Below are 72089 nucleotides of genomic sequence, written 5' to 3'. Positions count from 1 at the left end.
AAGAGGACTGACACTCTAACTTTCTATGATTTGACCCTCTCCTGTGATTCCAGTTTTAGATTCCGATGCTTCACTTCAGGTTTACTGTAACCCTTGGACCTTCTTATTGACGATGAAACATAGAAATTGCCTCCTAATTTAATACAAAAAGCACAATGCTGACTTAAGTACAAGAGGACTGACACTCTAACTTTCTATGATTTGAACCTCTCCTGTGATTCCAGTTTTAGATTCCGATGCTTCACTTCAGGTTTACTGTATCCCTTGAACCATCTTATTGACGATGAAACACAGAAATTGCATCCGAATTTAACACAAAAGGCACAATGCCGACTTAAGTACAAGAGGACTGACACTCTCACTTTCTATGATTTGAACTTCTCCTGTGAGTCCAGGTTTAGATTCCGATGCTTCACTTCAGGTTTCCTGTATCCCTTGGACCTTCTTATTGATGATTAAACACAGAAATTGCATTCGAAATTAATACAAAAGGAACACAGCCGACTTAAGTACTAGAGGACAGACACTCTAACTATCTATGATTTGAACCTCTCCTGTGAGTCCAGTTTTAGATTCCGATGCTTCACTTCTGGTTTACAGTATACCTTGGACCTTCTTATTGACGATGAAACAAAGAAATTGCATCGGAATTAAATTCAAAAGGCACAATGCCGACTTAGGAACAAGAGGACTGACACTCTAACTTCCTATGATTTGAACCTCTCCTGTGAGTCCAGTTTTAGATTCCGATGCTTCACTTCAGGTTTACTGTATACCTAGGACCTTCTTATTGACGATGAAACACGGAAATTGCATCGGAATTAAATTCTAAAGGCACAATGCCGACTTAAGTACAAGACGACTGACACTCTAACTTTCTATGATTTGAACCTCTACTGTGAGTCCAGTTTCAGATTCCGATGCTTCACTTCAGGTTTACTGTATACCTTGGACCTTCTTATTGACGATGAAGCACAGAAATTGCGTCGTAATTAAATACAAAAGGCACAATGCTGACTTAAGTACAAGAGGACCGACACTCTAACATTCTATGATTTGAACCTCTCCTGTGAGTCCAGATTTAGATTCCGATGCTTCACTTCAGGTTTAGTGTATCCCTTGGACCATCCTATTGTCGAGGAACCACGGAAATTGCATCGGAATTTAATTCAAAAAGCACAATGCCGACTTACGTACAAGAGGACTGACACTCTAACTTTCTATGATTTGAACTTTTCCTGTGAGGCAAGTTTTAGATTCCGATGCTTCATTTCAGATTTACTGTATACCTTTTACCTTCTTATTGACGATGAAGCACTGAAATAGCATCGGAATTAAATTCAAAAGGCACAATGCCGACTTAAGTACAAGAGGACTGACACTCTAACTTTCTTTGATTTGAACCTCTCCTGTGAGTCCAGTTTTGGATTCCGATGCTTCATTTCAGGTTTACTATATCCCTGGGTCTTTGTTATTGACGATGAAGCACAGACATTTCATCGGAATTATATTCAAAATGCACAATGCCGACTTAAGTACAAGAGGACTAACACTCTAACTTTCTATGATTTAAACTCTTCTGTGAGACCAGTCTTAGATTACGATGCTTCACTTCAGGTTTACTGTATAACTTGGACCTTCTTATTGACGATGAAACACAGAAATTGCTTCCGAATTTAATACAAAAGCCACAATGTCGACTTTTGTACAAGAGGACTGACACTCTAACTTTCTATGATTTGAACCTCTCCTGTGGATCCAGTCTTAGATTCCGATGCTCCACTTCAGGTTTACTGTATACCTTGGACCTTCTTATTGACGATGAAACACAGAAATTGCTTCCGAATTTAATACAAAAGCCACAATGTCGACTTATTCGTATGGAGTGTAGCCATGTATGGAAGTGAAACATGGACGATAACTAGTTTGGACAAGAAGAGAATAGAAGCTTTCGAAATGTGGTGCTACAGAAGAATGCTGAAGATTAGATGGGTAGATCACATAACTAATGAGGAAGTATTGTATAGGATTGGGGAGAAGAGAAGTTTGTGGCACAACCTGACCAGAAGAAGGGATCGGTTGGTAGGACATGTTCTGAGGCATCAAGGGATCACCAATTTAGTATTGGAGGGCAGCGTGGAGGGTAAAAATCGTAGAGGGAGACCAAGAGATGAATACACTAAGCAGATTCAGAAGGATGTAGGTTGCAGTAGGTACTGGGAGATGAAAAAGCTTGCACAGGATAGAGTAGCATGGAGAGCTGCATCAAACCAGTCTCAGGACTGAAGACCACAACAACAACAACAATGTCGACTTTTGTACAAGAGGACTGACACTCTAACTTTCTATGATTTGAACCTCTCCTGTGGATCCAGTCTTAGATTCCGATGCTCCACTTCAGGTTTACTTTATACCTTGGACCCTCTTATTGACGATGAAACAAAGAAATTGCATCGGAATTAAATTCAAAAGGCACAATGCCGACTTAGGAACAAGAGGACTGACACTCTAACTTCCTATGATTTGAACCTCTCCTGTGAGTCCAGTTTTAGATTCCGATGCTTTACTTCAGGTTTACTGTATACCTAGGACCTTCTTATTGACGATGAAACACGGAAATTGCATCGGAATTAAATTCTAAAGGCACAATGCCGACTTAAGTACAAGACGACTGACACTCTAACTTTCTATGATTTGAACCTCTACTGTGAGTCCAGTTTCAGATTCCGATGCTTCACTTCAGGTTTACTGTATACCTTGGACCTTCTTATTGACGATGAAGCACAGAAATTGCGTCGTAATTAAATACAAAAGGCACAATGCTGACTTAAGTACAAGAGGACCGACACTCTAACATTCTATGATTTGAACCTCTCCTGTGAGTCCAGATTTAGATTCCGATGCTTCACTTCAGGTTTAGTGTATCCCTTGGACCATCCTATTGTCGAGGAACCACGGAAATTGCATCGGAATTTAATTCAAAAAGCACAATGCCGACTTACGTACAAGAGGACTGACACTCTAACTTTCTATGATTTGAACTTTTCCTGTGAGGCAAGTTTTAGATTCCGATGCTTCATTTCAGATTTACTGTATACCTTTTACCTTCTTATTGACGATGAAGCACTGAAATAGCATCGGAATTAAATTCAAAAGGCACAATGCCGACTTAAGTACAAGAGGACTGACACTCTAACTTTCTTTGATTTGAACCTCTCCTGTGAGTCCAGTTTTGGATTCCGATGCTTCATTTCAGGTTTACTGTATCCCTGGGTCTTTGTTATTGACGATGAAGCACAGACATTTCATCGGAATTATATTCAAAATGCACAATGCCGACTTAAGTACAAGAGGACTAACACTCTAACTTTCTATGATTTAAACTCTTCTGTGAGACCAGTCTTAGATTACGATGCTTCACTTCAGGTTTACTGTATAACTTGGACCTTCTTATTGACGATGAAACACAGAAATTGCTTCCGAATTTAATACAAAAGCCACAATGTCGACTTTTGTACAAGAGGACTGACACTCTAACTTTCTATGATTTGAACCTCTCCTGTGGATCCAGTCTTAGATTCCGATGCTCCACTTCAGGTTTACTGTATACCTTGGACCTTCTTATTGACGATGAAACACAGAAATTGCTTCCGAATTTAATACAAAAGCCACAATGTCGACTTATTCGTATGGAGTGTAGCCATGTATGGAAGTGAAACATGGACGATAACTAGTTTGGACAAGAAGAGAATAGAAGCTTTCGAAATGTGGTGCTACAGAAGAATGCTGAAGATTAGATGGGTAGATCACATAACTAATGAGGAAGTATTGTATAGGATTGGGGAGAAGAGAAGTTTGTGGCACAACCTGACCAGAAGAAGGGATCGGTTGGTAGGACATGTTCTGAGGCATCAAGGGATCACCAATTTAGTATTGGAGGGCAGCGTGGAGGGTAAAAATCGTAGAGGGAGACCAAGAGATGAATACACTAAGCAGATTCAGAAGGATGTAGGTTGCAGTAGGTACTGGGAGATGAAAAAGCTTGCACAGGATAGAGTAGCATGGAGAGCTGCATCAAACCAGTCTCAGGACTGAAGACCACAACAACAACAACAATGTCGACTTTTGTACAAGAGGACTGACACTCTAACTTTCTATGATTTGAACCTCTCCTGTGGATCCAGTCTTAGATTCCGATGCTCCACTTCAGGTTTACTTTATACCTTGGACCCTCTTATTGACGATGAAACAAAGAAATTGCATCGGAATTAAATTCAAAAGGCACAATGCCGACTTAGGAACAAGAGGACTGACACTCTAACTTCCTATGATTTGAACCTCTCCTGTGAGTCCAGTTTTAGATTCCGATGCTTTACTTCAGGTTTACTGTATACCTAGGACCTTCTTATTGACGATGAAACACGGAAATTGCATCGGAATTAAATTCTAAAGGCACAATGCCGACTTAAGTACAAGACGACTGACACTCTAACTTTCTATGATTTGAACCTCTACTGTGAGTCCAGTTTCAGATTCCGATGCTTCACTTCAGGTTTACTGTATACCTTGGACCTTCTTATTGACGATGAAGCACAGAAATTGCGTCGTAATTAAATACAAAAGGCACAATGCTGACTTAAGTACAAGAGGACCGACACTCTAACATTCTATGATTTGAACCTCTCCTGTGAGTCCAGATTTAGATTCCGATGCTTCACTTCAGGTTTAGTGTATCCCTTGGACCATCCTATTGTCGAGGAACCACGGAAATTGCATCGGAATTTAATTCAAAAAGCACAATGCCGACTTACGTACAAGAGGACTGACACTCTAACTTTCTATGATTTGAACTTTTCCTGTGAGGCAAGTTTTAGATTCCGATGCTTCATTTCAGATTTACTGTATACCTTTTACCTTCTTATTGACGATGAAGCACTGAAATAGCATCGGAATTAAATTCAAAAGGCACAATGCCGACTTAAGTACAAGAGGACTGACACTCTAACTTTCTTTGATTTGAACCTCTCCTGTGAGTCCAGTTTTGGATTCCGATGCTTCATTTCAGGTTTACTGTATCCCTGGGTCTTTGTTATTGACGATGAAGCACAGGCATTTCATCGGAATTATATTCAAAATGCACAATGCCGACTTAAGTACAAGAGGACTAACACTCTAACTTTCTATGATTTAAACTCTTCTGTGAGACCAGTCTTAGATTACGATGCTTCACTTCAGGTTTACTGTATAACTTGGACCTTCTTATTGACGATGAAACACAGAAATTGCTTCCGAATTTAATACAAAAGCCACAATGTCGACTTTTGTACAAGAGGACTGACACTCTAACTTTCTATGATTTGAACCTCTCCTGTGGATCCAGTCTTAGATTCCGATGCTCCACTTCAGGTTTACTGTATACCTTGGACCTTCTTATTGACGATGAAACACAGAAATTGCATTCGAATTTAATACAAAAGGCACAATGCTGACTTAGGTACAAGAGGACTGACACTCTAACTTTCTATGATTTGAACCTCTCCTGTAAGACCAGTTTTAGATTCCGATGCTTCACATCAGGTTTACTGTATACCTTGGACCTTCTTATTGACGATGAAGCACAGAGAATGCATCGGAATTAAATTCAAAGGCCACAATGCCGACTTAAGTACAAGAGGACTGACACTCTTACTTTCTATGATTTGAACCTCTCTTGTGAGTCCAGTTTCTGATTCCGATGATTCACTTCAGGTTTACTGTATACCTTGGACATTCGTATTGACGATGAAACACAGATATAGCATCTGAGATTAATGCAAAAGGCACAAAGCTGACTTAGGTACAAGAGGACTGACACTTTAACTTTCTATGAATTGAACCTCTCCTGTGAGTCCAGTTTTAGATTCCGAAGCTTTACTTCAGGTTTAGTGTATACCTTGGACCTTCTTATTGACGTTGAAGCACAGAAATTGCGTCGGAATTAAATACAAAAGGCACAATGCCAACTTAAGTACAAGTGGACCGACACTCTTATATTCTATGATTTCAACCTCTCCTGTGAGTCCCGTTTTAGATTCCGATGCTGCACTTCAGGTTTACTGTATACCTTGGAACTTCTTATTGACGATGAAACAAAGAAATTGCATCGGAATTAAATTCAAATGGCACAATGCCGACTTAAGTACAAGAGGAAAAACACTCTAACACTCTATGATTTGTACCTCTCCTGTGAGTCCAATTTTAGATTCCGAAACCTCACTTCAGGTTTACTGTATCCCTTGGACCTTGTTATTGACGAAGAAACACAGAAATTGCATCCGAATTTAATACAAAAGGCACAGTGCCGACTTAAGTACAAGAGGACTGACACTCTAACTTTCTATGATTTGAACCTTTCCTGTGAGTCCGGTTTTAGATTCTGATGCTTTACTTCAGGTTTAGTGTATACCTTGGACCTTCTTATTGTCGAGGAAACACAGAAATTGCATCGGAATTAAGTTCGAAAGGCACAATGCCGACTTAAGTACAAGATTACTGACAGTCTAACTTTCAATGATTTGAACTTCTCCTGTGGGTCCTTTTTTAGATTCCGATGCTTTACATCAGGTTTACTGTATACCTTGGACCTTATATTGACGATGAAGCACAGAAAATGCATCGGAATTAAATTTAAAAGGCACAATGCCGACTTAAGTACAAGAGGACTGACACTCTAACTTTCTATGATTTGAACCTCTACTGTGAGTCCAGTTTTGGATTCCGATGCTTCACTTCAGGTTTACAGTATACCTTGGACCATCTTATTGACGATGAAGCACAGAAAATGCATCGGAAATAAATTCAAAAGGCACAAGGCCGACTTAAGTACAAGAGGACTGACACTCTAACTTTCTATGATTTGAACCTCTCCTGTGAGTCCAGTTTTAGATTCCGATGCTTCATTTCAGGTTAACTGTATACCTTGGACCTTCTTATTGACGATGAAGCACAGAGAATGCATCGGAATTAAATTCAAAGGCCACAATGCCGACATAAGTACAAGAGGACTGACACTCTTACTTTCTATGATTTGAACCTCTCTTGTGAGTCCAGTTTCTGATTCCGATGATTCACTTCAGGTTTACTGTATACCTTGGACATTCGTATTGACGATGAAACACAGATATAGCATCCGAGATTAATGCAAAAGGCACAAAGCTGACTTAGGTACAAGAGGACTGACACTTTAACTTTCTATGAATTGAACCTCTCCTGTGAGTCCAGTTTTAGATTCCGAAGCTTTACTTCAGGTTTAGTGTATACCTTGGACCTTCTTATTGACGATGAAGCACAGAAATTGCGTCGGAATTAAATACAAAAGGCACAATGCCGACTTAAGTACAAGTGGACCGACACTCTTATATTCTATGATTTCAACCTCTCCTGTGAGTCCCGTTTTAGATTCCGATGCTGCACTTCAGGTTTACTGTATACCTTGGAACTTCTTATTGACGATGAAACAAAGAAATTGCATCGGAATTAAATTCAAAAGGCACAATGCCGACTTAAGTACAAGAGGAAAAACACTCTAACACTTTATGATTTGTACCTCTCCTGTGAGTCCAATTTTAGATTCCGAAACTTCACTTCAGGTTTACTGTATCCCTTGGACCTTGTTATTGACGAAGAAACACAGAAATTGCATCCGAATTTAATACAAAAGGCACAGTGCCGACTTAAGTACAAGAGGACTGACACTCTAACTTTCTATGATTTGAACCTTTCCTGTGAGTCCGGTTTTAGATTCCGATGCTTTACTTCATGTTTAGTGTATACCTTGGACCTTCTTATTGTCGAGGAAACACAGAAATTGCATCGGAATTAAGTTCAAAAGGCACAATCCCGACTTAAGTACAAGATTACTGACAGTCTAACTTTCTATGATTTGAACTTCTCCTGTGGGTCCTTTTTTAGATTCCGATGCTTTACATCAGGTTTACTGTATACCTTGGACCTTATATTGACGATGAAGCACAGAAAATGCATCGGAATTAAATTTAAAAGGCACAATGCCGACTTAAGTACAACAGGACTGACACTCTAACTTTCTATGATTTGAACCTCTACTGTGAGTCCAGTTTTGGATTCCGATGCTTCACTTCAGGTTTACAGTATACCTTGGACGATCTTATTGACGATGAAGCACAGAAAATGCATCGGAAATAAATTCAAAAGGCACAAGGCCGACTTAAGTACAAGAGGACTGACACTCTAACTTTCTATGATTTGAACCTCTCCTGTGAGTCCAGTTTTAGATTCCGATGCTTCATTTCAGGTTAACTGTATACCTTGGACCTTCGTATTGACGATGAAACTCAGAAATTGCATCGGAATTAAATTCAAAAGGCACAATGCCAACATAAGTACAAGAGGACTGACACTCTAACTTTCTATGATTTTAACCTCTCCTGTGAGTCCAGTTTTAGATTCCGATGCTTCACTTCAGGTTTACTGTATACCTTGGACCTTGTAATTGACGATGAAACACAGAAATTGCATCGGTATTAAATTCAAAAGGCACAATGCCGACTTAAGTATAACAGGACGGATACTGTAATTTTCTATGATTTGAATCTCTCCTGTGGGTCCAGTTTTATATTCCGATGCTTCACATCAGTTTTACTGTATACCTTGGACCTTATATTGACGATGAAGCACAGAAAATGCATCGGAATTAAATTCAAAAGGCACAATGCCGACTTAAGTACAAGAGGACTGACACTCTAACATTCTATGATTTGAACCTCTCTTGTGAGTCCAGTTTCAGATTCCAATGCTTCACTTCAGGTTTACTGTATACCTTGGACATTCTTATTGACGATGAAACACAGAAATTGCATCCGAATATAATGCAAAAGGCACAATGCTGACTTAGGTACAAGAGGACTGACACGCTAACTTTCTATGATTTCAACCTCTCCTGTGAGTCCAGTTTTAGATTCCTTTGCATTACTACAGGTTTACTGTATACTTTGGACCTTTTTAATGACGATGAAGCACAGATATTGCGTCGGAATTAAATACAAAGGGCACAATGCCGACTTAAGTACAAGAGGACCGACACTCTAACATTCTATGATTTTAACCTCTCCTGTGAGTCCAGTTTTAGATTCCGATGCTTCACATCAGGTTTACTGTATACCTAAGACCTTCTTGTTGACGATGAAACACAGAAATTGCATCCGAATTTAATACAAAACACGCAATGCCGACTTAAGTACAAGCGGACTGATAATCTCACTTTCTATGATTTGAACCTCTCCTGTGAGTCCTGTTTTAGATTCCGATGCTTCACTTCAGGTTCTCTGTATACCTTGGACCTTGTTATTGACGATGAAACACAGAAATTGCATCGGAATTTAATACAAAAGGCACAATGCGGACTTAAGTACAAGAGGACTGACACTCTCACTTTCTATGATTTGAACCTCACCTGTGAGTCCTGTTTTGGATTCCGATGCTTCACTTCAGGTTTGCTGTATACCTTGGACCTTCTTATTGACGATGAAGCACAGAAATTGCATCGGAATTAAATTCAAAATGCACAATGCCGACTAAAGAACAAGAGGAGGGACGCTCTAACTTTCTATGATTTGACCCTCTCCTGTGAGTCCAGTTTTAGATTCCGATGCTTCACATCAGGTTTACTGTATACCTTGGACCTTCTTATTGACGAAGAAGCAGAGAAAATGCATCGGAATTAGATTCAAAAGGCACAATGCCGACTTAAGTACAAGAGGACTGACACTCTAACTTTCTATGATTTGAACCTGTCCTGTGAGTCCAGTTTTAGATTCAAATGCTTCACTTCAGGTTTCCTGTATACCTTGGACCTTCTTATTGACGATGAAACACAGAAATCGCATTCGAATTTAATACAAAAGGCAGAATGCCGACGTAAGTACAAGAGGACTGACACTCTAACTTTCTATGATTTGAACCTCTCCTGTGAGTCCAGTTTTGGATTCCGATGCTTCACTTCAGGTTTACTGTATACCTTAGACTTTCTCGTTGACGATGAAACACAGTAATTGCATCGGAATTAAATTCAAAATGCACAATGCCGACTAAAGTACAAGAGGACTGACACTCTAACTTTCTATGAATTGAATCTCTCTTGCGAGTCCAGTTTTAGATTCCGATGCTTCACATCAGGTTTACTAAATACCTTGCACCTTCTTATTGACGATGAAGCACAGAAAATGCATCGGAATTAATTTCAAAAGGCACAATGCCGACTTAAGTACAAGTGGACTAACACTCTAACTTTCTATGAATTGAACCTCTCTTGCGAGTCCAGGTTTAGATTCCTATGCTTCACTTCAGGTTTACTGTATACCTTGGACATTGTTATTGACGATGAAACTCAGAAACTGCACCGGAATTAAATTCAAAAGGCACAATGCCGACTTAAGTACAAGAGGACTGACACTCTAACTTTCTATGATGTTAACCTCTCCTGTGAGTCCAGTTTTAGATTCCGATGCTTCACTTCAGGTTTACTGTATACCTTGGACCTTCTAATTGACGTTGAAACACAGAAATTGCATCGGTATTAAATTCAAAAAGCACAATGCCAACATAAGTTTAAGAGGACGGATACTGTAATTTTCTATGATTTGAACCTCTCCTGTGGGTCCAGTTTTCGATTCCGATGCTTCACATCAGGTTTACTGTATACCTTGGACCTTATATTGACGATGAAGCACAGAAAATGCATCGGAATTAAATTCAAAAGGCACAATGCCGACTTAAGTACAAGAGGACTGACACTCTAACTTTTTATGATTTGAACCTCTCTTGTGAGTCCAGTTTCAGATTCCAATGCTTCACTTAAGGTGTACTGTATACCTTGGACATTCTTATTGAGGATGAAACACTGAAATTGCATCCGAATACAATGCAAAAGGGACAATGCTGACTTAGGTACAAGAGGACTGACACGCAAACTTTCTATGATTTGAACCTCTCCTGTGAGTCCAGTTTTAGATTCCTATGCTTTGCTTCAGGTTTACTGTATACCTTGGACCTTTTTAATGACGATGAAGCACAGAAATTGCGTCGGAATTAAATACAAAAGGCGCAATGCCGACGAAGTAAAAGAGGACCGACACTCTAACATTCTATGATTTTAACCTCTCCTGTGAGTCCAGATTTAGATTCCTATGCTCCACTTCAGGTTTACTGTATATCTTGGACCTTCTTATTGACGATGAAACACAGAAACTGCATCCGAGTTTAACACAAAAGGCACAATGCCGTCTTAAGTACAAGCGGACTGAAACTCTCACTTTCTATGATTTGAACCTCTCCTGTGAGTCCAGTTTTAGATTCCGATGCTTTACTTCAGGTTTACTGTATACCTTGGACATTCTTATTGACGATGAAACACAGAAATTGCATCCGAATATAATGCAAAAGGCACAATGCTGACTTAGGTACAAGAGGACTGACACTCTAACTTTCTATGATTTGAACCTCTCCTGTGAGTCCAGTTTTAGATTCCGATGCTTTACTTCAGGTTTACTGTATACCTTGGACCTTCATATCGACGATGAAGCACAAATATTGTGTCGGATTTAAATACAAAAAGCACAATGCCGACTTAAGAACAAGACGACTGACTCTCTAACTTTCTATGATTTGAACCTCTCCTGTGAGTCCAATTTTGGATTTCGATGCATGGCTTTCGGTTTAATGTATACCGTGGACCTTCTTGTTGACGATGAAACACAGAAATTGCATCGGAATTAAATTCAAAAGGCACAATGCCGACTTAAGTACAAGTGGACTGACACTCTAACTTTCTATGAATTGAACCTCTCTCGCGAGTCCAGTTTTAGATTATGATGCTTCACTTAAGGTTTACTGTATACCTTGGACATTTTTATTGACGATGAAACACAGAAATTGCATCCGAATTTGATGCAAAAAGCACAATGCTGACTTAGGCATAAGAGGACTGACACTCTAACTTTCAAAGATTTGAACCTCTCCTGTGAGTGCAGTTTTAGATTCCGATGCTTCACTTCAGGTTTACTGTATACCTTGGACCTTCTTATTGACGATGAAACACAGAAATTGCATCCGAATTTAACACAAAAGGCACAATGCCGTCTTAAGTACAAGCGGACAGACACTCTCACTTTCTATGACTTGAACCTCTCCAGTGAGTCCTGTTTTAGATTCCGATTCTTCACTTCAGGTTTACTGTGTACCTTGGACCTTGTTATTGACGATGAAACACAGAAATTGCATCTTAATTTAATACAAAAGGCACAATTCCGACTTAAGTACAAGAGGACTGACATTCTCATTTTCTATGATTTGAATCTCTCCTGTGAGTCCAGCTTTGGATTCCGATGCTTAACTTCAGGTTACTGTATCCCTTGGACCTTCTTATTGACGATGAAACACAGAAATTGCATTAGAACTTAATACAAAACGCGCAATGCCGACTTAAGTACAAGAGCACTGATACTCTAACTTTCTATGATTTGAACCTGTCCTGTGAGTCCAGTTTTAGATTCAAATGCTTCACTTCAGGTTTTCTGTATACCTTGGACCTTCTTATTGACGATGAAACACAGAAATTGCATCGGAATTAAATTCAAATGGCACAATGCCGACTTAAGTACAAGAGTACCGACACTCTAACATTGTATGATTTGAACCTCTCCTGTGAGTCCAGTTTTAGATTACCATACTTCACTTCAGGTTTACTGTATTCCTTGGACCTTGTTATTGACGAAGGAACACAGAAATTGCATCCGAATTTAATACATAAGGCACAATGCCGACTTAATTACAAGAGGACTGACACTCTAACTTTCTATGATTTGAACCTCTCCTGTGAGTCCAGTTTTGGATTCCAATGCTTCACTTCAGGCTTACTGTATACCTTGGCCTTTCTTATTGACGATGAAACACAGAAATTGCATCGGAATTAAATTAAAAATGCACAATGCCGACTTAAGTACAAGAGGACGGACACACTAACGTTCTATGATTTGAATCTCTCCTGTGAGTCCAGTTTTAGATTGCTATGCTTCACTTCAGGTTTACTGTATACCTTGGACCTTTTTAATGACGATGAAGCACAGAAATTGCGTCGGAATTAAATACAAAAGGCGCAATGCCGACGTAAGTAAAAGAGGACCGACACTCTAACATTCTATGATTTTAACCTCTCCTGTGAGTCCAGATTTAGATTCCTATGCTCCACTTCAGGTTTACTGTATATCTTGGACCTTCTTATTGACGATGAAACACAGAAACTGCATCCGAGTTTAACACAAAAGGCACAATGCCGTCTTAAGTACAAGCGGACTGAAACACTCACTTTCTATGATTTGAACCTCTCCTGTGAGTCCAGTTTTAGATTCCGATGCTTTACTTCAGGTTTACTATATACCTTGGACATTCTTATTGACGATGAAACACAGAAATTGCATCCGAATATAATGCAAAAGGCACAATGCTGACTTAGGTACAAGAGGACTGACACTCTAACTTTCTATGATTTGAACCTCTCCTGTGAGTCCAGTTTTAGATTCCGATGCTTTACTTCAGGTTTACTGTATACCTTGGACCTTCATATCGACGATGAAGCACAAATATTGTGTCGGATTTAAATACAAAAAGCACAATGCCGACTTAAGAACAATACGACTGACTCTCTAACTTTCTATGATTTGAACCTCTCCTGTGAGTCCAATTTTGGATTTCGATGCATGGCTTTCGGTTTAATGTATACCGTGGACCTTCTTGTTGACGATGAAACACAGAAATTGCATCGGAATTAAATTCAAAAGGCACAATGCCGACTTAAGTACAAGTGGACTGACACTCTAACTTTCTATGAATTGAACCTCTCTCGCGAGTCCAGTTTTAGATTATGATGCTTCACTTAAGGTTTACTGTATACCTTGGACATTCTTATTGACGATGAAACACAGAAATTGCATCCGAATTTGATGCAAAAAGCACAATGCTGACTTAGGTATAAGAGGACTGACACTCTAACTTTCAAAGATTTGAACCTCTCCTGTGAGTGCAGTTTTAGATTCCGATGCTTCACTTCAGGTTTACTGTATACCTTGGTCCTTCTTATTGACGATGAAACACAGAAATTGCATCCGAATTTAACACAAAAGGCACAATGCCGTCTTAAGTACAAGCGGACAGACACTCTCACTTTCTATGACTTGAACCTCTCCAGTGAGTCCTGTTTTAGATTCCGATTCTTCACTTCAGGTTTACTGCGTACCTTGGACCTTGTTATTGACGATGAAACACAGAAATTGCATCGGAATTTAATACAAAAGGCACAATTCCGACTTAAGTACAAGAGGACTGACATTCTCATTTTCTATGATTTGAACCTCTCCTGTGAGTCCAGCTTTGGATTCCGATGCTTAACTTCAGGTTACTGTATCCCTTGGACCTTCTTATTGAAGATGAAACACAGAAATTGCATTAGAACTTAATACAAAACACGCAATGCCGACTTAAGTACAAGAGGACTGATACTCTAACTTTCTATGATTTGAACCTGTCCTGTGAGTCCAGTTTTAGATTCAAATGCTTCACTTCAGGTTTTCTGTATACCTTGGACCTTCTTATTGACGATGAAACACAGAAATTGCATCGGAATTAAATTCAAATGGCACAATGCCGACTTAAGTACAAGAGTACCGACACTCTAACATTGTATGATTAGAACCTCTCCTGTGAGTCCAGTTTTAGATTCCCATACTTCACTTCAGGTTTACTGTATTCCTTGGACCTTGTTATTGACGAAGGAACACAGAAATTGCATCCGAATTTAATACATAAGGCACAATGCCGACTTAATTACAAGAGGACTGACTCTCTAACTTTCTATGATTTGAACCTCTCCTGTGAGGCCAGTTTTGGATTCCAATGCTTCACTTCAGGTTTACTGTATACCTTGGCCTTTCTTATTGACGATGAAACACAGAAATTGCATCGGAATTAAATTAAAAATGCACAATGCCGACTTAAGTACAAGAGGACGGACACACTAACGTTCTATGATTTGAATCTCTCCTGTGAGTCCAGTTTTAGATTCCTATGCTTCACTTCAGGTTTACTGTATACCTTGGACTTCCTTATTGACGATGAAGCACAGAAAATGCATCGGAATTAACTTCAAAAGGCACAATGCCGACTTAAGTACAAGAGGACTAACACTCTAACTATATATGATTTGAACCTTTCCTGTGAGTCCAGTTTTATATCCCGATATTCAGTTCTGGTTTACTGTATACCTTGGACCTTCTTATTGACAATGAAACACAGAAATTGCATCGGAATTAAATTCAAAAGGCACAATGCCGACATAAGTACAAGAGGACTGACACTCTAACTTTCTATGATTTGAACCTCTCCTGTGAGTCCAGTTTTAGAGTCAGATGCTTCACTTCAGGTGTACTGTATATCTTGGACCTTCTTATAGACGATGAAACACAGTAATTGCATGGGAATAAAATTCAAAATTCACAATGCCGACTTATGTACAAGAGGACTGACACTGTAACTTTCTATGAATTGAACCTCTCCTGTGAGTCCAGTTTTAGATTCCGATGCTTCACATCAGGTTTACAGTATACCTTGGACCTTCTTTTTGACGATGAAGCACAGAAAATGCTTCGGAATTAGATTCAAAAAGCACAATGCCGACTTAAGTACAAGAGGACTGACACTCTAACTTTCTATGGTTTGAACCTGTCCTGTGAGTTCAGTTTTAGATTCAAATGCTTCACTTCAGGTTTTCTGTATACCTTGGACCTTCTTATTGACGATGAAACACAGAAATCGAATCCGAATTTAATACAAAAGGCACAATGCCGACTTAAGTACAAGAGGACTGACACTCTAACTTTTTAAGATTTGAACCTCTTTTGTGAGTCCAGTTTAGATTCCAATGCTTCACTTAAGGTGTACTGTATACCTCAGACATTCTTATTGACGATGAAACACAGAAATTGCATCCGAATATAATGCAAAAGGCACAATGCTGACTTAGGTAGAAGAGGACTGACACGCTAACTTTCTATGATTTGAACCTCTCCTGTGAGTCCAGTTTTATATTCCTATGCTTTACTTCAGGTTTACTGTATACCTTTGACCTTTTTAATGACGATGAAGCACAGAAATTGCGTCGGAATTAAATACAAAAGGCGCAATGCCGACCTAAGTAAAAGAGGACCGACACTCTAACATTCTATGATTTTAACCTCTCCTGTGAGTCCAGTTTTAGATTTCTATGCTCCACTTCAGGTTTACTGTATACCTTGGACATTCTTATTGACGATGAAACACAGAAATTGCATCCGAATATAATGCAAAAGGCACAATGCTGACTTAGGTACAAGAGGACTGACACTCTAACTTTCTATGATTTGAACCTCTCCTGTGAGTCCAGTTTTAGATTCCGATGCTTTACTTCAGGTTTACTGTATACCTTGGACCTTCATATCGACGATGAAGCACAAATATTGTGTCGGATTTAAATACAAAAAGCACAATGCCGACTTAAGGACAAGACGACTGTTTCTCTAACTTTCTATGATTTGAACCTCTCCTGTGAGTCCAATTTTGGATTTCGATGCATGACTTTCGGTTTAATGTATACCTTGGACCTTCTTGTTGACGATGAAACACAGAAATTGCATCGGAATTAAATTCAAAAGGCACAATGCCGACTTAAGTACAAGTGGACTGACACTCTAACTTTCTATGAATTGAACCTGTCTCGCGAGTCCAGTTTTAGATTATGATGCTTCACTTAAGGTTTACTGTATACCTTGGACATTCTTATTGACGATGAAACACAGAAATTGCATTCGAATTTGATGCAAAAAGCACAATGCTGACTTAGGTATAAGAGGACTGACACTCTAACTTTCAAAGATTTGAACCTCTCCTCTGAGTGCAGTTTTAGATTCCGATGCTTCACTTCAGGTTTACTGTATACCTTGGACCTTCTTATTGACGATGAAACACAGAAATTGCATCCGAATTTAACACAAAAGGCACAATGCCGTCTTAAGTACAAGCGGGCAGACACTCTCACTTTCTATGATTTTAACCTCTCCAGTGAGTCCTGTTTTAGATTCCGATTCTTCATTTCAGGTTTACTGTAAACCTTGGACCTTGTTATTGACGATGAAACACAGAAATTGCATCGGAATTTAATACAAAAGGCACAATTAAGACTTAAGTACAAGAGGACTGACATTCTCATTTTCTATGATTTGAACCTCTCCTGTGAGTCCAGTTTTAGATTCCGATGCTTAACTTCAGTTTTACTGTATACCTTGCACCCTCTTATTGACGATGAAACACAGATATTGCACCCGAATTTAATACAAAGTCACAATGCCGAATTAAGTACAAGTGGACTGACACTCTAACGTACTACGATTTGAACCTCTCCTGTGAGTCCAATTTTGGATTCCGATGCTTGACTTCCGGTTTACTGTATACCTTGGACCTTCTTATTGACGATGAAACACAGAAATTGCATCGGAATTAAATTCAAATGGCACAATGCCGACTTAAGTACAAGAGGACTGACACTCTAACATTCTATGATTTAAACCTCTCCTGTGAGTCCAGTTTTAGATTCCGATACTTCACTTCAGGTTTACTGTATCCCTTGGACCTTCTTATTGACGATGAAGCACAGAAAATGCATCGGAATTAAATTCAAAAGGCACAAGGCCGACTTAAGTACAAGAGGACTGACACTTTAACTTTCTATGATTTGAACCTCTCCTGTGAGTCCAGTTTTAGATTCCGATGCTTCATTTCAGGTTAACTGTATACCTTGGACCTTCGTATTGACGATGAAACTCAGAAAATGCATCGGAATTAAATTCAAAAGGCACAATGCCGACTTAAGTACAAGAGGACTGACACTCTAACTTTCTATGATTTTAACCTCTCCTGTGAGTCCAGTTTTGGATTCCGATGCTTGACTTCTGGTTTACTGTATACCTTGGACCTTCTTATTGACGATGAAACACAGAAATTGCATCGGAATTAAATTCAAATGGCACAATGCCGACTTAAGTACAAGAGGACCGACACTCTAACATTCTATGATTTGAACCTCTCCTGTGAGTCCAGATTTAGATTCCGATACTTCACTTCAGGTTAACTGTATCCCTTGGACCTTGTTATTGACGAAGAAACACAGAAATTGCATCCGAATTTAATACAAAAGGCACAGTGCCGACTGAAGTACAAGCGGACTGACACTCTAACTTTCTATGATTTGAACCTCTACTGTGAGTCCAGTTTTAGATTCCGATGCTTCACTTATGGTTTACAGTATACCTTGGACCTTCTTATTGACGATGAAGCACAGAAAATGCATCGGAATTAAATTCAAAAGGCACAAGGCCGCCTTAAGTACAAGAGGACTGACACTTTAACTTTCTATGATTTGAACCTCTCCTGTGAGTCCAGTTTTAGATTCCGATGCTTCACTTCAGGTTTACTGTATCCCTTGGACCTTCTTATTGGCGACGAAACACAGAAATTGCATTCGAATTTAATACAAAACACGCAATGCCGACTTAAGTACAAGTGGACTGACACTCTAATGTACTATGATTTGAACCTCTCCTGTGAGTCCAATTTTGGATTCCGATGCTTGACTTCCGGTTTACTGTATACCTAGGACCTTCTTATTGACGATGAAACACAGAAATTGCATCGGAATTAAATTCAAATGGCACAATGCCGACTTAAGTACAAGAGGACCGACACTCTAACATTCTATGATTTTAACCTCTCCTGTGAGTCCAGTTTTAGATTCCGATACTTCACTTCAGGTTAACTGTATCCCTTGGACCTTGTTATTGACGAAGAAACACAGAAATTGCATCCGAATTTAATACAAAAGGCACAGTGCCGACTTAAGTACAAGCGGACTGACACTCTAACTTTCTATGATTTGAACCTCTACTGTGAGTCCAGTTTTAGATTCCGATGCTTCACTTATGGTTTACAGTATACCTTGGACCTTCTTATTGACGATGAAGCACAGAAAATGCATCGGAATTAAATTCAAAAGGCACAAGGCCGCCTTAAGTACAAGAGGACTGACGCTTTAACTTTCTATGATTTGAACCTCTCCTGTGAGTCCAGTTTTAGATTCCGATGCTTCACTTCAGGTTTACTGTATCCCTTGGACCTTCTTATTGGCGACGAAACACAGAAATTGCATTCGAATTTAATACAAAACACGCAATGCCGACTTAAGTACAAGTGGACTGACACTCTAATGTACTATGATTTGAAACTCTCCTGTGAGTCCAATTTTGGATTCCGATGCTTGACTTCCGGTTTACTGTATCCCTTGGACCTTCTTATTGGCGACGAAACACAGAAATTGCATTCGAATTTAATACAAAACACGCAATGCCGCCTTAAGTACAAGAGGACTGACACTCTAACGTACTATGATTTGAACCTCTCCTATGAGTCCAGTTTTGGATTCCGATGCTTGACTTCCGGTTTACTGTATACCTTGGACATTCTTATTGACGATGAAACACAGAAATTGCATCCGAATATAATGCAAAAGGCACAATGCTGACTTAGGTACAAGAGGACTGACACGCTAACTTTCTATGATTTGAACCTCTCCAGTGAGTCTAGTTTTAGATTCCTATGCTTTACTTCAGGTTTACTGTATACCTTGGACCTTTCTAATGACGATGAAGCACAGAAATTGCGTCGGAATTAAATACAAAAGGCACAATGACGACGTAAGTACAAGAGGACCGACACTCTAACATTTTATGATATTAACCTCTCCTGTGACTCCAGTTTTAGATTCCTATGCTCCTCTTCAGGTTTACTGTATACCTTGGACCTTCTTATTGACGATGAAACACAGAAACTGCATCCGAGTTTAGCACAAAAGGCACAATGCCGTCTTAAGTACAAGCGGACTGAAACTCTCACTTTATATGATTTGAACCTTTCCTGTGAGTCCTGTTTTAGATTCTGATGCTTTACTTCAGGTTTATTGTCTACCTTGGACCTTCATATTGACGATGAAGCACAGATATTGTGTCGGATTTAAATACAAAAAGCACAATGCCGACTTAAGAACAAGACGACTGACACTCTAACTTTCTATGATTTGAACCTCTCCTGTGAGTCCAATTTTGGATTTCGATGCATGACTTCCGGTTTAATGTATACCTTGGACCTTCTTGTTGCCGATGAAACACAGAAATTGCATCAGAATTAAATTCAAAAGGCACAATGCCGACTTAAGTACAAGAGGACTGACATTCTAACTTTCTATGAATTGAACCTCTCTTGCGAGTCCGGTTTTAGATTATGATGCTTCACTTCAGGTTTACATTATACCTTGGACATTCTTACTGACGATGAAACACAGAAATTGCATCGGAATTTAATACAAAAGGCACAATGCCGACTTAAGTACAAGAGGACTGACATTCTCACTTTCTATGATTTGAACCTCTCCTGTGAGTCCAGTTTTAGATTCCGATGCTTAACTTCAGTTTTACTGTATTCCTTGCACCTTCTTATTGACGATGAAACACAGATATTGCATCCGAATTTATTACAAAAGTCACAATGCCGAATTAAGTACAACAGGACTGACACTCTAACTTTCTCTGATTTGAACCTCTCCTGTGAGTCCTGTTTTAGATTCCGATGCTTCACTTCAGGTTTACTGTATCCCTTGGACCTACTTACTGGCGATGAAACACAGAAATTGCATCCGAATTTAATACAAAACACGCAATGCCGACTTGAGTACAAGTGGACTGACACTCTAACGTACTATGATTTGAACCTCTCCTATGAGTCCAGTTTTGGATTCCGATGCTTGACTTCCGGTTTACTGTATACCTTGGACCTTCGTATAGACGAAGAAACACAGAAATTCCATCGGTATTAAATTCAAATGGCACAATGACGACTTAAGTACAAGAGGACCGATACTCTAACATTCTATGATTTAAACCTCTCCTGTGAGTTCAGTTTTAGATTGTGATACTTCACTTCAGGTTTACTGTATCCCTTGGACCTTGTTATTGACGAAGAAACACAGAAATTGCATCTGAATTTAATACAAAAGGCACAGTGCCGACTTAAGTGCAAGCGGACTGACACTTTAATTTTCTATGTTTTGAACCTCTACTGTGAGTCCAGTTTTAGATTCCGATGCTTCACTTCAGGTTTACAGTATACCTTGGACCTTCTTATTGACGATGAAGCACAGAAAATGCATCGGAATTAAATTCAAAAGGCACAAGGCCGACTTAAGTGCAAGAGGACTGACACTCTACCTTTCTATGATTTGAACCTCTCCTGTAAGTCCAGTTTTAAATTCCGATGCTTCATTTCTGGTTAACTGCATAGCTTGGACCTTATAATTGACGATGAAACACAGAAATTGCATAGGAATTAAATTCAAAAGGCACAATGCCGACTTAAGTACAAGAGGACTGACACTCTAACTTTCTATGATTTTAACCTCTCCTGTGAGTCCAGTTTTAGATTCCGATGCTTCACTTCAGGTTTACTGTATACCTTGGACCTTCTGATTGACGATGAAACACAGAAATTGCATCGGTATTAAATTCAAAAGGCACAATGCCGACTTAAGTTTAAGAGGACGGATACTGTAATTATCTATGATTTGAACCTCTGCTGTTGGTCCAGTTTCAGATTCCGATGCTTCACATCAGGTTTACTGTATACCTTGGATCTTATATTGACGATGAAGCACAGAAAATGCATCGAAATTAAATTCAAAAGGCACAATGCCGTCTTAAGTACAAGAGGACTGACACTCTAACTTTCTATGATTTGAACCTCTCTTGTGAGTCCAGTTTCAGATTACAATGCTTCACTTCAGGTTTACTGTATACCTTGGACTTTCTTATTGACGATGAAACACGGAAATTGCATCCGAATATAATGCAAAAGGCACAATGCTGACTTAGGTACAAGTGGACTGACACGCTAAATTTCTATGGTTTGAACCTCTCCTGTGAGTCCAGTTTTAGATTCCTATGCTCCACTTCAGGTTTACTGTATACCTTGGACCTTCTCATTGACGATGAAAGACAGAAACTGCATCAGAATTTAACACAAAAGGCACAATGCCGTCTTAAGTACAAGCGGACTGAAACTCTCACTTTATATGATTTGAACCTCTCCTGTGAGTCCTGTTTTAGATTCCTATGCTTCACTTCAGGTTTACTGTATACCTTGGACCTTGTTATTGACGATGAAACACAGAAATTGCATCGGAATTAAATTCAAAATGCACAATGCCGACTTAAGTACAAGAGGACGGACACTCTAACTTTCTATGATATGAACCTCTCCTGTGAGTCCAGTTTTAGATTCCTATGCTTCACTTCAGGTTTACTGTATACCGTGGACATTCTTATTGACGATGAAGCACAGAAAATGCATCGGAATTAAATTCAAAAGGCACAATGCCGACTTAAGTACAAGAGAAATTCAAAAGGCACCATGCCGACTTAAGTACAAGAGGACTGACACTCTAACTTTCTATGATTTGAACCTTTCCTGTGAGTCCTGTTTTAGATTCCGATGCTTTATTTTAGGTTTTCTGTATACCTTGCACCTGGTTATTGACGATGGAACACAGAAATTGCATCGGAATGGAATACAAAAGGCACAATGCGGACTTAAGTACAAGTGGACTGACACTCTCACTTTCTATGATTTGAACCTCTCCTGTGAGTCCAGTTTTAGATTCCGATGCTTCACTTCAGTTTTACTGTATACCTTGCACCTTCTTATTGACGATGAAACACAGAAATTGCATCCGAATTTAAAACAAAAGGCACAAAGGCGACTTATGTACAAGAGGACTGACACTCTAACTTTCTATGATTTGAACCTCTCCCATGAGTCCAGTTTTAGATTCCGATGCTTCACTTCAAGTTTACTGTATCCCTTGGTCCTTCTTATTGACGATGAAACACAGAAATTGCATCCGAATTTAATACAAAACACGCAATGCCGACTTAAGTACAAGAGGACTGACACTAACTTCCTATGTTTTGAACCTGTCCTGTGAGTCCAGTTTTAGATTCCAATGCTTCACTTCAGGTTTTCTGTATACCTTGGACCCTCTTATTGACTATGAAACAGAGAAATTGCATCCGAATTTAATTCATAAGGCACATTGCCGACTTAAGTACAAGAGGACTGACACTGTAACTTTCTATGATTTGAACCTCTCCTGTGAGTCCAGTTTTGGATTCCGATGCTTCACTTCACGTTTACTGTATACCTTGGACCTTCTTATTGACGATGAAACACAGAAGTTGCATCGGAATTAAATTCAAAATGCACAATGCCGGCTTAAGTACAAGAGGACGGACACTCAAACTTTCTATTATTTGAACCTCTCCTGTGAGTCGAGATTTATATTCCTATGTTTCACTTCAGGTTTACTGTGTACCTTGGACCTTCTTATTGACGATGAAGCACAGAAAATGCATCGGAATTAAATTCAAAAGGCACAGTGCCGACTTAAGTAAAAACGGACTGACACTCTAACTTTCTATGATTTGAACCTTTCCTGTGAGTCCAGTTTTAGATTCCGATGCTTCACATCAGGTTTACTGTATACCTTGGACCTTCTTATTGACGATGAAACACAGAAAATGCATCGGAATTAAATTCAAAAGGCACAATGCCGACTTAAGTTTAAGAGCACGGATACTGTAATTATCTATGATTTGAACCTCTGCTGTTGGTCCAGTTTTAGATTCCGATGCTTCACATCAGGTTTACTGTATACCTTGGACCTTATAATGACGATGAAGCACAGAAGATGCATCGGAATTAAATTCAAAAGGCACAATGCCGTCTTAAGTACAAGAGGACTGACACTTTAACTTTCTATGATTTGAACCTCTCTTGTGAGTCCAGTTTCAGATTACAATGCTTCACATCAGGTTTACTGTATATCTTGGACATTCTTATTGACGATGAAACACGGAAATTGCATCCGAATATAATGCAAAAGGCACAATGCTGACTTAGGTACAAGAGGACAGACACGCTAACTTTCTATGGTTTGAACCTCTCCTGTGAGTCCAGTTTTAGATTCCTATGCTCCACTTCAGGTTTACTGTATACCTTGGACCTTGTCATTGACGATGAAACACAGAAACTGCATCCGAATTTAACACAAAAGGCACAATGCCGTCTTAAGTACAAGCGGACTGAAACTCTCACCTTATATGATTTGAACCTCTCCTGTGAGTCCTGTTTTAGATTCCGTTGCTTCACTTCCGGTTTACTGTATACCTTGGACCTTGTTATTGACGATGAAACACAGAAGTTGCATCGGAATTAAATTCAAAATGCACAATGCCGACTTAAGTACAAGAGGACGGACACTCTAACTTTCTATGATTTGAACCTCTCCCTTGAGTCCAGTTTTAGATTCCTATGCTTCACTTCAGGTTTACTGTATACCGTGGACATTCTTATTGACGATGAAGCACAGAAAATGCATCGGAATTAAATTCAAAAGGCACAATGCCGACTTAAGTACAAGAGGACTGACACTCTAATTTTCTATGATTTGAACCTCTCCTGTGAGTCCAGTTTTAGATTCCGATGCTTCACTTTAGGTTTACTGTATACCTTGGACCTTCCTATTGACAATGAAAAACATAAATTGCATCGGAATTAAATTCAAAAGGCACAATGCCGACTTAAGTACAAGAGGACTGACATTCTATCTTTGTATGGTTTGAACCTCTCCTGGGAGTCCAGTTTTAGATTCCGATGCTTCACTTCAGGTTTACTGTATACCTTGGACCTTCTTATAGACGATGAATCACAGAAATTGCATCGGAATGGAATTCAAAAGGCACAATGCCGACTCAAGGACAAGAGGAGGGATACTCTAACTTTCTATGATTTGAACCTCTCCTGTCAGTCCAGTTTTAGATTCCGATGCTTTACATCAGGTTTACTGTATACCTTGGACCTTCTTATTGACGATGAAACACAGAAATTGCATCCGAATTTAATGCAAACAGCACAATGCTGACTTAGGTACAAGACGACTGACACTCTATCTTTCTATGATTTGAACCTCTCCTGGGAGTCCAGTTTTAGATTCCGATGCTTCACTTCAGGTTTACTGTACACCTTGGACCTTCTTATTGACGATGAAGCACAGTTATTGCGTCGGAATTAAATACAAAGAGCACAATGCCGACTTAAGTAGAAGAGGACTGACACTATAACTCTCTATGATTTGAACCTCTCCTGTGAGTCCAGTTTTGGAATCCGATGCTTGACTTCCGGTTTACTGTATACCTTGGACCTTCTTATTGACGATGAAACACAGAAATTGAATCGGAATTAAATTCAAAAGGCACAATGCCGACTTAGGGACAAGAGGATCGACACTCTAACATTCTATGATTTGAACCACTCCTGTGAGTCCAGTTTTAGATTCAGATACTTCACTTCAGGTATACTGTATCCCTTGGACCTTCTTATTGACGATGAAACACAAAAATTGCATCCGAATTTAATACAAAACACGCGATGCCGACTTAAGTACAAGCGGACTGACACTCTCACTTTCTATTATTTGAACCTCTCCTGTGAGTCCTGTTTTAGATTCCGATGCTTTATTTTAGGTTTTCTGTATACCTTGGACCTTGTTATTGACGATGAAACACAGAAATTGCATCGGAATTGAATACAAAAGGCACAATGCGGACTTAAGTACAAGGGGACTGACACTCTCACTTTCTATGATTTGAACCTCTCCTGTGAGTCCAGTTTTAGATTCCGATGCTTCACTTCAGTTTTACTGTATACCTTGCACCTTCTTATTGACGATGAAACACAGAAATTGCATCCGAATTTAAAACAAAAGGCACAATGGCGACTTATGTACAAGAGGACTGACACTCTAACTTTCTATGATTTGAACCTCTCCCATGAGTCCAGTTTTAGATTCCGATGCTTCACTTCAAGTTTACTGTATCCCTTGGACCTTCTTATTGACGATGAAACACAGAAATTGCATCCGAATTTAATACAAAACACGCAATGCCGACTTAACTACAAGAGGACTGACACTAACTTTCTATGTTTTGAACCTGTTCTGTGAGTCCAGTTTTAGATTCCAATGCTTCACTTCAGGTTTTCTGTATACCTTGGACCCTCTTATTGACTATGAAACAGAGAAATTGCATCCGAATTTAATTTATAAGGCACATTGCCGACTTAAGTACAAGAGGACTGACACTGTAACTTTCTATGATTTGAACCTCTCCTGTGAGTCCAGTTTTGGATTCCGATGCTTCACTTCAGGTTTACTGTATACCTTGGACCTTCTTATTGACGATGAAACACAGAAATTGCATCGGAATTTAATTCAAAATGCACAATGCCGGCTTAAGTACAAGAGGACGGACACTCAAACTTTCTATTATTTGAACCTCTCCTGTGAGTCGAGATTTAAATTCCTATGCTTCACTTCAGGTTTACTGTGTACCTTGGACTTTCTTATTGACGATGAAGCACAGAAAATGCATCGGAATTAAATTCAAAAGGCACAATGCCGACTTAAGTACAAGAGGACTGACACTCTAACTTTCTATGACTTGAACCCTTCCTGTGAGTCCAGTTTTAGATTCCGATGCTTCACATCAGGTTTACTGTATACCTTGGACCTTATAATGACGATGAAGCACAGAAGATGCATCGGAATTAAATTCAAAAGGCACAATGCCGTCTTAAGTACAAGAGGACTGACACTTTAACTTTCTATGATTTGAACCTCTCTTGTGAGTCCAGTTTCAGATTACAATGCTTCACATCAGGTTTACTGTATATCTTGGACATTCTTATTGACGATGAAACACGGAAATTGCATCCGAATATAATGCAAAAGGCACAATGCTGACTTAGGTACAAGAGGACAGACACGCTAACTTTCTATGGTTTGAACCTCTCCTGTGAGTCCAGTTTTAGATTCCTATGCTCCACTTCAGGTTTACTGTATACCTTGGACCTTGTCATTGACGATGAAACACAGAAACTGCATCCGAATTTAACACAAAAGGCACAATGCCGTCTTAAGTACAAGCGGACTGAAACTCTCACTTTATATGATTTGAACCTCTCCTGTGAGTCCTGTTTTAGATTCCGATGCTTCACTTCAGGTTTACTGTATACCTTGGACCTTGTTATTGACGATGAAACACAGAAGTTGCATCGGAATTAAATTCAAAATGCACAATGCCGACTTAAGTACAAGAGGACGGACACTCTAACTTTCTATGATTTGAACCTCTCCCTTGAGTCCAGTTTTAGATTCCTATGCTTCACTTCAGGTTTACTGTATACCGTGGACATTCTTATTGACGATGAAGCACAGAAAATGCATCGGAATTAAATTCAAAAGGCACAATGCCGACTTAAGTACAAGAGGACTGACACTCTAATTTTCTATGATTTGAACCTCTCCTGTGAGTCCAGTTTTAGATTCCGATGCTTCACTTTAGGTTTACTGTATACCTTGGACCTTCCTATTGACAATGAAAAACATAAATTGCATCGGAATTAAATTCAAAAGGCACAATGCCGACTTAAGTACAAGAGGACTGACATTCTATCTTTGTATGGTTTGAACCTCTCCTGGGAGTCCAGTTTTAGATTCCGATGCTTCACTTCAGGTTTACTGTACACCTTGGACCTTCTTATTGACGATGAAGCACAGTTATTGCGTCGGAATTAAATACAAAGAGCACAATGCCGACTTAAGTAGAAGAGGACTGACACTATAACTCTCTATGATTTGAACCTCTCCTGTGAGTCCAGTTTTGGAATCCGATGCTTGACTTCCGGTTTACTGTATACCTTGGACCTTCTTATTGACGATGAAACACAGAAATTGAATCGGAATTAAATTCAAAAGGCACAATGCCGACTTAGGGACAAGAGGATCGACACTCTAACATTCTATGATTTGAACCACTCCTGTGAGTCCAGTTTTAGATTCAGATACTTCACTTCAGGTATACTGTATCCCTTGGACCTTCTTATTGACGATGAAACACAAAAATTGCATCCGAATTTAATACAAAACACGCGATGCCGACTTAAGTACAAGCGGACTGACACTCTCACTTTCTATTATTTGAACCTCTCCTGTGAGTCCTGTTTTAGATTCCGATGCTTTATTTTAGGTTTTCTGTATACCTTGGACCTTGTTATTGACGATGAAACACAGAAATTGCATCGGAATTGAATACAAAAGGCACAATGCGGACTTAAGTACAAGGGGACTGACACTCTCACTTTCTATGATTTGAACCTCTCCTGTGAGTCCAGTTTTAGATTCCGATGCTTCACTTCAGTTTTACTGTATACCTTGCACCTTCTTATTGACGATGAAACACAGAAATTGCATCCGAATTTAAAACAAAAGGCACAATGGCGACTTATGTACAAGAGGACTGACACTCTAACTTTCTATGATTTGAACCTCTCCCATGAGTCCAGTTTTAGATTCCGATGCTTCACTTCAAGTTTACTGTATCCCTTGGACCTTCTTATTGACGATGAAACACAGAAATTGCATCCGAATTTAATACAAAACACGCAATGCCGACTTAACTACAAGAGGACTGACACTAACTTTCTATGTTTTGAACCTGTTCTGTGAGTCCAGTTTTAGATTCCAATGCTTCACTTCAGGTTTTCTGTATACCTTGGACCCTCTTATTGACTATGAAACAGAGAAATTGCATCCGAATTTAATTTATAAGGCACATTGCCGACTTAAGTACAAGAGGACTGACACTGTAACTTTCTATGATTTGAACCTCTCCTGTGAGTCCAGTTTTGGATTCCGATGCTTCACTTCAGGTTTACTGTATACCTTGGACCTTCTTATTGACGATGAAACACAGAAATTGCATCGGAATTTAATTCAAAATGCACAATGCCGGCTTAAGTACAAGAGGACGGACACTGAAACTTTCTATTATTTGAACCTCTCCTGTGAGTCGAGATTTAAATTCCTATGCTTCACTTCAGGTTTACTGTGTACCTTGGACTTTCTTATTGACGATGAAGCACAGAAAATGCATCGGAATTAAATTCAAAAGGCACAATGCCGACTTAAGTACAAGAGGACTGACACTCTAACTTTCTATGACTTGAACCCTTCCTGTGAGTCCAGTTTTAGATTCCGATGTTCACTTCAGATTTACTGTATACCTTGGACCTTCTTATTGACAATGAAACACAGAAATTGCATCGGAAATTAATTCAAAAGGCACAATGCCGACCTAAGTACAAGAGGACTGACACTCTAACTTTCTATGATTTGAACCTCTCCTGTGAGTTAAGTTTTGGATTCCGATGATTCACTTCAGGTTTACTGTATATCTTGGACCTTCTTATAGACGATGAAACACAGAAATTGCATCGGAATTAAATTCAAAAGGCACAATGCCGACTTAAGTACAAGAGGAGGGATACTCTAACGTTCTATGATTTGAACCTCTCCTGTGAGTCCAGTTTTAGATTCCGATGCTTCACATCAGGTTTACTGTATACCTTGGACCTTCTTATTGACGATGAAGCACAGAAAATGCATCGGAATTAAATTCAAAAGGCACATTGCCGACTTAAGTACAAGAGGACTGACACTGTAACTTTCTATGATTTGAACCTCTCCTGTGAGTCCAGTTTTGGATTCCGATGCTTCACTTCAGGTTTACTGTATACCTTGGACATTCTTATTGACGATGAAACACAGAAATTGCATCAGAATTTGATGCAAAAAGCACAATGCTGACTTCGGTACAAGAGGACTGACACTCTAACTTTCTAAGATTTGAACCCCTCCTATGAGTCCAGTTTTTGATTCCGATGCTTCACTTCAGGTTACTGTATCCCTTGGACTTTCTTATTGACGATGAAACACAGAAATTGCATCCGAACTTAATACAAAACACGCAATGCCGACTTAAGTACAAGAGGACTGACACTCGAACTTTCTATGATTTGAATCTGTCCTGTGGTTCCAGTTTTAGATTCCAATGCTTCACTTCAGGTTTCTGTATACCTTGGACCTTCTTATTGACGATGAAACACAGAAATCGCATCCGAATTTAAAACAAAAGGCACAATGCCGACTTAAGTACAAGAGGACTGACACTCTAACTTTATATGATTTGAACCTCTCCTGTGAGTCCAGTTTTGGATTCCGATGCTTCTCTTCAGGTTTACTGTATACCTTGGACCTTCTCATTGACGATGAAACACAGTAATTGCATCGGAATTAAATTCAAAATGCACAATGCCGACTAAAGTACAAGAGGAGGGACACTCTAACTTTCTATGTTTTGACCCTCTCCTGTGAGGTATGTTTTAGATTCCTATGCTTCACTTCAGGTTTACTGTATTCCTTGGACTTTCTTATTGACGATGAAGCACAGAAAATGCATCGGAATTTAATTCAAAAGGCACAATGCCGACTTAAGTACAAGAGGACTGACACTCTAACTCTCTATGATTTGAACCTATCCTGTGAGTCCAGTTTTAGATTCCTATGCTTCACTTCAGGTTTACCGTATACCTTGGACCTTCATATTGACGATGAAGCACAGATATTGTGTCGGATTTAAATACAAAAAGCACAATGCCGACTTAAGAACAAGACGACTGACACTCTAACTTTCTATGATTTGAACCTCTCCTGTGAGTCCAGTTTTGGATTTCGATGCTTGAGTTCCGGTTTAATGTGTACCTTGGACCTTCTTGTTGACGATGAAACACAGAAATTGCATCGGAATTAATTTCAAAAGGCACAATGCCGACTTATGTACAAGAGGACTGACACTGTAACTTTCTATGAATTGAACCCCTCCTGTGAGTCCAGTTTTGGATTCCGATGCTTCACTTCAGGTTTACTGTATACCTTGGACCATCTCAATGACGATGAAACACAGAAATTGCATCCGAATTTAACACAAAAGGCACAATGCCGTCTTAAGTACAAGCGGAGAGACACTCTCACTTTCTATGATTTGAACCTCTCCAGTGAGTCCTGTTTTAGATTCCGATGCTTCACTTCGGGTTTACTGAATACCTTGGACCTTGTTATTGACGATGAGACACAGAAATTGCATCGGAATTTAATACAAAAGGCACAATGCCGACTTAAGTACAAGAGGACTGACATTCTCACTTTCTATGATTTGAACCTCTCCTGTGAGTCCAGTTTTAGATTCCGATGCTTAACTTCAGTTTTACTGTATACCTTGCACCTTCTTATTGACGATGAAACACAGATATTGCATCCGAATTTAATACAAAAGTCACAATGCCGAATTAAGTACACGAGGACTGACACCATTTCTTTCTATTATTTGAATCTCTCCTGTGAGTCCAGTTTTAGATTCCGATGCTTCACTTCAGGTTTACTGTATCCCTGGCACCTTCGTATTGACGATGAAGCACAGAAATTTCATCGGAATTAAATTAAAAATACGCAATGCCCACTTAACTACAAGAGGACTAACACTCTAACTTTTTATGATTTGAAACTCTACTGTGAGTCCAGTTTTAGATTCCAATGCTGCACTTCAGGTTTACTGTATACCTTGGACCTTCTTATTGACGATGAAACACAGAAATTTGCATCCGAATTTAATACAAAAGCCACAATGCCGACTTAAGTACAAGAGGACTGACACTCTAACTTTCTATGATTTGAACCTCTCCTGTGAGTCCAGTTTTGGATTCCGATGCTTCACTTCAGGTTTACTGTGTTCCTTGGACCTTCTAATTGACGATGAAACACAGAAATTGCATCGGAATTAAATTCAAAATGCACAATGCCGACTTAAGTACAAGGGGACGGACACTCAAACTTTCTATGATTTGAACCTCTCCTGTGAGCCCAGATTTAGATTCGTATGCTTCACTTCAGGTTTACTGTATACCTTGGACTTTCTTATTGACGATGAAGCACAGAAATTGCATCGGAATTAAATTCAAAATGCACAATGCCGACTTAAGTACAAGCGGACTGACACTCTAACTTTCTATGATTTGAACCTTTCCCGTGAATCCAGTTTTAGATTCCGATGTTCACTTCAGGTTTACTGTATACCTTGGACCTTCTTATTGACAATGAAACACAGAAATTGCATCGGAATTAAATTCAAAAGGCACAATACCGACTTAAGTACAAGAGGACTGACACTCTAACTTTCTATGATTTGAATCTCTCCCGTGAGTCCAGTTTTAGATTCCGATGGTTTACTTCAGGTTTACTGTATACCTTGGACCTTCATATTGACGATGAAGCACAGATATTGTGTCGGATTTAAATACAAAAAGCACAATGCCGACTTAAGAACAAGCCGACTGACACTCTAACTTTCTGTGATTTGAACCACTCCTATGAGTCCAGTTTTAGATTCCGATGCTTCACTTCAGGTTACCGTATCTCTTGGACCTTGTTATTGACGATGAAACACAGAAATTGCATCTGAACTTAATACAAAACACGCAATGCCGACTTAAGTACAAGTGGACTGACACTCTAACTTTCTATGATTTGAACCTGTCCTGTGATTCCAGTTTTAGATTCCAATGCTTCACTTCAGGTTTTCTGTATACCTTGGACCTTCTTATTGACGATGAAACACAGATATCGCATCCGAATTTAATACAAAAGGCACAATGCCGACTTAAGTACAAGAGGACTGACACTCTCACTCTCTATGATTTGACCCTCTCCTGTGAGTCCAGTTTTAGAATCCTATGCTTCACGTCAGGTTTACCGTATACCTTGGACCTTCATATTGACGATGAAGCACAGATATTGTGTCGGATTTAAATACAAAAAGCACAGTGCCGACTTAAGAACAAGACGACTTACACTCTAACTTTCTATGATTTGAACCTCTCCTGTGAGTCCAGTTTTGGATTTCGATGCTTGACTTCCGGTTTAATGTATACCTTGGACCTTCTTGTTGACGATAAAACACAGAAATTGCATCGGAATTAAATTCAAAAGGCACAATGCCGACTTAAGTACAAGAGGACTGACACTCTAACTTTCTATTAATTGAACCTCTCCTGTGAGTCCAAATTTGGATTCCGATGCTTCACTTCAGGTTTACTGTATAGCTTGGACCTTCTCATTGACGATGAAACACAGTAATTGCATCGGATTTAAATTCAATATGCACAATGCCGACTAAAGTGCAAGAGGAGGGACTCTCTAACTTTCTATGATTTGACCCTCTCCTGTGAGTCCAGTTTTAGATTCCTATGCTTCCCTTCAGGTTTACTGTATAACTTGGACCATCATATTGACGATGAAGCACAGATATTGTGTCGGATTTAAATACAAAAAGCACAATGCCGACTTAAGAACAAGACTACTGACACTCTAACTTTCTATGATTTGAACCTCTCCTGTGAGTCCAGTTTTGGATTTCGATGCTTGACTTCCGGTTTAATGTATACCTTGGACCTTCTAATTGACGATGAAACACAGTAATTGCATCGGAATTAAATTAAAAATGCACAATGCCGAATTAAGTACAGGAGGACTGACACTCTAACTTTCTATGATTTGAACCTCTCCTGTGAGTCCAGTTTTGGATTTCGATGCTTGACTTCCGGTTTAATGTATACCTTGGACCTTCTAATTGACGATGAAACACAGTAATTGCATCGGAATTAAATTAAAAATGCACAATGCCGACTTAAGTACAAGAGGACTGACACTCTAACTTTCTATGTATTGAACCTCTCTTGCGAGTCCAATTTTAGATTCCGATGCTACACTTCAGGTTTACTGTATACCTTGGACATTCTTATTGACGATGAAACACAGAAATTGCATCAGAATTTGATGCAAAAAGCACAATGCTGACTTAGGTACAAGAGGACTGACACTCTAACTTTTTATGATTAGAACCTGTCCTGTGATTCCAGTTTTAGATTCCAATGCTTCACTTCAGGTTTTCTGTATACCTTGGACTTTCATATTGACGATGAAACACAGAAATCGCATCCGAATATAATACAAAAGGCACAATGCCGACTTAAGTACAAGAGGACTGACACTCTAACTTTATATGATTTGAACCTCTCCTGTGAGTCCAGTTTTGGATTCCGATGCTTCACTTCAGGTTTACTGTATACCTTGGACCTTCTAATTGACGATGAAACACAGTAATTGCATCGGAATTAAATTAAAAATGCACAATGCCGAATTAAGTACAGGAGGACTGACACTGTAACTTTCTATGATTTGAACCTCTCCTGTGAGTCCAGTTTTGGATTCCTATGCTTCACTTCAGGTTTACTGTATAGCTTGGACCTTCATATTGACGATGAAGCACAGATATTGTGTCGGATTTAAATACAAAAAGCACAATGCCGACTTAACAACAAGACGACTGGCACTCTATCTTTCTATGATTTGAACCTCTCCAGTGAGTCCAGTTTTGGATTTCGATGCTTGACTTCCGGTTTAATGTATACCTTGGACCTTCTCATTGACGATGAAACACAGAAATTGCATCCGAATTTAACACAAAAGGCACAATGCCGTCTTAAGCACAAGCGGACAGACACTCTCACTTTCTATGATTTGAACCTCTCCTGTGAGTCCAGTTTTAGATTCCGATGCTTAACTTCAGTTTTACTGTATACCTTGCACCTTCTTATTGACGATGAAACACAGATATTGCATCCGAATTTAATACAAAAGTCACAATGCCGAATTAAGTACAAGAGGACTGACACTATTTCTTTCTATTATTTGAACGTCTCCTGTGAGTCCAGTTTTAGATTCCGATGCTTCACTTCAGGTTTACTGTATCCCTGGGACCTTCGTATTGACGATGAAGCACAGAAATTTCATCGGAATTAAATTAAACATACACAATGCCCACTTAACTACAAGAGGACTAACACTCTAACTTTTTATGATTTGAAACTCTACTGTGAGTCCAGTTTTAGATTCCAATGCTGCACTTCAGGTTTACTGTATACCTTGGACCTTCTTATTGACGATGAAACACAGAAATTGCATCCGAATTTAATTCATAAGGCACAATGCCGACTTAAGTACAAGAGGACTGACACTGTAACTTTCTATGATTTGAACCTCTCCTGTGAGTCCAGTTTTGGATTCCGATGCTTCACTTCAGGTTTACTGTGTTCCTTGGACCTTCTTATTGACGATGAAACACTGAAATTGCATCGGAATTAAATTCAAAATGCACAATGCCGACTTAAGTACAAGAGGAGGGACACTCTAACTTTCTATGATTTGACCCTCTCCTGTGAGTCCAGTTTTAGATTCCTATGCTTCACTTCAGGTTTACCGAATACCTTGGACCTTCATATTGACGATGAAGCACAGATATTGTGTCGGATTTAAATACAAAAAGCACAATGCCGACTTAAGAACAAGACGACTGACACTCTATCTTTCTATGATTTGAACCTCCCCAGTGAGTCCAGTTTTGGATTTCGATGCTTGACTTCCGGTTTAATGTATACCTTGGACATTCTTATTGACGATGAAACACAGAAATTGCATCCGAATTTAACATAAAAGGCACAATGCCGTCTTAAGTACAAGCGGACAGACACTATCAGTTTCTATGATTTGAACCTCTCCAGTGAGTCCTGTTTTAGATTCCGATGCTTCACTTCGGGTTCACTGTATACCTTGCACCTTCTTATTGACGATGAAACACAGATATTGCATCCGAATTTAATACAAAAGTCACAATGCCGAATTAAGTACAAAAGGACTGACACCATTTCTTTCTATGATTTCAACCTCTCCTGTGAGTCCAGTTTTAGATTCCGATGCTGCACTTCAGGTTTACTGTATACCTTGGACCTTCTTATTGACGATGAAACACAGAAATTTGCATCCGAATTTAATACAAAAGCCACAATGCCGACTTAAGTACAAGAGGACTGACACTCTAACTTTCTATGATTTGAACCTCTCCTGTGAGTCCAGTTTTGGATTTCGATGCTTGACTTCCGGTTTAATGTATACCTTGGACCTTCTCATTGACGATGAAACACTGAAATTGCATCCGAATTTAACACAAAAGGCACAATGCCGTCTTAAGTACAAGCGGACAGACACTCTCACTTTCTATGATTTGAACCTCTCCAGTGAGTCCTGTTTTAGATTCCGATGCTTCACTTCGGGTTTACTGTATACCTTGGACCTTGTTATTGACGATGAAACACAGAAATTGCATCGGAATTTAATACAAAAGGCACAATGCCGACTTAAGTACAAGAGGACTGACATTCTCACTTTCTATGATTTGAACCTCTCCTGTGAGTCCAGTTTTAGATTCCGATGCTCAACTTCAGTTTTACTGTATACCTTGCACCTTCTTATTGACGATGAAACACAGATATTGCATCCGAATTTAATACAAAAGTCACAATGCCGAATTAAGTACAAGAGGACTGACACCATTTCCTTCTATTATTTGAACCACTCCTGTGAGTTCAGTTTTAGATTCCGATGCTTCACTTCAGGTTTACTGTATCCCTGGGGCCTTCGTATTGACGATGAAGCACAGAAATTTCATCGGAATTAAATTAAACATACACAATGCCCACTTAACTACAAGAGGACTAACACTCTAACTTTTTATGATTTGAAACTCTACTGTGAGTCCAGTTTTAGATTCCAATGCTGCACTTCAGGTTTACTGTATACCTTGGACCTTCTTATTGATGATGAAACACAGAAATTTGCATCCGAATTTAATACAAAAGCCACAATGCCGACTTAAGTACAAGAGGACTGACACTCTAACTTTCTATGATTTGAACCTGTCCTGTGAGTCCAGTTTTAGATTCCAATGCTTCACTTCAGGTTTTCTGTATACCTTGGACCGTCTTATTGACGATGAAACACAGAAATTGCATCCGAATTTAATTCATAAGGCACAATGCCGACTTAAGTACAAGAGGACTGACACTGTAACTTTCTATGATTTGAACCTCTCCTGTGAGTCCAGTTTTGGATTCCGATGCTTCACTTCAGGTTTACTGTGTTCCTTGGACCTTCTTATTGACGATGAAACGCTGAAATTGCATCGGAATTAAATTCAAAATGCACAATGCCGACTTAAGTACAAGAGGACGGACACTCAAACTTTCTATGATTTGAACCTCTCCTGTGAGCCCAGATTTAGATTCCTATGCTTCACTTCAGGTTTACTGTATACCTTGGACTTTCTTATTGACGATGAAGCACAGAAAATGCATCGGAATTAAATTCAAAAGGCACAATGCTGCCTTAAGTACAAGAGGACTGACACTCTAACTTTCTATGATTTGAACCTTTCCTGTGTTTCCAGTTTTAGATTCCGATGTTCACTTCAGGTTTACGGTATACCTTGGACCTTCTTATTGACAATGAAACACAGAAATTGCATCGGAATTAAATTCAAAAGGCACAATGCCGACTTAAGTACAAGAGGACTGACACTCTAACTTTCTATGATTTGAATCTCTCCTGTGAGTCCAGTTTTAGATTCCGATGGTTTACTTCAGGTTTACTGCATACCTTGGACCTTCATATTGACGATGAAGCACGGATATTGTGTCGGATTTAAATACAAAAAGCACAATGCCGACTTAAGAACAAGCCGACTGACACTCTAACTTTCTATGATTTGAACCTCTCCTGTGAGTCCAGTTTTGGATTTCGATGCTTGACTTCCGGTTTAATGTATTCCTTGGACCTTCTTAATGACGATGAAACACAGAAATTGCATCCGAACTTAATACAAAACACGCAATGCCGACTTAAGTACAAGAGGACTGACACTCTAACTTTCTATGATTTGAACCTGTCCTGTGATTCCAGTTTTAGATTCCAATGCTTCATTTCAGGTTTTCTGTATACCTTGGACCTTCTTATTGACGATGAAACACAGAAATCGCATCCGAATTTAATACAAAAGGCACAATGCCGACTTAAGTACAAAAGGACTGACACTCTAACTTTATATGATTTGAACCTCTCCTGTGAGTCCAGTTTTGGATTCCGATGCTTCACTTCAGGTTTACTGTATACCTTGGACCTTCCCATTGACGATGAAACACAGTAATTGCATCGGAATTAAATTCAAAATGCACAATGCCGACTAATGTAAAAGAGGAGGGACACTCTAACTTTCTATAATTTGACCCTCTATTGTGAGTTAAGTTTTAGATTCCTATGCTTTACTTCAGGTTTACTGTATACCTTGGACTTTCTTATTGACGATGAAGCACAGAAAATGCATCGGAATTTAATTCAAAAGGCACAATGCCGACTTAAGGACAAGAGGACTGACACTCTAACTCTTTATGATTTGAACCTCTCCTGTGAGTCCAGTTTTAGATTCCGATGCTTGATTTCAGGTTTACTGTATACCTTGGACCTTCCTATAGACGATGAAACACAGAAATTGCATCGGAATTAAATTCAAAAGGCACAATGCCGACTTAAGTACAAGACCAGGGATACTCTAACTTTCTATGATTTGAACGTCTCCTGTGAGTCCAGTTTTAGATTCCGATGCTTCACATCATTTTTACTGTATACCTTGGACCTTCTTATTGACAATGAAGCACAGAAAATGCATCGGAATTAAATTCAAAAGGCACAATGCCGACTTAAGTACAAGAGGACTGACACTCTAACTTTCTATGAATTGAACCTCTCCTGTGAGTCCAGTTTTGGATTCCGATGCTTCACTTCAGGTTTACTGTATACCTTGGACCTTCTAATTGACGATGAAACACAGTAATTGCAACGGAATTAAATTCAATATGCACAATGCCGACTAAAGTACAAGAGGAGGGACACTCTAACTTTCTATGATTTGACCCTCTCCTGTGAGTCCAGTTTTAGATTCCTATGCTTCACTTCAGGTTTACCGAATACCTTGGACCTTCATATTGACGATGAAGCACAGATATTGTGTCTTATTTAAATACAAAAAGCACAGTGCCGACTTAAGAACAAGACGACTTTCACTCTAACTTTCTATGATTTGAACCTCTCCTGTGAGTCCAGTTTTGGATTTCGATGCTTGACTTCCGGTTTAATGTATACCTTGGACCTTCCTGTTGACCATAAAACACAGAAATTGCATCGGAATTAAATTCAAAAGGCACAATGCCGACTTAAGTACAAGAGGACTGACACTCTAACTTTCTATTTATTGAACCTCTCCTGTGAGTCCAGTTTTGGATTCCGATGCTTCACTTCAGGTTTACTGTATACCTTGGACCTTCTCATTGACAATGAAACACAGTAATTGCATCGGAATTAAATTCAAAATGCACAATGCCGACTAAAGTACAAGAGGAGGGACACTCTAACTTTCTATGATTTGACCCTCTCCTGTGAGTCCAGTTTTAGATTCCTATGCTTCACTTCAGGTTTACTGTATAACTTGGACCTTCATATTGACGATGAAGCACAGATATTGTGTCGGATTTAAATATAAAAAGCACAATGCCGACTTAAGAACAAGACGACTGACACTCTAACTTTCTATGATTTGACCTCTCCTGTGATTCCAGTTTTGGATTTCGATGCTTGACTTCCGGTTTAATGTATACCTTGGACCTTCTTATTTGAGATGAAACACAGAAATTGCATCCGAATTTAACACAAAAGGCACAATGCTGTCTTAAGTACAAGCGGACAGACACTCTCACTTTCTATGATTTGAACCTCTCCAGTGAGTCCTGTTTTAGATTCCGATGCTTCACTTCGGGTTTACTGTATACCTTGGACCTTGTTATTGACGATGAAACACAGAAATTGCATCGGAATTTAATACAAAAGGCACAATGCCGACTTAAGTACAAGAGGACTGACATTCTCACTTTCTATGATTTGAACCTCTCCTGTTAGTCCAGTTTTCGATTCCGACGCTTAACTTCAGTTTTACTGTATACCTTGCACCTTCTTATTGACGATGAAACACAGATATTGCATCCGAATTTAATACAAAAGTCACAATGCCGAATTAAGTACAAGAGGACTGACACCATTTCTTTCTATGATTTGAACCTCTCCTGTGAGTCCAGTTTTAGATTCCGATACTGCACTTCAGGTTTACTGTATACCTTGGACCTTCTTATTGACGATGAAACACAGAAATTTGCATCCGAATTTAATACAAAAGCCACAATGCCGACTTAAGTACAAGAGGACTGACACTCTAACTTTCTATGATTTGAACCTGCCCTGTGAGACCAGTCACAGATTCCGATGCTCCACTTCAGGTTTACTGTATACCTTGCACCTTTTTAGTGACGATGAAACACAGAAATTGCATTCGAATTTAATACAAAACGCACAATGCCGACTAAAGTACAAGCTGAATGACACTCTAACTTTCTATGATTTGAACCTGTCCTGTGAGTCCAGTTTTAGATTCCGATGCTTCACTTCAGTTTTACTGTATACCTTGCACCTTCTTATTGACGATAAAACACAGAAATTGCATCCGAATTTAAAACAAAAGGCACAATTTCGACTTATGTACAAGAGGACTGACACTCTAACTTTCTATGATTTGAACCTCTCCCATGAGTCCAGTTTTAGATTCCGATGCTTCGCTTCAAGTTTACTGTATCCCTTGGACCTTCTTATTGACGATGAAACACAGAAATTGCATTGGAATTAAATTCAAAATGCACAATGCCGACTTAAGTACAAGAGGACGGACACTCAAACTTTCTATGATTTGAACCTCTCCTGTGAGTCCAGATTTAGATGCCTATGCTTCACTTCAGGTTTACTGTATACCTTGGACTTTCTTATTGACGATGAAGCACAGAAAATGCATCGGAAATAAATTCAAAAGGCACAATGCCGACTTAAGTACAAGAGGACTGACACTCTAACTTTCTATGATTTGAACCTTTCCTGTGAGTCCAGTTTTAGATTCCGATGTTCACTTCATGTTTACTGTATACCTTGGACCTTCTTATTGACAATTAAACACAGAAATTGCATCGGAATTAAATTCAAAAGGCACAATGCCGACTTAAGTACAAGAGGACTGACACTCGAAGTTTCTATGATTTGAACCTCTCCTGTGAGTCCAGTTTTAGATTCCGATGCTTCACTTCAGGTTACTGTATCCCTTGGACCTTCTTATTGACGATGAAGCACAGAAAATGCATTGGAATTTAATTCAAAAGGCACAATGCCGACTTAAGTACAAGAGGACTGACACTCTAACTCTCTATGGTTTGAACCTCTCCTGTGAGTCCAGTTTTAGATTCCTATGCTTCACTTCAGGTTTACTGTATAACTTGGACCTTCATATTGACGATGAAGCACAGATATTGTGTCGGATTTAAATATAAAAAGCACAATGCCGACTTAAGAACAAGACGACTGACACTCTAACTTTCTATGATTTGACCTCTCCTGTGATTCCAGTTTTGGATTTCGATGCTTGACTTCCGGTTTAATGTATACCTTGGACCTTCTTATTTGAGACGAAACACAGAAATTGCATCCGAATTTAACACAAAAGGCACAATGCTGTCTTAAGTACAAGCGGACAGACACTCTCACTTTCTATGATTTGAACCTTTCCAGTGAGTCCTGTTTTAGATTCCGATGCTTCACTTCGGGTTTACTGTATACCTTGGACCTTGTTATTGACGATGAAACACAGAAATTACATCGGAATTTAATACAAAAGGCACAATGCCGACTTAAGTACAAGAGGACTGACATTCTCACTTTCTATGATTTGAACCTCTCCTGTTAGTCCAGTTTTCGATTCCGACGCTTAACTTCAGTTTTACTGTATACCTTGCACCTTCTTATTGACGATGAAACACAGATATTGAATCCGAATTTAATACAAAAGTCACAATGCCGAATTAAGTACAAGAGGACTGACACCATTTCTTTCTATGATTTGAACCTCTCCTGTGAGTCCAGTTTTAGATTCCGATACTGCACTTCAGGTTTACTGTATACCTTGGACCTTCTTATTGACGATGAAACACAGAAATTTGCATCCGAATTTAATACAAAAGCCACAATGCCGACTTAAGTACAAGAGGACTGACACTCTAACTTTCTATGATTTGAACCTGCCCTGTGAGACCAGTCACAGATTCCGATGCTCCACTTCAGGTTTACTGTATACCTTGCACCTTTTTAGTGACGATGAAACACAGAAATTGCATTCGAATTTAATACAAAACGCACAATGCCGACTAAAGTACAAGCTGAATGACACTCTAACTTTCTATGATTTGAACCTGTCCTGTGAGTCCAGTTTTAGATTCCGATGCTTCACTTCAGTTTTACTTTATACCTTGCACCTTCTTATTGACGATGAAACACAGAAATTGCATCCGAATTTAAAACAAAAGGCACAATTTCGACTTATGTACAAGGGGACTGACACTCTAACTTTCTATGATTTGAACCTCTCCCATGAGTCCAGTTTTAGATTCCGATGCTTCGCTTCAAGTTTACTGTATCCCTTGGACCTTCTTATTGACGATGAAACACAGAAATTGCATTGGAATTAAATTCAAAATGCACAATGCCGACTTAAGTACAAGAGGACGGACACTCAAACTTTCTATGATTTGAACCTCTCCTGTGAGTCCAGATTTAGATGCCTATGCTTCACTTCAGGTTTACTGTATACCTTGGACTTTCTTATTGACGATGAAGCACAGAAAATGCATCGGAATTAAATTCAAAAGGCACAATGCCGACTTAAGTACAAGAGGACTGACACTCTAACTTTCTATGATTTGAACCTTTCCTGTGAGTCCAGTTTTAGATTCCGATGTTCACTTCATGTTTACTGTATACCTTGGACCTTCTTATTGACAATGAAACACAGAAATTGCATCGGAATTAAATTCAAAAGGCACAATGCCGACTTAAGTACAAGAGGACTGACACTCGAAGTTTCTATGATTTGAACCTCTCCTGTGAGTCCAGTTTTAGATTCCGATGCTTCACTTCAGGTTACTGTATACCTTGGACTTTCTTATTGACGATGAAGCACAGAAAATGCATCGGAAATAAATTCAAAAGGCACAATGCCGACTTAAGTACAAGAGGACTGACACTCTAACTTTCTATGATTTGAACCTTTCCTGTGAGTCCAGTTTTAGATTCCGATGTTCACTTCATGTTTACTGTATACCTTGGACCTTCTTATTGACAATTAAACACAGAAATTGCATCGGAATTAAATTCAAAAGGCACAATGCCGACTTAAGTACAAGAGGACTGACACTCGAAGTTTCTATGATTTGAACCTCTCCTGTGAGTCCAGTTTTAGATTCCGATGCTTCACTTCAGGTTACTGTATCCCTTGGACCTTCTTATTGACGATGAAGCACAGAAAATGCATTGGAATTTAATTCAAAAGGCACAATGCCGACTTAAGTACAAGAGGACTGACACTCTAACTCTCTATGGTTTGAACCTCTCCTGTGAGTCCAGTTTTAGATTCCTATGCTTCACTTCAGGTTTACTGTATAACTTCGACCTTCATATTGACGATGAAGCACAGATATTGTGTCGGATTTAAATATAAAAAGCACAATGCCGACTTAAGAACAAGACGACTGACACTCTAACTTTCTATGATTTGACCCCTCCTGTGATTCCAGTTTTGGATTTCGATGCTTGACTTCCGGTTTAATGTATACCTTGGACCTTCTTATTTGAGATGAAACACAGAAATTGCATCCGAATTTAACACAAAAGGCACAATGCTGTCTTAAGTACAAGCGGACAGACACTCTCACTTTCTATGATTTGAACCTTTCCAGTGAGTCCTGTTTTAGATTCCGATGCTTCACTTCGGGTTTACTGTATACCTTGGACCTTGTTATTGACGATGAAACACAGAAATTACATCGGAATTTAATACAAAAGGCACAATGCCGACTTAAGTACAAGAGGACTGACATTCTCACTTTCTATGATTTGAACCTCTCCTGTTAGTCCAGTTTTCGATTCCGACGCTTAACTTCAGTTTTACTGTATACCTTGCACCTTCTTATTGACGATGAAACACAGATATTGCATCCGAATTTAATACAAAAGTCACAATGCCGAATGAAGTACAAGAGGACTGACACCATTTCTTTCTATGATTTGAACCTCTCCTGTGAGTCCAGTTTTAGATTCCGATACTGCACTTCAGGTTTACTGTATACCTTGGACCTTCTTATTGACGATGAAACACAGAAATTTGCATCCGAATTTAATACAAAAGCCACAATGCCGACTTAAGTACAAGAGGACTGACACTCTAACTTTCTATGATTTGAACCTGCCCTGTGAGACCAGTCACAGATTCCGATGCTCCACTTCAGGTTTACTGTATACCTTGCACCTTTTTAGTGACGATGAAACACAGAAATTGCATTCGAATTTAATACAAAACGCACAATGCCGACTAAAGTACAAGCTGAATGACACTCTAACTTTCTATGATTTGAACCTGTCCTGTGAGTCCAGTTTTAGATTCCGATGCTTCACTTCAGTTTTACTGTATACCTTGCACCTTCTTATTGACGATGAAACACAGAAATTGCATCCGAATTTAAAACAAAAGGCACAATTTCGACTTATGTACAAGAGGACTGACACTCTAACTTTCTATGATTTGAACCTCTCCCATGAGTCCAGTTTTAGATTCCGATGCTTCGCTTCAAGTTTACTGTATCCCTTGGACCTTCTTATTGACGATGAAACACAGAAATTGCATTGGAATTAAATTCAAAATGCACAATGCCGACTTAAGTACAAGAGGACGGACACTCAAACTTTCTATGATTTGAACCTCTCCTGTGAGTCCAGATTTAGATGCCTATGCTTCACTTCAGGTTTACTGTATACCTTGGACTTTCTTATTGACGATGAAGCACAGAAAATGCATCGGAATTAAATTCAAAAGGCACAATGCCGACTTAAGTACAAGAGGACTGACACTCTAACTTTCTATGATTTGAACCTTTCCTGTGAGTCCAGTTTTAGATTCCGATGTTCACTTCATGTTTACTGTATACCTTGGACCTTCTTATTGACAATGAAACACAGAAATTGCATCGGAATTAAATTCAAAAGGCACAATGCCGACTTAAGTACAAGAGGACTGACACTCGAAGTTTCTATGATTTGAACCTCTCCTGTGAGTCCAGTTTTAGATTCCGATGCTTCACTTCAGGTTACTGTATCCCTTGGACCTTCTTATTGACGATGAAGCACAGAAAATGCATTGGAATTTAATTCAAAAGGCACAATGCCGACTTAAGTACAAGAGGACTGACACTCTAACTCTCTATGGTCTGAACCTCTCCTGTGAGTCCAGTTTTAGATTGCGATGCTTCACATCAGGTTTACTGTATACCTTGGACCTTCTTATTGACGATGAAGCACAGAAAATGCATCGGAATTAAATACAAAAGGCACAATGCCGACTTAAGTACAAGAGGACTGTCACCCTAACTTTCTATGAATTGAACCTCTCTTGCGAGTCCAGTTTTAGATTCCGATGCTTCACTTCACGTTTACTGTATACTTTGGACATTCTTATTGACGATGAAACACAGAAATTGCATTAGAATTTAATGCAAAAAGCACAATGTTGACATAGGTACAAGAGGACTGACACTCTAACTTTCTATGATTTGAACCTCTCCTGTGAGTCCAGATTTAGATTCCTATGCTTCACTTCAGGCTTACTGTATACCTTGGACTTTCTTATTGACGATGAAGCACAGAAAATGCATCGGAATTAAATTCAAATGGCACAATGCCGACTTAAGTACAAGAGGACTGACACTCTAACTTTCTATGATTTGAACCTTTCCTGTGAGTCCAGTTTTAGATTCCGATGTTCACTTCATGTTTACTGTATACCTTGGACCTTCTTATTGACAATGAAACACAGAAATTGCATCGGAATGAAATTCAAAAGGCACAATGCCAACTTAAGTACAGGAGGACTGACACTCGAAGTCTCTATGATTTGAACCTTTCCTGTGAGTCCAGTTTTAGATTCCGATGCTTCACTTCAGGTTTACTGTATATCTTGGACCTTCTTATAGACGATGAAACACAGAAATTGCATCGGAATTAAATTCAAAAGGCACAATGCCGATTTTAGTACAAGAGGAGGGATACTCTAACTTTCTATGATTTGAACCTCTCCTGTGAGTCCAGTTTCAGATTCCGATGCCTTACATCAGGTTTACTGTATACCTTGGACCTTCTTATTTACGATGAAGCACAGAAAATGCATCGGAATTAAATTCAAAAGGCACCATGCCGACTTAAGTACAAGAGGACTGACACTCTAACTTTCTATGACTTGAACCTCTCTTGTGAGTCCAGTTTTAGATTCCGATGCTTCACTTCGGGTTTACTGTATACCTTGGACATTCGTATTGACGATGAAACACAGAAATTGAATCCGAATTTAATGCAAAAAGCACAATGCCGACTTAGGTACAAGAGGACTGACACTCTAACTTTCTATGATTTGAATCTCTCCTGTGAGTCCAGTTTTAGATTCCAATGGTTTACTTCAGGTTTACTGTATACCTTGGATCTTCATATTGACGATGAAGCACAGATATTGTGTCGGATTTAAATACAAAAAGCACAATGCCGACTTAAGAACAAGCCGACTGACACTCTAACTTTCTATGATTTGAACCTCTCCTGTGGGTCCAGTTTTGGATTTCGATGCTTCACGTCCGGTTTAATGTATTCCTTGGACATTCTTAGTGACGATGAAACACAGAAATTGCATCGGAATTAGATTCAAAAGGCACAATGCCGACTTATGTACAAGAGGACTGACACTCTAACTGTCTATGAATTGAACCTCTCTTGCGAGTCCAGTTTTAGATTCCGATACTTCACTTCAGGTTTACTGTATACCTTGGACATTCTTATTGACGATGAAACACAGAAATCGCACCCGAATTTAATATCAAAGGCACAATGCCGACTTAAGTACAAGAGGACTGACACTCTAACTTTCTATGATTTGAACCTCTCCTGTGAGTCCAGTTTTGGATTCCGATGCTTCACTTCAGGTTTACTGTATACCTTAAACCTTCTCATTGACGATGAAACACAGTAATTGCATCGGAATTAAATTCAAAATGCACAATGCCGACTAAAGTACACGAGGTGGGACACTCTAACTTTCTATGATTTGACCCTCTCCTGTGAGTCCAGTTTTAGATTCCTATGCTTCACTTCAGGTTTACTGTATACCTTGTACTTTCTTATTGACGATGAAGCACAGAAAATGCATCGGAATTTAACTCAAAAGGCACAATGCCGACTTAAGTACAAGAGGACTGACACTTTAACTCTCTATGATTTGAACCTCTCCTGTGAGTCCAGTTTTAGATTCCGATGCTTCACTTCAGGTTTACTGTATACCTTGGACCTTCTTATAGACGATGAAACACAGAAATTGCATCGGAATTAAATTCAAAAGGCACAATGCCGACTTAAGTACAAGAGGACTGACACTCTAACTTTCTATGATTTGAACCTCTCCTGTGAGTCCAGTTTTAGATTCCGATGCTTCACTTCAGGTTTACTGTATACCTTGCACCTTCTTATTGAAATTGAAACACAGAAATTGCATCCGAATTTAATATAAAAGGCACAATGCCGACTAAAGTACAAGAGGACTGACACTCTAACATTGTATGATTTGAACTTCTCCTGTGAGTACGGTTTTAGATTGCGATGCTTCACTTCTAGTGTAGTGAATCCGTTGGACCTTCTTATTGACGTTGAAACACAGAATTCACATCGGAATTAAATTCAAAATGCACAATGCCGACTTATGTGCAAGTGGACTGACACTTTCACTTTCTATGATTTGAACCTCTCCTGTGATTCCAGTTTTAGATTCCGATGCTTCACTTCAGCTACACTGTATACCTTGGACCTTCTTATTGACGATGAAACACAGAAATTGCATCGGAATAAAATTCAAAAGGCACAATGCCGACTTAGGTACAAGAGGACTGACACTCTAACTCTCTATGATTTGAACCTCTCCTGTGAGACAAGTTTTAGATTCCGATGCTTCACTTCAGGTTTACTATATCCCTTGGACCTTCTTATTGACGATGAAGCACAGAAATTGCATCCGAATTTAATACAAAAGGCACAATGCCAACTTAAGTTCAAGAGGACTCAGACTCTAAGTTAATATGATTTGAACCTCTCCTGTGAGTCCAGTTTTAGATTCCGATGCTTCACTTCAGGCTTACTGTATACCTTGGACCTTCTTATTGACGATGAAGCACAGAAATTGCATCCGAATTTAATACAAAAGGCACAATGACGACTTAAGCACAAGAGGACTGACACGCTCACTTTCTATGATTTGAACCTCTCCTGTGAGTCCAGTTTTAGATTCCGATGCTTCACTTCAGGTTTACTGTTTACCTTGGACCTTCTTATTGTCGATGGAACACAGTTATTGCTTCGGAATTAAATTCAAAAGGCACAATGCCGACTTAGGTAACAGAGGACTGACACTCTAACTTACTATGATTTGAACCTCTCCTGTGAGTCCAGTTTTAGATTCCGATGCTTCACTTCAGGTTTACTGTACCACTTGGACCTTATCATTGACGACGAAGCACAGAAATTGCGTCAGAATTAAATTCAAAAGGCACAATGCCGACTTAAGTACAAGAGGACTGAAACTCTTACTTTCGATGATTTGAACCTGTCCTGTGAGTCCAGTTTTAGATTCCGATGCTTCACTTCATGTTTACTGTATCCCGTGGACCTTCTTAATGACGATGAAACACAGAAATTGCATCCGACTTTAATATAAAAGGCAAAATGCCGACTTAAGTACAAGAGGACTAACACTCTAACATAGTATGATTTGAACCTCTCCTGTGAGTCCGGTTTTAGATTGCGATGCTTCACTTCAGGTGTACTGTATCCGTTGGGCCTTCTTATTGACGATGAAACACAGAAATTGCATCGGAATTAAATTCAAAGGCACAATGCCGACTTATGTACAGGAGGACTAACACTCTCACTTTCTGTGATTTGAACCTCTCCTGTGAGTCCAGTTTTAGCTTCCGATGCTTCACTTGAGCTTTACTGTATACCTTGGACCTTCTTATTGACGATGAAACACTGCAATTGCATCGGGATTAAATTCAAAAGGCACAATGCCGACTTAGGTACAAAAGGACTGACACTCTAACTCTCTATGATTTGAACCTCTCCTGTGAGTCCAGTATTAGATTCCGATGCTTCACTTCAGGTTTACTGTATACCTTGGACATTCTTATTGACGATGAAGTACAGAAAGGGCATCCGAATTCAATACAAATAGCACAATGCTGTCTTAAGTGCAAGAGGACTGACACTCTAACTTTCTATGATTTGAACCTCTCCTGCGAGTCCAGTTTTAGATTCCGATGCTTCAGTTCAGGTTTTCTGTATACCTTGGACCTTCTTACAGACGATGAAACACAGATATTGCATCGGAATTAATTTGAAAATGCACAATGCCGACTTAAGTACAAGAGGACTGACACTCTAACTTTCTACGATTTGAACCTCTCCTGTAAGTCCAGTTTTAGATTCCGATGCTTCACTTCAGGTTTACTGTATACCTTGGACCCTCTTATTGACGATGAAGCACAGAAATTGCATCGGAATTAAATTCAAAAGGCACAATGCCGACTTAAGTACAAGAGGACAGACACTCTAATTTTCTATGATTTGAACCTCTCTTGTGAGTCCAATTTTATATTCCGATGCGTCGCTTCCGGTATACTGTATCCCTGGGACCATCTTATTGACGATGAAGGACAGAAAATGCATCCGAATTTAATACAAATGGCACAAACCCGACTTAAGTACAAGAGGACTCACACTCTAACTTTCGATGATATAAACCACTCCTGTGAGTCCAGTTTTAGATCCCGATGCTTCACTTCAGGTTTGCTATATGCCTTGGACCTTCCTGTTGTCGATGAAACGCAGAAATTGCATCCGAATTTAATACAAAAGGCTCAATGCCGATTTAAGTAGAAGAGGACACACACTCTAAGTTTCTATGATTTGAACCTCTCCAGTGAGTCCAGTTTTAGATTCCGATGTTTGTCTTCACGCTTACTGTATTCCTTGGACCTTCTTATTGACGATGAAACACAGAAATTGCATCCGAATTTAATACAAAAGGCATAATGGCGACTTAAGTACAAGAGGACTGACACTCTCACTTTCTATGATTTGAACCTCTGATGCGAGTCCATTTTTAGATTCCGATGCTTCACTTCAGGTTTCCTGTATACATTGGACCCTGTTATTGACGAAGAAGCACAGAAATTGCATCCGAATTTAATATAAAAGGCACAATGACGACTTAAGTACAAGAGGACTGACACTCTAACTTTCTTTGATTTGAACCGCTCCTGTGAGTCCAGTTTTAGATTCCGATGCTTCACTTCAGCTTTACTGTATACCTTGCACCTTCTTATTGAAATTGAAACACAGAAATTGCATCCGAATTTAATACAAAAGGCACAATGACGACTTAAGTACAAGAGGACTGACACTCTAACTTTCTATGATTTGAACCGCTCCTGTGAGTCCAGTTTTAGATTCCGATGCTTCACTTCAGGTTCACTGTATACCTTGGACCTTCTTATTGACGATGAAACAAAGGAATTGCATCTGAATTAAAATCAAAAGGCACAATGCCGACTTAAGTAGAGGAGGACTGACACTCTCACTTTCTATGATTTGAACCTCTCATGTGAGTCCTGTTTTAGATTCCGATGCTTCACTTCAGCTTCACTGTATACCTTGGACCTTCTTATTGACTATGAAACACAGAAATTGCATCGGAATTAAATTCAAAAGGCACAATGCCGACTTAGGTACAAGAGGACTGACTCTCTAACTTTCTATGATTTGAACCTCTCCTGTGAGACCATTTTTACATTCCGATGCTTCATTTCAGTGTTACTGTATACCTTTTACCTTCTTATTGACGATGAAGCACTGAAATTGCTTGGGAATTAAATTCAAAAGGCACAATGCCGACTTAAGTACAAGAGGACTGACACTATTACTTTCTATGACTTGAACATCTCCTGTGTGTCCAGTTTTAGTTTCCGGGGCTTCACTTCAGGTTTACTGTATACCTGGCACCTTCGTATTGTCGATGAAGCACAGAAATTTCATCGGAATTAAATTGAAAATGCACAATGCCGACTTAACTACAAGAGGACTAACACTCTAACTTTCTAAGATTTGAAACTCTTCTGTGAGTCCAGTTTTAGATTCCGATACTTCACTTCAGGCTTACTGTATACCTTGGACCTTCTTATTGACGTTGAAACACAGAAATTGCATCCGAATTTAATACAAAAGCCACAATGCCGACTTAAGTACAAGAGGACTGACACTCTAACTTTCTATGATTTGAACTTCTCCTGTGAGTCCAGTCATAGATTCCGATGCTCCACTTCGGGTTTACTGTATACCTTGGACCTTCTTAGTGACGGTGAAACACAGATATTGCAATCGAATTTAATACAAAACTCACAATGCCGACTAAAGTACAAGAGGACTGACACTCTAACTTTATATGATTTGAACCTCTCCTGTGAGTTCAGATTTAGATTCCGATGCTTCACTTCAGGTTTACTGTAGACCTTGGACCTTCTTATTGACGATGAAACACAGAAATTGCATCCGAATTTAATAAAAAAGCCACAATGCCGACTTAAGTACAAGAGGACTGACACTCTAACTTTCTATGATTAGAACCTCTCCAGTGACTCCAGTTTTAGATTCCGATGCTTCACTTCTCGTTTACTGTATACCTTCGACCTTCTTATTGACGATGTAACACCGAAATTGCATCGGAATTAAATTCAAAAGGCACACTGCCAACTTAAGTACAAGAGGACTGACACTCTAACTTACTATGATTTGAACCTCTCCTGTGAGTCCAGTGTTGGATTCCGATGCTTCACTTCAGGTTTACTGTATCCCTTGGACCACCTTATTGACGATGAAACACAGAAATTGCATCGGAATTGAATTCAAAAGGCACAGTGCCGACATAAATACAAGAGTACAGACACTCTAACTTTCTATGATTTGAACCGCTCCTGTGAGTCCAGTTTAAGATTCCGAAGATTCACTTCAGGTCTACTGTATACCTTGGACATTCATATTGACAATGGAACACAGAAATTGCATCGGAATTAAATTCGAAAGGCACAATGGCGACTTAGGTACAAGAGGACTGACACTCTAACTTTCTATGATTTGAACCTCTCCTGTGAGTCCAGTTTTAGATTCCGATGCTTCCCTTCAGGTTTACTGTATACCTTGCACCTTCTTATTGAAATTGAAACACAGAAATTGCATCCGAATTTAATATAAAAGGCACAATGCCGACTAAAGTACAAGAGGACTGACACTCTAACATTGTATGATTTGAACCTCTCCTGTGAGTACGGTTTTAGATTGCGATGCTTCACTTCAGGTGTAATGAATCCGTTGGACCTTCTTATTGACGATGAAACACAGAATTCGCATCGGAATTAAATTCAAAAGGCACAATGCCGACTTATGTACAAGTGGACTGACACTCTCACTTTCTATGATTTGAACCTCTCCTGTGAGTCCAGTTTTAGATTCCGATGCTTCACTTCAGCTACACTGTATACCTTGGACCTTCTTATTGACGATGAGACACAGAAATTGCATCGGAATAAAATTCAAAAGGCACTATGCCGACTTAGGTACAAGAGGACTGACACTCTAACTCTCTATGATTTGAACCTCTCCTGTGAGACACGTTTTAGATTCCGATGCTTCACTTCAGGTTTACTATATACCTTGGACCTTCTTATTGACGATGAAACACAGAAATTGCATCCGAATTTAATACAAAAGCCACAATGCCGACATAAGTACAAGAGGACTGACACTCTAACTTTCTATGATTTGAACCTCTCGTGTGACTCCAGTTTTAGATTCCGATGCTTCACTTCAGGTTTACTGTATACCTTCGACGTTCTTATTGACGATGAAACACCGAAATTGCACCGGAATTAAATTCAAAAGGCACACTGCCAACGTAAGTACAGGAGGACTGACACTCTAACTTTCTATGATTTGAACCTCTCCTGTGAGTCCAGTGTTGGATTCCGATGCTTCACTTCAGGTTTACTGTATCCCTTGGACCACCTTATTGACGATGAAACACAGAAATTGCATCGGAATTGAATTCAAAAGGCACAGTGCCGACATAAATACAAGAGTACAGACACTCTAACTTTCTATGATTTGAACCGCTCCTGTGAGTCCAGTTTAAGATTCCGAAGATTCACTTCAGGTCTACTGTATACCTTGGACATTCATATTGACAATGGAACACAGAAATTGCATCGGAATTAAATTCAAAAGGCACAATGGCGACTTAGGTACAAGAGGACTGACACTCTAACTTTCTTTGATTTGAACCGCTCCTGTGAGTCCAGTTTTAGATTCCGATGCTTCACTTCAGCTTTACTGTATACCTTGCACCTTCTTATTGAAATTGAAACACAGAAATTGCATCCGAATTTAATACAAAAGGCACAATGACGACTTAAGTACAAGAGGACTGACACTCTAACTTTCTATGATTTGAACCGCTCCTGTGAGTCCAGTTTTAGATTCCGATGCTTCACTTCAGGTTCACTGTATACCTTGGACCTTCTTATTGACGATGAAACAAAGGAATTGCATCTGAATTAAAATCAAAAGGCACAATGCCGACTTAAGTAGAGGAGGACTGACACTCTCACTTTCTATGATTTGAACCTCTCATGTGAGTCCTGTTTTAGATTCCGATGCTTCACTTCAGCTTCACTGTATACCTTGGACCTTCTTATTGACTATGAAACACAGAAATTGCATCGGAATTAAATTCAAAAGGCACAATGCCGACTTAGGTACAAGAGGACTGACTCTCTAACTTTCTATGATTTGAACCTCTCCTGTGAGACCATTTTTACATTCCGATGCTTCATTTCAGTGTTACTGTATACCTTTTACCTTCTTATTGACGATGAAGCACTGAAATTGCTTGGGAATTAAATTCAAAAGGCACAATGCCGACTTAAGTACAAGAGGACTGACACTATTACTTTCTATGACTTGAACATCTCCTGTGTGTCCAGTTTTAGTTTCCGGGCCTTCACTTCAGGTTTACTGTATACCTGGCACCTTCGTATTGTCGATGAAGCACAGAAATTTCATCGGAATTAAATTGAAAATGCACAATGCCGACTTAACTACAAGAGGACTAACACTCTAACTTTCTAAGATTTGAAACTCTTCTGTGAGTCCAGTTTTAGATTCCGATACTTCACTTCAGGCTTACTGTATACCTTGGACCTTCTTATTGACGTTGAAACACAGAAATTGCATCCGAATTTAATACAAAAGCCACAATGCCGACTTAAGTACAAGAGGACTGACACTCTAACTTTCTATGATTTGAACTTCTCCTGTGAGTCCAGTCATAGATTCCGATGCTCCACTTCGGGTTTACTGTATACCTTGGACCTTCTTAGTGACGGTGAAACACAGATATTGCAATCGAATTTAATACAAAACTCACAATGCCGACTAAAGTACAAGAGGACTGACACTCTAACATTGTATGATTTGAACCTCTCCTGTGAGTACGGTTTTAGATTGCGATGCTTCACTTCAGGTGTAATGAATCCGTTGGACCTTCTTATTGACGATGAAACACAGAATTCGCATCGGAATTAAATTCAAAAGGCACAATGCCGACTTATGTACAAGTGGACTGACACTCTCACTTTCTATGATTTGAACCTCTCCTGTGAGTCCAGTTTTAGATTCCGATGCTTCACTTCAGCTACACTGTATACCTTGGACCTTCTTATTGACGGTGAGACACAGAAATTGCATCGGAATAAAATTCAAAAGGCACTATGCCGACTTAGGTACAAGAGGACTGACACTCTAACTCTCTATGATTTGAACCTCTCCTGTGAGACACGTTTTAGATTCCGATGCTTCACTTCAGGTTTGCTATATACCTTGGACCTTCTTATTGACGATGAAACACAGAAATTGCATCCGAATTTAATACAAAAGCCACAATGCCGACTTAAGTACAAGAGGACTGACACTCTAACTTTCTATGATTTGAACCTCTCGTGTGACTCCAGTTTTAGATTCCGATGCTTCACTTCAGGTTTACTGTATACCTTCGACGTTCTTATTGACGATGAAACACCGAAATTGCACCGGAATTAAATTCAAAAGGCACACTGCCAACGTAAGTACAGGAGGACTGACACTCTATCTTTCTATGATTTGAACCTCTCCTGTGAGTCCAGTTTTGGATTCCGATGCTTCACTTCAGGTTTACTGTATCCCTTGGACCCTTTTTTTTACGATGAAACACAGGAATTGCATCCGAATTTAATACAAAGACACAATGCCGACTTAAATACAAGTAGACTGACACTCTAACTTTCTATGATTTAAACCTCTCCTGTGAGTCCTGTTTTAGGTTCCGATGCTTCATTTCAGGTTTGCTATATCCCTTGGACCTTCTTATTGACGATGAAGCACAGAAATTGCATCCGAATTTAATACAAAAGGCACAATGCCAACTTAAGTTCAAGAGGACTCAGACTCTAAGTTAATATGATTTGAACCTCTCCTGTGAGTCCAGTTTTAGATTCCGATGCTTCACTTCAGGCTTACTGTATACCTTGGACCTTCTTATTGACGATGAAGCACAGAAATTGCATCCGAATTTAATACAAAAGGCACAATGACGACTTAAGTACAAGAGGACTGACATACTCACTTCCTATGATTTGAACCTCTCCTGTGAGTCCAGTTTTAGATTCCGATGCTTCACTTCAGGTTTACTGATTACCTTGGACCTTCTTATTGTCGATGGAACACTGTTATTGCATCGGAATTAAATTCAAAAGGCACAATGCCGACTTAGGTAACATAGGACTGACACTCTAACTCACTATGATTTGAACCTCTCCTGTGAGTCCAGTTTTAGATTCCGATGCTTCACTTCAGGTTTACTGTATCACTTGGACCTTATCATTGACGACGAAGCACAGAAATTGCATCAGAATTTAATACAAAAGCCACAATGCCGACTTAAGTACAAGAGGACTGACACTCTAACTTTCTATGATTTGAACTTCTCCTGTGAGTCCAGTCATAGATTCCGATGCTCCACTTCGGGTTTACTGTATACCTTGGACCTTCTTAGTGACGGTGAAACACAGATATTGCAATCGAATTTAATACAAAACTCACAATGCCGACTAAAGTACAAGAGGACTGACACTCTAACTTTATATGATTTGAACCTCTCCTGTGAGTTCAGATTTAGATTCCGATGCTTCACTTCAGGTTTACTGTAGACCTTGGACCTTCTTATTGACGATGAAACACAGAAATTGCATCCGAATTTAATAAAAAAGCCACAATGCCGACTTAAGTACAAGAGGACTGACACTCTAACTTTCTATGATTAGAACCACTCCAGTGACTCGAGTTTTAGATTCCGATGCTTCACTTCAGGTTTACTGTTTACCTTGGACCTTCTTATTGTCGATGGAACACTGTTATTGCATCGGAATTAAATTCAAAAAGCACAATGCCGACTTAGGTAACAGAGGACTGACACTCTAACTCACTATGATTTGAACCTCTCCTGTGAGTCCAGTTTTAGATTCCGATGCTTCACTTCAGGTTTACTGTATCACTTGGACCTCATCATTGACGACGAAGCACAGAAATTGCATCAGAATTAAATTCAAAAGGCACAATGCCGACTTAAGTACAAGAGGACTGAAACTCTTACTTTCTATGATTTGAACTTGTCCTGTGAGTCCAGTTTTAGATTCCGATGCTTCACTTCAGGTTTACTGTATCCCGTGGACCTTCTTAATGACGATGAAACACAGAAATTGCATCCGACTTTAATATTAAGGCAAAATGCCGACTTAAGTACAAGAGGACTGACACTCTAACATAGTATGATTTGAACCTCTCCTGTGAGTCCGGTTTTAGATTGCGATGCTTCACTTCAGGTGTACTGTATCCGTTGGGCCTTCTTCTTGACGATGAAACACAGAAATTGCATCGGAATTAAATTCAAAAGGCACAATGCCGACTTATGTACAGGAGGACTAACACTCCCACTTTCTGTGATTTGAACCTCTCCTGTGAGTCCAGTTTTAGGTTCCGATGCTTCACCTCAGCTTTACTGTATACCTTGGACCTTCTTATTGACGATGAAACACTGAAATTGCATCGGGATTAAATTCAAAAGGCACAATGACGACTTAGGTACACGAGGATTGACACTCTAACTCTCTATGATTTAAACCTCTCCTGTGAGTCCAGTTTTAGATTCCGATGCTTCACTTCAGGTTTACTGTATACCTTGGACATTCTTATTGACGATGAAGTACAGAAATGGCATCCGAATTCAATACAAATAGCACAATGCTGTCTTAAGTGCAAGAGGACTGACACTCTAATTTTCTATGATTTGAACCTCTCCTGTGAGTCCAGTTTTAGATTCCGATGCTTTAGTTCAGGTTTTCTGTATACCTTGGACGTTCTTACAGACGATGAAACACAGATATTGCATCGGAATTAATTTGAAAATGCACAATGCCGACTTAAGTACAAGAGGACTGACACTCTAACTTTCTACGATTTGAACCACTCCTGTGAGTCCAGTTTTAAATTCCGATGCTTCACTTCAGGTTTACTGTATACCTTGGACCGTCTTATTGACGATGAAGCACAGAAATTGCATCGGAATTAAATTCAAAAGGCACAATGCCGACTTAAGTACAAGAGGACTGACACTCTAACATAGTATGATTTGAACCTCTCCTGTGAGTCCGGTTTTAGATTGCGATGCTTCACTTCAGGTGTACTGTATCCGTTGGGCTTTCTTATTGACGATGAAACACAGAAATTGCATCGGAATTAAATTCAAAAGGCACAATGCCGACTTATGTACAGGAGGACTAACACTCTCACTTTCTGTGATTTGAACCTCTCCTGTGAGTCCAGTTTTAGGTTCCGATGCTTCACTTCAGCTTTACTGTATACCTTCGACATTCTTATTGACGATGAAACACTGAAATTGCATCGGGATTAAATTCAAAAGGCACAATGCCGACTTAGGTACAAGAGGACTGACACTCTAACTCTCTATGATTTGAACCTCTCCTGTGAGTCCAGCTTTAGATTCCGATGCTTCACTTCAGGTTTACTGTATACCTTGTACATTCTTATTGACGATGAAGTACAGAAATGGCATCCGAATTCAATACAAATAGCACAATGCTGTCTTAAGTGCAAGAGGACTGACACTCTAATTTTCTATGATTTGAACCTCTCCTGTGAGTCCAGTTTTAGTTTCCGATGCTTCAGTTCAGGTTTTCTGTATACCTTGGTCCTTCTTACAGACGATGAATCACAGATATTTCATCGGAATTAATTTGAAAATGCACAATGCCGACTTAAGTACAAGAGGACTGACACCCTAACTTTCTACGATTTGAACCTCTCCTGTGAGTCCAGTTTTAAATTCCGATGCTTCACTTCAGGTTTACTTTATACCTTGGACCCTCTTATTGACGATGAAGCACAGAAATTGCATCCGAATGTAATACAAATGGCACAAAGCCGACTTAAGTACAAGAGGACTCACACTCTAACTATCTATGATTTAATTCTCTCCTGTGAGTCCAGTTTTAGATCCCGTTGCTTCACTTCAGGTTTGCTATATGCCTTGGACCTTCCTATTGACGATGAAACACAGAAATTGCATCCGAGTTTAATACAAAAGGCACAATGCCGATTTAAGTACAAGAGGACTCACACTCTAAGTTTCTATGATTTGAACCTCTCCTGTGAGTCCAGTTTCAGATTCCGATGTTTGTCTTCAGGCTTACTGTATTCCTTGGACCTTCTTACTGACGATGAAACACAGAAATTGCATCCGAATTTAATACAAAAGGCATAATGGTGACTTAAGTACAAGAGGACTGACACTCTCACTTTCTATGATTTGAACCTCTGATGTGAGTCCATTTTTAGATTCCGATGCTTCACTTCAGGTTTACTGTATACCTTGGACCCTCTTATTGACGAAGAAGCACAGAAATTGCAACCGAATTTAATACAAAAGGCACAATGACGACTTAAGTGCAAGAGGACTGACACTCTAACTTTCTTTGATTTGAACTTCTCCTGTGAGTCCAGTTTTAGATTCCGATGCTTCACTTCATCTTTACTGTAACCCTTGGACCTTCATATTGACGATGAAACACAGAAATTGCATCGGAATTAAATTCAAAAGCCACAATGCCGACTTAGGTACAAGAGGACTGACACTCTAACTTTCTATGATTTGAACCTCTCCTGTGAGTCCAGTTTTAGATTCCGGTGGTTCACTTCAGGATTACTGTATCCCTTGGACATTCTTATTGACGATGAAGTACAGAGATTGCATCCGAATTTAATACAAAAAGCACAAAGCTGTCTTAAGTGCAAGAGGACTGACCCTCTAACTTTCTGTGTTTTGAACCTCTCCTGTGAGTCCAGTTTTAGATTCCGATGCTTCACTTCAGGTTTACTGTATACCTTGGACCCTCTTATTGACGATGAAGCACAGAAATTCCATCGGAATTAAATTCAAGAGGCACAAAGCCGACTTAAGTACAAGAGGACTGACACTCCCTCTTTGTATGATTTAACCCTCTCTTGAGAGTCCAGTTTTAGATTCCGATGCGGTACTTCCGGTTTACTGTATCCCTGGGACCTTGTTATTGACGATGAAGCACAGAAATTGCAGCCGAATTTAATACAAATGTCATAATGCCGACTTGAGTACAAGAGGACTCACACTCGAACTTTCTATGATTCAAACCTCCCCTGTGAGTCCAGTTTTAGATTCCGATGCTTCACTTCAGGTTTGCTATATGCTTTGGACCTTCCTATTGACGATGAAGCACAGAAATTGCATCCGAATTTAATACAAAAAGCACAATGCCGACTTAAGTGCAAAAGGACTCACACTCTACGTTTCTATGATTTGAACCTCTCCTGTGAGTCCAGTTTTAGATTCCGATGCTTCTCTTCAGGCTTACTGTATACCTTGGACCTTCTTATTGACGATGAAGCACAGAAATTGCATCCGAATTGAATACAAAAGGCACAATGACGACTTAAGTACAAGAGGACGGACACTCTCTCTTTCTATGATTTGAACCTCTCCTGTGAGTCCAGTTTTAGATTCCGATGCTTCACGTCAGGTTTACTGTATACCTTGGACCTTCTTATTGACGATGAAGCACAGAAATTGCATCCAAATCAAATTCAAAAGGCACAACGCCGAATTAAGTACAAGAGGACTGACACTCTAACTTTCTTTGTTTTAAACCTCTATTCTGAGTCCAGTTTAAGATGCCGATGCTACACTTCAGGTTTACTGTATGCCATGGAACTTCTTATTGACGATGAAGCACAGAAATTGCATCGGAATTAAATTCAAAAGGCACAATGCCGACTTAAGTACAAGAAGACTGACACTCTAACTCTCTATCATTTGAACTTCTCCTGTAAGTCCAGTTTTAGATTCCGATGCTTCACTTCAGGTTTACTCTATACCTTGCACCTTCTTATTGACGATGAATCAAAGGAAATGCATCCGATTTAAAGTCAAAAGGCACAATGCCGACTTAAGTACAAGAGGACTGACACTCTAACTTTCTATGATTTGAACCTCTCGTGTGAGTCCAGTTTTAGATTCCGATGCGTCACTTCCGGTATACTGTATCCCTGGGAGCATCTTATTGACGATGAAGGACAGAAAATGCATCCGAAATTAATGCAAATGGCACAAAGCCGACTTAAGTACAAGAGGACTCACACTCTAACTTTCTATGATTTAAACCTCTGCTGTGAGTCCAGTTTTAGATCCCGATGCTTCACTTCAGGTTTGCTATATGCCTTGGACCTTCCTATTGACGATGAAACACAGAAATTCCATCTGAATTTAATACAAAAGGCACAATGCCGATTTAAGTACAAGAGGACTCACACTCTAAGTTTCTATGATTTGAACCTCTCCTGTGAGTCCAGTTTTAGATTCCGATGTTTCTCTTCAGGCTTACTGTATTCCTTGGACCTTCTTATTGACGATGAAACACAGAAATTGCATCCGAATTTAATACAAAAGGCATAATGGCGACTTAAGTACAAGAGGACTGACACTCTCACTTTCTATGATTTGAACCTCTGATGTGAGTCCATTATTAGATTCCGATGCTTCACTTCAGGTTTACTGTATACCTTGGACCTTCTTATTGACGAAGAGGCACAGATATTGCATCCGAATTTAATACAAAAGGCACAATGACGACTTAAGTACAAGAGGACTGACACTCTAACTTTCTTTGATTTGAACCTCTCCTGTGAGTCCAGTTTTAGATTCCGATGCTTCACTTCAGCTTTACTGTATACCTTGGACCTTCATATTGACGATGAAACACAGAAATTGCATCGGAATAAATTCAAAAGTCACAATGCCGACTTAGGTACAAGAGGACTGACACTCTAACTTTCTATGATTTGAACCTCTCCTGTGAGTCCAGTTTTAGATTCCGGTGGTTCACTTCAGGATTACTGTATCCCTTGGACATTCTTATTGACGATGAAGTACAGAGATTGCATCCGAATTTAATACCAGAAGCACAATGCTGTCTTAAGTGCAAGAGGACTGACCCTCTAACTTTCTGTGATTTGAACCTCTCCTGTGAGTCCAGTTTTAGATTCCGATGCTTCACTTCAGGTTTACTGTATACCTTGGTCCCTCTTATTGACGATGAAGCACAGAAATTCCATCGGAATTAAATTCAAGAGGCACAAAGCCGACTTAAGTACAAGAGGACTGACACTCTTACTTTCTATGATTTGAACCTCTCTTGAGAGTCCAGTTTTAGATTCCGATGCTGTACTTCCGGTTTACTGTATCCCTGGGACCTTCTTATTGACGATGAAGCACAGAAATTGCATCCGAATTTAATACAAATGGCATAATGCCGACTTGAGTACAAGAGGACTCACACTCTAACTTTCTATGATTCAAACCTCTCCTGTGAGTCCAGTTTTAGATTCCGATGCTTCACTTCAGGTTTGCTATATGCTTTGGACCTTCCTATTGACGATGAACCACAGAAATTGCATCCGAATTTAATACAAAAAGCACAATGCAGACTTATGTGCAAGAGGACTCACACTCTAAGTTTCTATGATTTGAACCACTCCTGTGAGTCCAGTTTTAGATTCCGATGCTTCTCTTCAGGCTTACTGTATACCTTGGACCTTCTTATTGACGATGAAGCACAGAAATTGCATCCGAATTGAATACAAAAGGCACAATGACGACTTAAGTACAAGAGGACGGACACTCTCCCTTTCTATGATTTGAACCTCTCCTGTGACTCCAGTTTTAGATTCCGATGCTTCACGTCAGGTTTACTGTATACCTTGGACCTTCTTATTGACGATGAAGCACAGAAATTGTATCCAAATCAAATTCAAAAGTCACAATGCCGAATTAAGTACAAGAGGACTGACACTCTAACTTTCTTTGATTTAAACCTCTATTGTGAGTCCAGTTTAAGATGCCGAAGCTACACTTCAGGTTTACTGTATACCATGGAACTTCTTATTGACGATGAAGCACAGAAATTGCATCGGAATTAAATTCAAAAGGCACAATGCCGACTTAAGAACAAGAGGACTGACACTCTAACTTTCTATCATTTGAACTTCTCCTGTGAGTCCAGTTTTAGATTCTGATGCTTCACTTCAGGTTTACTCTATACCTTGCACCTTCTTATTAACGATGAATCAAAGGAAATGCATCCGATTTAAAGTCAAAAGGCACAATGCCGACTTAAGTACAAGAGGACTGACACTCTAACTTTCTTTGATTTGAACCTCTCCTGTGAGTCCACTTTAAGGTGGTTTACTGTATACCATGAAACTTCTTATTGACGATGAATCACAGAAATTGCAACCGAATTAAATTCAAAAGGCACAATGCCGACTTAAGTGCAAGAGGACTGACACTCTGACTTTCTATGATTTGAACCTCTCCTGCGAGTCCGGTTTTAGATGGCGATGCTTCACTTCAGGTGTACTCTATCCCTTGGACCTTCTTATTGACGATGAAACACAGAAAATGCATTGGAATTAAATTCACAAGGCACAATGCCGACTTAAGTACAAGAGGACTCACACTCTAACTTTCTATGATTTGAACCTCTCCTGTGAGTCCAGTTTTAGATTCTGATGCTTCACTTCAGGTTTACTGTATACCTTGGACGTTCTAATTGACGATGAAGCACAGAAATTGCATCCCAATTTAATTCAAAAGGCACAATGCTGACTTAAGTACAAGAGGACTGACACTCTAGTTTTCTATGATTTGAACCTCTCCTATGAGTCCAGATTTACTTTCCGATGCTTCACGTGAGGTTTACTGTATACCTTGGACCATCTTATTGTCGATGAAACACAGAAATTGCTTCCGCATTTAATACAAATGGCACATTGCCGACATAAGTACAAGAGGATTCACACTCTAACTTTCTATGATTTAAACCTCCCCCGTGAGTCCAGTTTTAGGTTCCGATGCCTCACTGCAGGTTTGCTATATCCCTTGGACCTTCTTATTGACGATGAGCACAGAAATTGCATCCGAATTTAATACAAAAGGTACAATGCCGCCTTAAGTACAAGAGGACTCACACTCTAAGTTTCTATGATTTGAACATCTCCTGTAAGTCCAGTTTTAGATTCCGATGGTTCACATGAGGTTTACTGTATCCCTTGGACCTTCTCAATGTCGAAGAAACACAGAAATTGCATCCGAATTTAATACAACAGGAACCATGCCGACTTAAGTACAAGAGGACTGACACTCTAACTTTCTATGATTTGAACCTCTCCTGTGAGTCCAGTTTTAGTTTTCGATGCTTCACTTCAGGTTTCCTGTGTACCTTGGGCCCTCTTATTGACGATGTAACACAGAAATTGCATCCGAATTTAAAACAATAGGCAAAATGCCGACTTAAGTACAAGAGGACTGACACTCTACCTTTCTATGATTCGAACCTCTCCTGTGAGTCCAGTTTTAGATTCCGGTGCTTCACTTCAGGTTTACTGTATCCCTTGGATCTTCTTATTGACGATGAAGCACAGAAATTGCATCGGATTTAAATTCAAATGCACAATGCCGAGATAAGTACAAGAGGACCGACACTCTAACTTTCTATGATTGGAAGCTCTCCTGTGGGTCCAGTTTTAGATTCCGATGCTTCACTTCAGGTTTACTGTATATCTTGGACCGTCTTATTGACGATGAAACGCAGAAATTGCATCGGAATTAAATTGAAAAAGCACAATGCCGACTTAAGTACAAGAGGACGGACACTCTAACTTTCTATGATTTGAACCTCTTCTGGGAGTCCAGTTTTAAATTCCGATGCTACACTTCAGGTTTACTGTATACCATGGACCTTCTGACTGACGATGAGGCACAGAAAATAAATCGGAATTAATTTCAAAAGGCACAATTCCGAATTAAGTACAAGAGGACTGACACTCTAACTTTCTATGATTTGAACCTCTCCTGTGAGTCCAGTTTTAGATTCCGATGCTTCACTTCATGTTTACAGTGTACCTTGGACCTTCGTATTGTCGATGAAGCACAGAAATTGCATCGGAATTCAATTCAAAATGCACAAAGCCGATTAAGTACAAGAGAACTGACAATCTAACTTTGTATTATTTGACACTCTCCTGTGAATCCAGTTTTAGATTCTGATGCATCACTTCAGGTTTACTGTATACCTTGGACCTTCTTATTGACAATGAAACACAGAAATTGCATCCGAATTTAATACAAAAGGCACAATGCCGACTTAAGTACAAGAGGACTGACACTCTAACCTCTTATGATTTGAACCACTCCTGTGAGTCCAGTTTTAGATTCCGAGCTTCACATCAGGTTTACTGTATACCTTGGACCTTCTCGTTGACGACGAAACGCAGAAATTGCATCGGAATAAAATTCAAAAGGCACAATGCCTACTTAAGTACCAAAGGACTGACACTCTAACTTTCTATGATTTGAACCTCTCCTGTGAGTCCAGTTTTAGATTCCGATGCTTCACTTCATGTTTACAGTGTACCTTGGACCTTCGTATTGTCGATGAAGCACAGAAATTGCATCGGAATTAAATTCAAACGGCACAATTCTGGATTAAGTATAAGAGGACTGACCCTCTAACTTTCTATGATTTGAACCTCTCCTGTGAGTCAAGTTTTAATTTCCGATGCTTCACTTCAGGTTTACTGCATCCCTTGGACCTTCTTATTGACGATGAAACGCAGAAATTGCATCCATATTTAATACAAAAGGCACAATGCCGACTTAAGTACAAGAGGACTGACACTCTAACACTCTAATATTTGAACCTCTCCTGTGAGTCCGGTTTTATATTGCGATGCTATACTTCAGGTGTATTCTATCCCATGGACCGTCTTATTGACGATGAAACACAGAAATTGCATCGGAATTAAATTCACAAGTCACAATGCCGACTTAATGACAAGAGGACTGACACTCTAACTTTCTATGATTTGGACCTCTCCTGTGAGTCCAGTTTTGGATTCCGATGCTTCACCTCAGCTTTACTGTATACCATGGACCTTCTATTTGACGATGAAACGCAGAAATTGCATCGGAATTAAATTCAAACGGCACAATGCCGACTTAGGTACAAGAGGACTGACGCTCTAACTCTCTATGATTTGAACCTCTCCTGTGAGTCCAGTTTTAGATTCCGATGCTTCACTTCAGTTATACTGTATCCCTTGGACCTTCTTATTGACAATGAACTAGAGAAGTTGCATCCGAATGTAATGCAAAAGGCACAATGCTGCCTTAAGTACAAGAGGACTGACCCTCTAACTTTCTATGATTTGAACCTCTCCTATGAGTCCAGTTTTTACATTCCGATGCTTCACGTGAGGTTTACTGTATACCTTGGACCTTCTTATTGACGATGAAACACAGAAATTGCATCCGAATTTGATACAAAATGCACAATGCCAACTTAAGTACAAGAGGACTCACACTCTATATTTCTATGACTAAAACATCTCCTGTGAGTCCAGTTTTAGATTCCGATGCTTCACTTCAGGTTAACTGTATCCCTTGGACCTTCTTAATGTCGAAAAAACACAGAAATTGCATCCGAATTTAATACAAAAAGCACCATGCCGACTTAAGTACAAGAGGTCTGACACTCTAACTTTCTATGATTTGAACCTCTCATGTGAGTCCAGTTTTAGATTCCGATGCTTCACTTCAGGTTTCCTGTGTACCTTGGGCCCTCTTATTGACGATGAATCACAGAAACTGCATCAGAATTTAAAACAATAGGCACAATGCCGACTTAAGTACAAGAGGACTGACACTCTACCTTTCTATGATTTGAACCTCACCTGTGAGTCCAGTTTTAGATTCCGATGCTTCACTTCAGGTTTACTGTATCCCTTGGATCTTCTTACTGACGATGAAGCACAGAAATTGCATCGGATTTAAATTCAAATGCACAATGCCGAGTTAAGTACAAGAGGACTGACACTCTAACTGTCTATGACTTGAACCTCTGCTGTGAGTCCAGTTTTAAATTCTGATGTTTCACTTCAGGTTTACAGTATCCCTTGGACCTTGTTATTGACGATGAAACACAGAAATTGTGTCCTAATTTAACACAAATGGCACAATGCCGATTTAAGAACAAGAGGACCGACACTCTAACTTACTATGATTTGAACCTCTCCTGTGGGTCCAGTTTTAGATTCCGATGCTTCATTTCAGGTTTACTGTATATCTTGCACCGTCTTATTGACGAAGAAACACAGAAATTGCATCGGCATTAAATTGAAAAAGCACAATGCCGACTTAAGTACAAGAGGACCGACACTCTAACTTTCTATGATTTGAACCTCTCCTGTTAGTCCAGTTTTGGATTCCGATGCTTCACTTCAGGTTTACTGTATACCGTGGACCTTCTTATTGACGATGAAGCACAGAAATTGCATCGGAATTAAATTCAAAAGGCACAATGCTGACTTAACAACAAGTGGACTGACACTCTAACTTTCTTTGATTTGAACCTCTCCTATGAGTCCAGTTTTACATTCCGATGCTTCACGTGAGGTTTACTGTATACCTTGGACCTTCTTATTGACGATGAAACACAGAAATTGCATCCGAATTTGATACAAAATGCACAAAGCCATCTTAAGTTCAAGAGGACTCACACTCTATATTTCTATGATTAAAAATCTCCTGTGAGTTCAGTTTTAGATTCCGATGCTTCACTTCAGGTTTACTGTATCCCTTGGACCTCCTTAATGTCGAAGAAACACAGAAATTGCATCCGAATTTAATACAAAAGGCCCCATGCCGACTTAAGTACAAGAGGACTGACACTCTAAATTTCTATGCTTTGAACCTCTCCTGTGAGTCCAGTTTTAGATTCCGATGCTTCACTTCAGGTTTCCTGTGTACCTTGGGCCCTCTTATTGACGATGAAACACAGAAACTGAATCCGAATTTAAAACAATAGGCACAATGCCGACTTAAGTACAAGAGGACTGACACTCTACCTTTCTATGATTTGAACCTCTCCTGTGAGTCCAGTTTTAGATTCCGATGCTTCACTTCAGGTTTACTGTATCCCTCGGATCTTCTTACTGACGATGAAGTACAGAAATTGCATCGGATTTAAATTCAAATGCACAATGCCGAGTTAAGTACAAGAGGACCGTCACTCTAACTTACTATGATTTGAACCTCTCCTGTGGGTCCAGTTTTAGATTCCGATGCTTCACTTCAGGTTTACTGTATATCTTAGACCGTCTTATTGACGATGAAACACAGAAATTGCATTGGAATTAAATTGAAAAAGCACAATGCCGACTTAAGTACATGAGGACGGACACTCTAACATTCTATGATTTAAACCTCTTCTGTGAGTCCAGTTTTAGATTCCGATGCTACACTTCAGGTTTACTGTGTACCTTGGACCTTCTTATTGACGATGAAGCACAGAAATTGCATCGGAACTAAATTCAAAAAGCACAATTCCGAATTAAGTACAAGAGGACTGACACTCTAACTTTCTATGCTTTGAACCTCTCCTGTGAGTCAAGCTTTAAATTCCGATGCTTCACTTCAGGTTTACTGTATCCCTTGGACCTTCTTATTGACGATGAGGCACAGAAAATGCATCGGAATTAATTTCAAAAGGCACAATTCCCAATTAAGTACAAGGGGACTGACACTCTAACTTACTATGATTTGGACCTCTCCTGGGGGTCCAATTTCAGATTCCGATGCTTCACTTCAGGTTTACTGTATCACTTGGACCTTGTTATTGACGATGAAACACAGAAATTGCATCGGAATTAAATTCAAAAAGCACAAAGCCGACTTAAGTACAAGAGGACTGTCACTCTAACTGTCTATTATTTGAAACTCTCCTGTGAATCCAGTTTTAGATTCCGATGCTTCACTTCAGGTTTACTGTGTACCTTGGACCTTCCTATTGACGACGAAACACAGAAATTGCATCGGAATTAAATTCAAAAGGCACAATGCAGACTTAAGTACAAAAGGACTGACACTCTATCTTTTTATGATTTGAACCTCTCCTGTGAGTCCAGTTTTAGATTCCGATGCTTCACTTCCCGTTTACAGTGTACCTTGGACCTTCTTATTGACGATGAAGCACAGAAATTGCATCGGAACTAAATTCAAAAAGCACAATTCCGAATTAAGTACAAGAGGACTGACACTCTAACTTTCTATGCTTTGAACCTCTCCTGTGAGTCAAGCTTTAAATTCCGATGCTTCACTTCAGGTTTACTGTATCCCATGGACCTTCTTATTGACGATGAGGCACAGAAAATGGATCGGAATTAATTTCAAAAGGCACAATTCCGAATTAAGTACAAGGGGACTGACACTCTAACTTACTATGAGTTGAACCTCTCCTGTGAGTCCAGTTTTGGATTCCGATGCTTCACTTCAGGTTTACTGTATACCGTGGACCTTCTTATTGACGATGAAGCACAGACATTGCATCGGAAATAAATTCAAAAGGCACAATGCCGGCTCAAGTATAAGAGGACTGACACTCTAACTTTCTATGATTTGAACCACCCTGTGAGTCCAGTTTTAGATTCCGATGCTTTACTTCCGGTTTACTGTATCCCTGGGACCTCCTTATTGACGATGAATCGCAAAAATTGCATCCGAATTAAATTCAAAACGCACAATGCTGACTTAACTACAAGAGGACTGACACTCTAACTTTCTGTGATTTGAACCTCTAGTATGAGTCCAGTTTTACATTCCGATGCTTCGCGTGAGGTTTACTGTATACCTTGACCTTCTTATTGACGATGAAACACAGAAATTGCATCCGAATTTGATACAAAATGCACAATGCCAACTTAAGTACAAGAGGTCTCACACTCTATATTTCTATGATTTAAACATCTCCTGTGAGTCCAGTTTTAGATTCCGATGCTTCACTTCAGGTTTACTGTATCCCTTGGACCTTCTTAATGTCGAAGAAACACAGAAATTGCATATGAATTTAATACAAAAGGCACCATGCCGACTTAAGTACAAGAGGACTGACACTCTACCTTTCTATGATTTGAACCTCTCCTGTGAGTCCAGTATTAGATTCCGATGCTTCACTTCAGGTTTACAGTATCCCTTGGATCTTCTTACTGACGATGAAGCACAGAAATTTCATCGGATTTAAATTCAAATGCACAATGCTGAGTTAAGTACAAGAGGACCGACACTCTAACTTACTATGATTTGAACCTCTCCTTTGGGTCCAGTTTTAGATTCCGATGCTTCACTTCAGGTTTACTGTATATCTTGGACCGTCTTATTGACGATGAAACACAGAAATTGCATCGGATTTAAATTGAAAAAGCACAATGCCGACTTAAGTACAAGAGGACGGACACTCTAACTTTCTATGATTTGAACCTCTTCTGTGAGTCCAGTTTTAGATTCCGATGCTACACTTCAGGTTTACTGTATACGTTGGACCTTCTTATTGACGATGAAACACAGAAATTGCATCCGAATTTAATGCAAAAGGCACAATGCCGACATAAGTACAGCAGGACTGACACTCTAACATTCAATGATTTGAACCTCTCCTGTGAGTCCAGTTTTAGATTCCGATGTTTCAATTCAGGTTTACTGTATCCCTTGGACCTTGTTATTGACGATGAAACACAGAAATTGCATCCGAATTTAATACAAAAGGCACAATGCCGAATTAAATACAAGAGGACTGACACTCTAACTTTCTATGATTTGAACGTCTCCTGTGAGTCCAATTTTAGATTCTGAAGCTTCACTTCAGGTTTACTGTATACCTTGGACCTTCTTATTGATGATGAAACACAGAAATTGCATCCGAATTTAATACAAAAGGCATAATGCCGACTTACGTAAAAGAGGACTGACACTCTCACTCTCTATGATTTGAACCTCTCCTGTGAGTCCAGTTTTAGTTTCCGATGCTTCAGTTCAGGTTTACTGTATCCCTTGGATATTCTTATTGACGATGAAACACAGATATTTCATCCGAATTAATACAAAAGCACAATGCCGACATAAGTACAAGAGGACTGACACACTAACTTTCTATGATTTGCACCGTTCCTTAGAGTCCAGTTTTAGATTCCGATACTTCACTTCAGGTTTACTGTATACCTTGGACCATCTTATTGATGATGAAACACAGAAATTGCATCCGAATTTGATACAAAAGGCATAATGCCGACTTATGTACAAGAGGACTAACACTCTAACTTTCTATGATTTGAACCTCTCCTGTGAGTCCAGTTTTAAATTTCGTGCTTCACTTCAGCTTTACTGTATCCCTTGGACCTTCTTATTGTCGATGAAACACAGAAATTGCATCCGAATTTAATACAAGAGGCAAAATGCCGACTTACGTACAAGAGGACTGACACTCTCACTCTCTATGATTTGAACCTCTCCTGTGAGTCCAGTTTTAGTTTCTGAAGCTTCACTTCAGGTTTACTGTATACCTTGGACCTTCTTATTGACAATGGAACACAGAAATTGCATCCGAATTTAATACAAAAGGCACAATGCCGAATTAAGTACAAGAGGACTGACACTCTAACTTTCTATGATTTGAACGTCTCCTGTGAGTCCATTTTTAGATTCCGAAGCTTCACTTCAGGTTTACTGTATACCTTGGACCTTCTTATTGATGATGAAACACAGAAATTGCATCCGAATTTAATACAAAAGGCATAATGCCGACGTAAGTACAAGAGGACTAACACTCTAACTTTCTATGATTTGAACCTCTCCTGTGAGTATAGTTTTAAATTTCGTGCTTCACTTCAGGTTTACTGTATCCCTTGGACCTTCCTATTGACGATGAAACACAGAAATTGCATCCGAATATAATACAAGAGGCACAATGCCGACTTACGTACAAGAGGACTGACACTCTCACTCTCTATGATTTGAACCTCTCCTGTGAGTCCAGTTTTAGTTTCCGATGCTTCACTTCAGGTTTACTGTATCCCTTGGACC

The sequence above is a fragment of the Schistocerca americana genome, chromosome 5, assembly GCF_021461395.2.
Source record: "Schistocerca americana isolate TAMUIC-IGC-003095 chromosome 5, iqSchAmer2.1, whole genome shotgun sequence".
In the NCBI taxonomy this organism is placed as follows: domain Eukaryota; kingdom Metazoa; phylum Arthropoda; class Insecta; order Orthoptera; family Acrididae; genus Schistocerca; species Schistocerca americana.
This window is presented reverse-complemented; position numbering follows the sequence as displayed.